General features: G+C 35.6%; 1 protein-coding gene and 1 non-coding gene across 5 annotated transcripts; one reads left to right on the top strand and one right to left on the bottom strand.

Moving 5' to 3' along the window:
• The first annotated feature begins 26162 nt into the window (after positions 1 to 26162).
• On the top strand, positions 26163 to 57525 carry Map9 (microtubule associated protein 9). 4 transcript variants are annotated; one of them, XM_047566589.1, is made up of 14 exons: positions 26163 to 26289; positions 27096 to 27248; positions 28109 to 28193; positions 29320 to 29640; positions 32545 to 32762; positions 39851 to 39944; positions 41760 to 41992; positions 43892 to 43962; positions 45244 to 45400; positions 46272 to 46361; positions 47973 to 48134; positions 48261 to 48406; positions 48977 to 49109; positions 54495 to 57525. In XM_047566589.1, the coding sequence occupies exons 2-14, from the start codon at positions 27174 to 27176 to the stop codon at positions 54615 to 54617; spliced, it is 1908 nt and encodes a 635-aa protein (XP_047422545.1). In that variant the 5' UTR covers positions 26163 to 26289; positions 27096 to 27173; the 3' UTR covers positions 54618 to 57525. The 4 variants fall into 4 exon arrangements, with proteins under 4 accessions (XP_047422545.1, XP_047422544.1, XP_047422546.1 ...); XM_047566588.1 differs by having other exon boundaries at positions 32542 to 32762; XM_047566590.1 differs by lacking the exon at positions 54495 to 57525 and having other exon boundaries at positions 32542 to 32762; positions 48955 to 49110.
• Trnaq-cug (transfer RNA glutamine (anticodon CUG)) lies at positions 44853 to 44925 on the bottom strand. Its single transcript has one exon. It is a non-coding gene; the product is annotated as a tRNA-Gln (tRNA).
• Positions 57526 to 72089: the final 14564 nt, after the last annotated feature.

The following is a 72089-nucleotide window of genomic DNA, read 5'->3' as shown; positions in this document are numbered from 1 at the left end:
TACTAGCCTCATAGAATGATTTTGGAAGGGTTCCCTCCTTTTCTTTTTCATGGAATAATTTGAAAAGTATTGGTGTTAATTCGTCTTTGAGGAATCTTGTAGAACTTGGTTGAGAATCTGTGTGGTCCTGGGCTTTTCTTAGTTGGTAGGTTTTGATGGTGTTTTCTATTTCATTGCTTGAAAATTGACCTATTTAAGTTGTGTATGTCTCCTAATTCAGTTAGGATAGATCATATGTCTCCAGAAAGTTGTCAGTGTCTTTGACATTTTCTATTCTATTGGAGTATAAATTTTCAAAATAGTTTCTAATTATCTTCTGTATTTCAGTAGTGTCTATCGTGATATTTCCTTTTTCATCATGAATTTTAGTAATTTGAGTTTTCTCTCTCCTCTTTATTAGCATATCTAACAATTTATCAATTTCATTTTTGTTTTCAAAGAACCAAATTTTTGTTTTGTCAATTGCTTCTTTTGTTTCAGTTTCATTGATTTCAGCTCTGATTTTAATTATTTCCTATCTTCTACTATTTTTGGTGTTGATTTGTTCTTCTTTTTCTAGGACTTTGAGATGTAATGTTAGGTCATTTGTTGATTTTTTATTCTTTTAACGAATGAGTTCAATGCATTGAACTTTCCTCTTAGCACTGCCTTCATAGTTTTCAAGAGATTTTGATATATTGTTTCAGTGTTTTCTTTTACTGCTAGGAATTTTTTATCTTCTCTTTGATGTCTTCTGCTACCCATTGTTCACTCAATAGTATATTATTTAGTCTCCAGGTATTGGAGTAGCTTCTATTTCTAATTTTATCATTGATTTCTAATTTCATTCCATTATTATCAGATAGAATACAGGATAGTTCCTCTATTTTTTGTATTTGCTAAAAGTTGCTTTATGGCATAATATATAGTTTATTTTAGGGAAGGATCCTTGTGCTGCTGAGAAGAAAGTATTTTTGCTCATTGAAGTATGAAATATTCTATATATATCTGTTAAGTCCGAATTATTGATTGTGTTATTGATTTCTTTTTTTATTGTAAACAAATGGGATACATGTTGTTTCTCTGTTTGTACATGGAGTAAAGGCATCCATTTGTGTAATCATAAATTTACATAGGGTAATGTTGTTTGATTCATTCTGTTATTTTTTCCCTTCCCCCCCACCCCTCCCACCCCCTTTTCCCTCTAATACAGTCCTTCCTTCCTCCATTCTTGCCCCCCTTCCATCCCCCATTATGTGCCATCATCTGCTTATCAGTGAGATCATATGTCCTTTGGTTTTTTTGAGATTGGCTTATCTCACTTAGCATATTCTCCAATTTCATCCATTTGCTGCAAATGCCATAATTTTATCATTCTTTATGGCTGAGTAATATTCCATTGTATATATATACCACTGTTTCTTTATACATTCATCAACTGAAGGACATCTACTTTGGTTCCACAATCTGGCTATTGTGAATTGAGCAGCTATGAACATTGATGTTGCTGTATCTCTATAGTATGCTGATTTTAAGTCTTTTGGGTATAGGCCAAGGAGTGGGATAGCTGGGTCAAATGGTGGTTCCATTCCAAGCTTTCTGAGGAATCTCCATACTGGTTTCCAGAGTGGCTGCACTAATTTGCAACCCCACCAGCAATGTATGAGTGTACCTTTTTCCCCACATCCTCGCCAACACATATTGTTGCTTGTGTTCTTGATAATCACCATTCTAATTGGCGATTGATCCATTTTGAGTTGAGGTTTGTGCAGGGTGAGAGATAGGGGTTTAATTTCATTCTGTTGCATATGGATTTCCAGTTTTCCCAGCACCATTTGTTGAAGAGGCTATCTTTTCTCCATTGCTTATTTTTGGCACCTTTGCCTACTATGAGAAAATTGTATTTATTTGGGTTTGTGTTGATGTCCTCTATTCTGTACTGTTGATCTACCTGTCTATTTTGGTATCAATACCATGCTGTTTTTGTTACTATTGCTTTGTAGTATAGTTGAAGATCTGGTATTACAATACCCCCTGCTTTGCTCTTCCTGCTAAGGATTGCTTTAGCTACTCTGGGTTTCTTATTCTTTCAGATGAATTTCATGATTGCTTGCTCTATTTCTGCAAGGTACATCATTGGGATTTTAATTGGAATTGCATTGAATCTGTATAGCACTTTTGGTAGTATGGCCATTTTGACAATATTAATTCTTCCTATCCAAGAACATGGGAGATCTTTCCATCTTCTAAGGTTTTCTTTCATTTCTTTCTTTAGTGTTCTGTAGTTCTCATTGTAGAGGTCTTTCACCTCTTTTGTGAGATTGATTCCCAAGTATTTTATTTTTTTTGAGGCTATTGTGAATGGGGTAGTTTTCCTAACTTCTCTTTCTGAAGATTCATCACTTATGTATAAAAATGCATTGGATTTATAAGCATTGATCATGCAACCTGCTACTTTACTGAATTTACTTATGAGTTCTATAAGTTTTCTGGTGGAATTTCTGGGTTCCTCTAAATATATAATCATGTCATCAGCGAACAGGAATAGTTTGAGTTCTTCTTTTCCAATTCATATCCCTTTACTTTCTTTGGTTTTTCTAATTGCTCTGGCTAGAGTTTCAAGGATGATGTTGAATAGAAGTGGTGAAAGAGGGCATCCCTGCCTTGTTCCAGTTTTTAGGGGGAATGCTTTCAGTTTTTCACCATTTAGAATGATATTGGCCATGGGCTTAGCGTAGGTGGCCTTTACAATGTTGAGGAATGTTCCCACTATCCCTATTTCTTCTAGTATTTTGAGCATGAAGGGGTGCTGTATTTTATCAAATGCTTTTTCTGCATCTGTTGAAATAATCATGTGATTCTTAACTTTAAGTCTGTTGATATGGTGAATGACATTTATTGATTTCTGGGTGTTGAACCAACCTTGCATCCCTGGGATAAAACCCACTTGATCGTAGTGCACTATCTTTTTAATATATTTTTGTATGTGATTTGCTAAAATTTTGTTGAGAATTTTTGCGTCGATGTTCATTAAGAATATTGGTCTGAAATTTTCTTTCCTCGATGTGTCTCTGTCTGGTTTAGGTATCAGGGTGATATTGGCTTCATAGAATGAGTTGGGAGGGTTCCCTCCTCTTCTATTTCATGGAATACTTTGAGGAGTATTGGAATGAGCTCTTCTTTAAAGGTTTTGTAGAACTCGGCTGAGAACCCATCTGGTCCCGGACTTGTCTTTGTTGGTAGGATTTTGATGACCTCTTCTATTTCATTGCTAGAAATTGATTTATTTAAGTTGTGTATATCCTCCTCGTTCATTTTAGGTAATTCATATGTCTCTAGAAACTTGTTGATGTCTTTGAGGTTTTCTGTTTTGTTGGAGTATAGATTTTCAAAATAGCTTCTAATTATGTTTTGTATTTCACTCGTGCTGTTGTGATATTTCCTTGTTCATTCCGAATTTTAGTAATTTGAGTTTTCTCCCTCTTTCTCTTTGTTAGTGTGGCCAAGGGTTTATCAATTTTGTTTATTTTTTCAAAGAAGCAACTGTTTATTTTGTTAATTTTTCCAATTGTTTCTTTTATTTCAGTTTCGTTGATTTCGGCTCTGATTTTAACTATTTCCTGTCTTCTACTACTTTTGGTGTTGGTCTGTTCTTCTTTTTCTAGGGCTTTGAGCTGTAGTGTTAGGTTGTTTATTTGTTGAGTTTTACTTCTTTTGTTGAATGCACCCCATGAAATAAATCTTCCTCTAACTACTGCTTTCATAGTGTCCCAGAGATTTTGATATGATGTGTCTTTGTTCTCACTTACGTCTAAGAATTTTTTTATTTTCCTCCTGATGTCTTCTGTTATCCATTCATCATATAATAACGTATTATTTAATCTCCAGGTATTGGAGAAGTTTCTGTTTTTTATTCTGTCATTTATTTCTAATTTCAATCCATTATGATCTGATAGAGTACAAGGTAGTATCTCTATCTTCTTGTATTTGCTAACAGTAGCTTTGTGGCATAAAATATAGTCTGTTTTAGAGAAGGATCCATGTGCTGCTGAGAAGAAAGTGTATTTGCTCTTTGTTGGATGGTTATTCTATATATGTCCATTAAGTCTAAATTGTTGATTGTGTTATTGAGATCTATGGTTTCTTTATTTTTTTTTTTTTTTTTTTTTTTTTTTTTTTTTTTTGCGGTGCTGGGGATTTGAACTCAGGGCCTTGGGCTTGCGAGGCAAGCACTCTACCGACTGAGCTATATCCCCAGCCCGAGATCTATGGTTTCTTTATTCAATTTTTGTTTGGAAGATATATCTAGTGGTGAGAGAGGTGTGTTAAAATTGCCTAGTATTATTGTGTTGTGGTCTATTTGATTTCTGGAATTGAGAAGGATTTGTTTGACATATATGGATGAGCTAATGTTCGGGACATAGATATTTATGATTGTCATGTCTTGCTGATTTATGCTTCCCTTAAGCAGTATGTAATGTCCTTCTTTATCCCTTCTGACTAGTTTTGACTTGAAGTCCACATTATCTGAAATGAGGATGGATACTCCAGCTTTTTTGCTGTGTCCGTGTGCATGGTATGTTTTTTCCCATCCTTTTACCTTTAGTCTATGGGTATCTCTTTCTATGAGATGAGTCTCTTGCAGGCAGCATATTGTTGGATTTTTCTTTTTAATCCAATCTGCCAGTCTATGTCTTTTGATTGATGAGTTCAGGCCATTAACAATCAGGGTTATTATTGAGATATGATTTGTATTCCCAGTTATTTGACTCATTTTTGTTTTTTGACATGATTTGGTTTCTCCTTTATTTGGCTATTCCTTTAGGCTAATTCCTCCTGTTGCTGATTTGCATCGTTGTTTTTCATCTCTTCCTCATGGAATATTTTGCTGAGAATGTTCTGTAATGCCGGCTTTCTTTTTGTAAATTCTTTTAGCTTTTGTTTATCATGGAAGGATCTTATTTCATCGTCAAATCTGAAAGTAAGTTTTCTGGGTATAAGATTCTTGGTTGGCATCCATTTTCTTTCAGGGCTTGTTAAATGTTGTTCCAGGCCCTTCTAGCTTTTAGGGTCTGGACTGAAAAATCTGCTGATAATCTTATTGGTTTCCCCCTAAATATATTTTGATTCTTTTTCTCTTGCAGCCTTTAAAATTCTGTCTTTATTTTGTATGTTAGGTATTTTCATAATAATGTGCCTTGGTGTGGATCTGTTGTAATTTTGTATATTTGGAGTCCTATAAGCCTCTTGTACCTGGTTTTCCATTTCATTCTTCAGATTTGGGAAATTTTCTGATATTATTTCATTGAATAGATTGTTCATTCCTTTGGTTTGTTTCTCTAAGCCTTCCTCAATCCCAATAATTCTTAAATTTGGCCTTTTCATGATATCCCATAATTCTTGTAGATTCTGTTCATGATTTCTTACCATCTTCTCTGTTTGGTCAATTTTGTTTTCAAGATTAAATATTTTGTCTTCAATGTCTGAGGTCCTGTCTTCCAGGTGTTCTATCCTATTGGTTATGCTTTCTATGGAGTTTTTAACTTGGCTTATTGTTTCCTTCATTTCAAGGATTTCTGGTTTTTTTTCAGTATCTCTAACTCTTTATCAAAATGATCTTTTGCTTCCCGTGTTTTTTCTTTTAACTGTTGATTGGTGCAATCATTTAATGCCTTCAATGCCTGCATTTGCTCTTTCATCTCCTCATTTGCTTCTCTGATTGTTTTAATTATGTACATTCTGAACTCCCTTTCTGACATTTCTTCTGCTGTGCTGTCATTGGGTTTTATTGATATAGTATCTAGGTTTTTTTGGGACATTTTCTTCCCTTGTTTCCTCATATTGGTCAGATATCAGTGGGACTCTGAGATATTGTAGATTTCTTCTATTGGCTTATAGTGTCCCTGTAGATTTCCAGCATATCACCTCCCAGCCTTCAGTTGCCTGAAGTCTTGGAGGAACTTGATAATGCAGTGCTTCTGAAGAAAGCTGCCCCTAGCCCGCTACTGGGTCCAGTGCTGGGGGCTGGTTCTGTGTGGAAATCCTCTCACTGTGTGGGCCTGCTCCAAGAAGCTGGCTATAGACAGGGCCTGCCACCGCCGGAGGGAGCCAGTCTGCTCAGGAAAGCCTCTTGCTGTCCTGCCTTGGTCCCAGAAGCCGCCTATGGGCCAGTGCCCGCTGCTGGGTTCAGGGCTTGGAGTCGGCTCTGTGCGGAAAAGCTCTCACTGGGCAGGCCTGCTCCAAGAAGCTGGTTGTGGATTGTGCCTGCCACTGGAGGGAGCAGGGCTGCTTGGGGAAGACTCTTGCTGTACTGCCCTGCTCCAAGAAACTGTGCACTGTCCGGGTCTGCCGTCTGGGCCAAGCTTCACCCGGTGGGAGAGACTCACCCTGCAGCTCTATGTTGGTCCAAGTCTCTCAATACCTCCCCTTCTTGAATCCTGAGTTCTGGAGCGATGGGAGATGCAGTCACCCTCTAGTCCACCATCTTGGATCCTCCCAGTCTGTGGTGTTATTGATTTCTATAGTTTCTTTGTTTAGCTCTTGTTTGGGAGATCTATTCATTGGTGAGAGAGGTGTGTTAAAGTCACCCAGTATTATTGTGTTGTGGTCTATTTGACTATTGAAATTGAGAAGGGTTGGTTTGATGTATGTATATGCTCCATTGTTTCAGGCATATATATTTACAATTGTTATATCTTGTTGATATATGCTTTCCTTATGCAATATGAAATGTCCTTCTTTGTCCATTCTGATTAACTTTGAAATCCACTTTGTTTGATATGAGGATGAAAACCCCTGCTTTTTTATGGAATCCATGTGAGTAATATATTTTTTTCCCATCTGTTCACTTTTAGTCTGTGGATGTCTTCTACTATGAGATGGGTTTCTTGGAGACAGCATATTGTTGGGTCTTTTTTTAAAAGCTACTCTGCCAGTCTATGTCTTTTGATGATGGATTTAGGCCATTAACATTCAGGGTTATTATTGAGACATGATTTTTATTCCCAGTTATTTTGCTTTATTTTTCGTTTTTGTTTTTTTTTTTTTTTTTTTTTTTTTTTGTTTGTTTGTTTTTATTTTTTTTATTTTTTTTATTTTTATTGTAAACAAATGGGATACATGTTGTTTCTCTATTTGTACATGGCGTAAAGGCATACCATTTGTGTAATCATAAATTTACATAGGGTAATGTTGTTTGATTCATTCTGCCATTTTTTCCCTTCCCCCCTCCCCTCCCACCCTTCCCCTCCATCTATACAGTCCTTCCTTCCTCCATTCCTGCCCCTCTCCCTAAACCCAACTCCAACCCCAACACTAACCCTTCCCACCCCCATTATGTGTCATCATCCACTTATTAGCGATATCATTCTTCCTTTGGTTTTTTGAGATTGGCTTATCTCACTTAGCATGATATTCTCCAGTTTCATCCATTTGCCTGCAAATGCCATAATTTTATCATTCTTTATGGCTGAGTAATATTCCATTGTATATACATACCACATTTTCTTTATCCATTCATCAATTGAAGGACATCTAGGTTGGTTCCACAATCTGGCTATTGTGAACTGAGCAGCTATGAACATTGATGTGGCTGTATCTCTGTAATATGCTGATTTTAAGTCCTTTGGGTATAGGCCAAGGAGTGGGATAGCTGGGTCAAATGGTGTTTCCATTCCAAGTTTTCTAAGGAATCTCCACACTGCTTTCCAGAGTGGCTGCACTAATTTGCAGCCCCACCAGCAATGTAAGAGTGTACCTTTCTCCCCACATCCTCGCCAACACCTGTTGTTGGTTGTATTCTTGATAATTGCCATTCTAATTGGGGTGAGATGGAATCTTAGGGTGGTTTTGATTTGCATTTCTCTTATTACTAGAGATGTTGAACATTTTTCCATATGTTTGTTGATTGCTTGTACATCTTCTTCTGTGAAGTGTCTATTCATTTCCTTAGCCCATTTGTCAATTGGATTATTTACATTCTTGGTGTAGAGTTTTTTGAGTTCTTTATAGATTCTGGAGATTAGCGCTCTGTCTGAAGTATGATTGGCAAAGATATTCTCCCACTCTGTAGGCTCTTTCTTTGCATTGCTGATAGTTTCCTTTGCTGAGAGAAAGCTTTTTAGTTTGAATCTATCCCAGTTATTAATTCTTGCTTTTATTTCTTGTGCTATGGGAGTCCTGTTGAGGAAGTCTGGTCCTAAGCCGACATGTTGAAGCTCTGGACCTACTTTTTCTTCTATAAGATGCAAGGTCTCTGGTCTGATTCCGAGATCCTTAATCCATTTTGAGTTTAGTTTTGTGCATGGTGAGAGATATGGGTTTAGTTTCATTCTGTTGCATATGGATTTCCAATTCTCCCAGCACCATTTGTTGAAGAGGCTATCTTTTCTCCATTGCATATTTTTGGAACCTTTGTCTAGTATGAGAAAATTGTATTTATTTGGGTTTGTGTCCGTGTCCTCTATTCTGTACCATTGATCCACCTTTCTATTTTGGTACCAATACCATGCCGTTTTTGTTACTATTGCTTTGTAGTAGAGTTGAAGATCTGGTATTGCGATACCCCCTGCTTCACTCTTTCTGCCAAGGATTGCTTTAGCTATTCTGGGTTTTTTATTCTTCCAGATGAATTTCATAATTGCTTGCTCTATTTCTGTAAGGTACATCATTGGGATTTTAATTGGAATTGCATTGAATCTGTATAGCACTTTTGGTAGTATGGCCATTTTGACAATATTAATTCTTCCTATCCAAGAACATGGGAGATCTTTCCATCTTCTAAGGTTTTCTTGAATTTCTTTCTTTAGTGTTCTGTAGTTCTCATTGTAGAGGTCTTTCACCTCTTTTGTGAGATTGATTCCCAAATACTTTATTTTTTTGAAGCTATTGTGAATGGGGTAGTTTTCCTAATTTCTCTTTCTGAAGATTCATCGCTTATATATAAAAATGCCTTCGATTTATGTGCATTGATCTTATATCCCGCTACTTTACTGAATTCACTTATGAGATCTAAAAGTTTTCTGGTGGAATTTCCTGGTTCCTCTAAGTATACCATCATATCATCAGCAAATAGGGATAGTTTGAGTTCTTCTTTTCCTATTTGTATCCCTTTAATTTCTTTGGTCTGTCTAATTGCTCTGGCTAGAGTTTCAAGGACGATATTGAATAGAAGTGGTGAAAGAGGGCATCCCTGCCTTGTTCCAGTTTTTAGAGGGAATGCTTTCAGTTTTTCACCATTAAGAATGATATTAGCCATGGGTTTAGCATAGATGGCCTTTACAATGTTAAGGAATGTTCCCACTATCCCTATTTTTTCTAGTGTTTTGAGCATGAAGGGGTGCTGTATTTTATCAAATGCTTTTTCTGCATCTATTGAAATAATCATGTGATTCTTGACTTTAAGTCTATTGATATGGTGAATGACATTTATTGATTTCCTGATGTTGAACCAACCTTGCATCCCTGGGATGAAACCCACTTGATCATGGTGCACTATCTTTTTAATATGTTTTTGTATGCGATTTGCTAAAATTTTGTTGAGAATTTTTGCATCGATGTTCATTAAGGATATTGGTCTGAAATTTTCTTTCCTCGATGTGTCTCTGTCTGGTTTAGGAATCAGGGTAATATTGGCTTCATAGAATGAGTTTGGGAGAGTTCCCTCCTCTTCTATTTTCTGGAATACTTTGAGAAGTATTGGAATGAGTTCTTCTTTAAAAGTTTTGTAGAACTCGGCTGAGAACCCATCTGGTCCTGGACTTTTCTTTGTTGGAAGGCTTTTGATGACTTCTTCTATTTCATTACTTGAAATTGGTCTATTTAAATTGTGTATGTCCTCCTCGTTCAGTTTAGGCAATTCATATGTCTCTAGAAACCTGTTGATGTCTTCGAAATTTTCTATTTTGTTGGAGTATAGATTTTCAAAATAGCTTCTAATTATGTTTTGTATTTCGGTCGTGTCTGTTGTGATATTTCCTTGTTCATTCCGAATTTTAGTGATTTGGGTTTCTCTCGTCTTCTCTTTGTTAGTGTGGCTAAAGGTTTATCAATTTTGTTTATTTTTTCGAAGAACCAACTATTTATTTTGTCAATTTTTTGTATTGTTTCTTTCGTTTCAATTTCGTTGATTTCAGCTCTCAGTCTAACTATTTCCTGTCTTCTACTACTTTTGGTGTTGGTCTGTTCTTCTTTTTCTAGGGCTTTGAGCTGTCGTGTTAGGTCATTTATTTTTTGAGTTTTACTTCTTTTATTAAATGCGCTCCATGAAATAAATCTTCCTCTAAGTACCGCTTTCATAGTGTCCCAGAGATTTTGATATGTTGTTTCTTTGTTCTCGTTTACCTCTAAGAATTTTTTAATTTCCTTCCTAATATCTTCTGTTATCCATTCATCATATAGTAGCATATTGTTTAATCTCCAGGTGTTGGAGTAGTTTCTGTTTTTTACTCTTTCATTAATTTGTAACTTCAATCCATTATGATCTGATAGAATACAAGGTAGTGTCTCTATCTTCTTGTATTTGCTGACATTAGCTTTGTGGCATAATATATGGTCTATTTTAGAGAAGGATCCATGTGCTACTGAGAAGAAAGTGTATTCGCTCTTGGTTGGATGGTATATTCTATAAATGTCTGTTAAGTCTAAATTATTGATTGTGTTATTGAGATCTATGGTTTCTTTGTTCAATTTTTGTTTGGAAGATCTGTCCAGTGGTGAAAGAGGCGTGTTAAAATCACCTAGTATTATTGTGTTATGGTCTATTTGGTTTCTAAAATTGAGAAGGATTTGTTTAACATATATGGATGAGCCACTGTTTGGGGCATAGATGTTTATGATTGTTATATCTTGCTGATTTATGCTTCCCTTAAGCAGTATGAAATGTCCTTCTTTATCCCTTCTAACTAACATTGGCTTGAAGTCCACTTTATCTGAAATGAGGATGGATACTCCAGCTTTTTTGCTGAGCCCATGTGCATGGTATGTTTTTCCCCATCCTTTCACCTTTAGTCTATGGGTATCTCTTTCTATGAGGTGAGTCTCTTGCAGGCAACATATTGTTGGATCTTTCTTTTTAATCCAATCTGCCAGTCTATGTCTTTTGATTGATGAATTCAGGCCATTAACATTCAGGGTTATTATTGAGATATGATTTGTATTCCCAGTCATTTGGTTCATATTTAAAATTTTTGACACATCTTGGTTCCTCCTTTATTTGACAGTTCCTTTAGGATAATTCCTCCCTTTGCTGATTTGCTTCTTTGTTTTTTATCTCTTCCTCATGGATTATTTTGCTGAGAATGTTCTGTAATGCTGGCTTTCTTTTTGTAAATTCTTTTAGCTTTTGTTTATCATGGAATGATCTTATTTCATCATCAAATTTGAAGGTAAGTTTTGCTGGGTATAAGATTCTTGGTTGGCATCCATTTTCTTTCAGAGCTTGAAAAATGTTGTTCCAGGCCCTTCTAGCTTTTAGGGTCTGGATTGAAAAATCTGCTGATATCCGTATTGGCTTCCCCCTGAATGTAATTTGGTTCTTTTCTCTCACAGCCTTTAAAATTCTGTCTTTATTTTGTATGTTAGGTATTTTCATTATAATGTGCCTTGGTGTGGGTCTGTTGTAATTTTGTGTATTTGGAGTCCTATAAGCCTCTTGGACTTGATTTTCCATTTCATTCTTCAGATTTGGGAAATTTTCTGATATTATTTCTTCAAATAGATTGTTCATTCCCCTGGTTTGTTTCTCTAGGCCTTCCTCAATCCCAATAATTCTCAAATTTGGCCTTTTCATGATATCCCATAGTTCTTGGAGATTCTGTTCATGATTTCTCACCATCTTCTCTGTTTGTTCAACTTTGTTTTCGAGGTTAAATATTTTGTCTTCAATATCTGAAGTTCTGTCTTCCAGCTGTTCTATCCTATTGGTTGTGCTTTCTATGGAGTTCTTAATTTGGTTTATTGTTTCCTTCATTTCAAGGATTTCTGTTTGGTTTTTTTTCAATATCTCTAACTCTTTATTGAAATGATCTTTTGCTTCCTGAATTTGCTCTGTTAACTGTCGATTGGTGCGATCGTTCAATGCCTGCATTTGCTCTTTCATCTCATCGTTTGCTTCCCTAATCATTTTAATTATGTACATTCTGAACTCCCTTTCTGTCATTTCTTCTGCCATGCTGTCGTTGGATTTTATTGATGTAACATCTAGATTTGTTTGGGGCATTTTCTTCCCTTGTTTTCTCATATTGTTCAGGGATCAGTGGGTCATTAAGATATTGCAGATTTCCTCTATCAACTTATAATGTCCCTGAAGATTGTTAGTATATCCCCTCTTATCCTTCAGTAGCCTGAATTCTTGGAGGAGGTTGATAATGCAGAGCTCCACGAAGAAGCTGCCTCTCTAGGGTGGTGACCCTCAGGTGGCGTATATTCCCTGCTAGTGGGCAGAGGTGTCTCCACTTGTTGACCAATGGTCATCCAACGGGGAAGTAGGCTGCGGGCTGAGGCAAGGCCTGTTTGTGCCTATGTCTCTGACTTTACTGTCCCTGTGGGAAAACCTCCCCTGGCCGGGAAGAGTCACTCGGTGGGGACGTCTCGCTAATCAGTTGCCCTCCTAGAGGTTCCCCTCAATCTACAACTACCCCCTGGGCTGGGCTGTCTTCTTCTGCAACGATCCCAGGGGCCCGGACCTACGTCCTGGGCCTGGGAGCCTCACCCTTCGCAGGCGAGTCTCCTTAGGCTGCCTCTCCCAGAGAGTCTGCCCACAGTCCTGGAAACTTCGCTCCGCCCCTAGGCGTGTCTCTGTGCGGCTCTTCCAGCAAGAAGCCACCTAGCTCCTGGGACCCTGCTCTGCACCAATCGCCTGGCTATGCAGCCCCTCCCCTGAGCCACCACCTGGAGCCCCGTACAATAGCTCCGAGACACAGAGACCCGCCACACACCTCCTCCTCCGGACAGCCGCCCGGTTTCCGACGCAGTCACTAGGAATCCAAACAACTCACTTTGGGTCTCCTCCTCCCACCAACCACCCGTAGCCCTAGGCAGTCACTCCAAGTCCAAGTGACCCGCCCTGTTCCTCCTCCTCCTCCTTGGGGTAGCCACCCGGGTGTTCAGGAGCGGTGGCTCCGAGACCAGGTGACTCACCACGCTCCTTCTCCAGGCAGGCCACCGGTGTTCCGGAGCGGTTGCTTTTAGTCCAATCAACTCACCACTCGCCTCCTCCTCTGGCAACCGCCTGTGGTTCTGATGCAGTCACTCCCAGGCTAAGCGTCCCACCGCTCTCCTCCTCCAGGCAGGCCACCAGTGTTCTGGAGCAGCTGCTCCGAGTTCAAACAGCTCGTCACGCAGCTCCTCCTTCGGCAACCGCCCGCAGCTCTGATGCAGTCACTCCCAGGTCAAACAACAAGCCACGCTCCTCCTCCTCCTCCGGGCAACCTCCCGGCACTCAGGAGCGCTAGCTCTGAGTTCAAACAGTTCACCACACAACTCCTCCTCTGGCAACCGCCTGTGGTTCTGATGCAGTCATTCCCAGACCAAGCGTCCCGCCGTGCTCCTCCTCTTCCTCCGGGCAGTCCCCCGGCGCTCAGGAGCGCCCACTCTGAGTTCAAACAGCTCACCACGCAGCTCCTCCTCTGGCAACCGCCTGTGGCTCTGATGCAGTCACTCCTAGACCCAAGCGACCCGCCGGGCCTCTCCTCCTCTCCGGGCAACCCCCCGGTGTTCGGAAGCGGTCACTCTGGGTCCAAACAGCTCACCACGCAGCTCCTCCCCAGGCAGCCGCCCGGAGCCCCAGCGGCTGCTCAGCCGCCTCCTCTACGATGATCCCAGTTGTCCGTGTTTACCGCTCCAGTGGGGGGAGGGGCGTCTCGCCGAGCAACTCCACTTCACAAATTCCCTGCGTTCCGGGGCTACCGCCCCATCCGGGACGCCTCCCCAACAGGAGAGACTCACCCGGCAGCTTTGAGTTGGTCCCAAGTCTCTCACTATCTCCTCTTTTGAATCTTGCGTCCTGGAGCAGCGTGAAATGCAGCCGCCCTCTAGTCCGCCATCTTGGCCCGCCTATTTTTCGTTTTTAACTTGACTTGGATTCTTCTTTGATTGACTTTTTCTTTAGTGTAGTTTCTCCCTTTGATTCTCATTGTTGTTTTTCATTTCCTCCTCATGTAATAGTTTGCTGAGGATGTTCTGTAGCACAGGCTTTCTATTTGTAAATTCTTTTAACTTTTGTTTATCATGGAAGCCTTTTAAAAATATTTTTTAGATGTTCATAGATCTTTATTTCATTCATTTATTTATATGTGCTGCTGAGAATTTAAACCAGTGCCTCACTACATGCTAGACAATTGCTTTATCACTGAGCCACAACCCCAGTCCCTCATGGAAGTTTTTTGTTTCATCATCAAAATGAAGTTTCATTTTGCTGAATATAAAATTCTTGGTTGGCATCCACTTTCTTTCAGAGCTTGGTATATGTTGTTTCAAGCCCTCCTAGCTTTGAGGGTCTGGGTTGAGAAATCTGCTTAGATTCAAAGTGGTTTTCCCCTAAATGTAATCTCATACTTTTCTCTTGTGTCCTTTAAAATTCTATCCTTATTCTGTGTGCTAGGCATTTTCATTATGTGACTTGATGTGGATCCTTTGTAATTTTGTACATTTGGTGTCTTGTAAAACTCTTGTATTTGATTTTCCATTTCATTCTTCAGGTTTGTGAAATTTTCTGATATTATTTCTTTGAATAAATTGCTCATTCTTTTGGTTTATAATTCTCTGCCTTCCTCTATCCTGATAATTTTTAAATTTGGTCTTTTCATGTCATCCCATTGCTCTTGGAAGTTCTGTTCATGGTTTCCATCTTCACTGTATGGTCAACTTACTTTTCTAGATTATTTATTTTTTCTTCATTGCCTGAGGTTCTGTCTTCCAAGTGATCCAATCTGTTGGTGATGCTTTCTATTGAGTTTTTAATTTGGTTTTATGTTTCTTCATTTCAAGGATTTCTGTTTGTTTGGGTTTTTTTTTTTTTTTTTTTCAGAATCTTTATCTCTTTATTGAAATAATCTTTTGCTTCCTCTATTTGCTTCTGTAGTTCTTTATTGAAGTGATCATTTGTTGCCTGAATTTGCTCTTATGCCATCTTTTATTTCACAGATCATTTTAATTATGTACTTTCTGAACTCCTTCTCTGACATTTCCCCCCTTCTATGGTGCTAGCAATGGATTTTATTATTGTAGCATCCTGGTTTGTTTGGGGCACTTTCTTGCCTTGTTTTTTCATGTTAATCACGTGTCTTCTCCTCTAACAATGTGGATTCCAGATATTACAGTTTCTACCCTATAGACTTACATTGTCCCTGGAGGTTTCCAATACTTCGCCTTTAAGGGGGAGAGCAACATTAGCAGCCTCCATTGCAAACAATCTGCAGACTTAAACCAAATAGTGCCTATTAAGAGGATTACTGTTTTGTCGCTATAAACAGAAATGGTGTGTTCGATTATTATGAACCTAATAAACAAGAGGTTTGTGAATATGTCTACAGTTTATAATGATGGACAGAGAGAGAACAGGGGCTATAGGTTGAGATGTTAACTAGATAGGAGGTGAGAATATAGAGGTATTGGATCACGGGAAGTGTAAAAGAGGAATCTAAAGAAGTTGGCTATTAGCAGGAGAAAAGAGAGACAGAGACTTCAGGGAAATAGGTAAAGTGAGAGGAAACTATAGAGAGTAAAAAAAATAAATAGAATAAGAAAGAGAAAGAAAAAAATTAACAAATACATAAAAATAAAAGAATATACCTCAAAATTGTAGTATACAAATCAAACATCACAGTCCTCAGTAGCCTGATGCATTAAAGGTACTTGGTTTCAAAAATGTTGGAGATGTGAGAGCCAGAAAAGAAAGGGCAAAAAATAAAAAAGATATATCGAAGGGGAATTCAACAATTGTTTCTGTTGGAGTTCGAAATGGTCTTTGTTTCCCTTCTCATCTTATAGTGGGGTTTTCTGCAGTTTGCTGGTATCACCACCCTCAGGATGGTGAAGGTTACAGGGTGGGAGGCAGAACTCCTAGAGATGGGGTACTGTAATTGCCGGTCCCTGTTGGAAGACTGCACCCCAGGAATCTACTTTGGGCCCACTTGTGTGATGTAGGAACCTGGTCTTAGCCCCTTACATCACCTGTGAACCCCACACTTCCTGGTCTTAATTTTATTCGTTAAACTCTATCTTTCCTGTCCCCGACTTTTGACTTCCCAATTAGGAACCTCCCTTTCCAGAGATCCTAAGGGCTGAGCACCAGGACCTGTTGTCCTGACATAGAGAGATATTCTGTATCTGGCAGATCAGGACCAGGCACTGAGAGCTGTGGGCCAGCATCCTCTGGGCCAGATTGGTGGCTGTTTGGTGAGATAGGTTGGGAGACTGTAGGTACCTTGATAATGGGCTTCCAGGCCCCAGCTGGTGTCCCAAAATGGTAGTTGCCCCAACTAAAGATGGCAATGGTGGTTGTGGAGGTAACCCAAGATGGCAGCAGAATATCCCAAGATGGAGGCGACAGCTTTCAGAGATTTGGTGACACTGGGTGACCTGTTGGAGATGCAGCACTGTGGTGGGCAGCTGCCTCCAGGCCCTGTCTGGTGACCCCAGGCAGAGTATACCACTTGGGGGGGACTGAGGGGTAGTTGCAGTGTCCCAAGATGGAGTCCACTGGCAAAGCCCCACTTAGTAGATTGGGAGCTAGGTGCTTGGTGTCACAGAAAGTTCCATGAGGGCAAGGTAGGTGGGGGTCTGTCAGGTTCAACACTCCAGGGTGGGCTTGGTATTAAGATTTTTGAGTTTATATATTCTGGCAATGAATGCTACATCTGAGGTGTAGATGACAAAGATTTTTTCCCATTCTGTGGGCTATCATGTCACATACTTAATTGTTTCCTTTGTTGTGAAGAAACTTTTTAGTTTGATACCATCCCATTTACTGACTCTTGATTACACTTCTTAAACTTTAGGAGTCTTGTCATGGAATTTGGTTCCTAAACCAAAATTATGGAGACTTGGGCCTACTTTTTCTTCTAGTAGACTCAAGACTTCAGACACGATTTTTAGGAAAAAAGTCAACTTAGATTTTCCAGAAAAGCACAATCAAGAACCCCTCACCATGGGTTTTGGAAACAATAAGAAATATCAGAAGTAGAATTAAAGAAAATGGTAAATGGTGGGGGGAATTATATCTTTTCCAAAATGGAAGTTTTGTCGTATGAAAGGAGAATTAGACTGCAAAGTAGAATTAACATAAATGCATAGAAATGGAGAAGCTTATTTTGATTACATATGAAAAATAAATTTGTGATAGAGTTACCAACAATGAAACTCATTTAGTCCATGTCATTAAATGCTGTCAAACCGGTGTTTCCCCATAATATTGTCAAAGAAGTTCATGTATCAAGAATTACATTGTTCTATCCATGGCATTCTAGGATTTTAACTGCACAATAAAATCCTAATTGCAGCACAGTTACAACTGGATAGTCAAACCCTCTAAATGAAGCATCATGTAACTGAATTTTTCTAAAAGAAAATAGTCTAAATCACACTTCAAACTTCAGATTTACACTCATTAAGTCAGATGCAAAATGATGTTTCATTATTCCATTGTCTGCCTTCATTTAAAATAGTAATATTTTTAAAAGGTGGGCCCACACCTTTTGACCCAGTTATCCCACTCCTCGGTGTATACCCAAAGGACCTAAAATCTGCAAACTACAGTAACACAGCCACATCAATGTTTATAGCAGTTCAGTTCACAATAGCTAGATTGTGGAACCAACCTAGATGCCCTTCGACAGATGAATGGATAAAGAAATTCTGGTATATGTACACAATGGACTACTATTCAGTCATAAAGAAGAATAATATTATGGCATTTGCAAATAAATGGATGGAATTGGAGAATATTATACTAAGTAAAATAAGCCAAGTCCAAAAAAACAAAGGTCGAATGTTTTCACTGATAAGTGGAGAATGATATATAATGGGGGTGGGGAATGAGAAAATAATGGGGGAACTTTAGAATATATAGAAGGAAATGAGAGGGAGGGGGGTATGAAAAATGGTGGAATGAGACAGACATCATTACCCTATGTACATGTATAAATTACATGAATGGTATGAATATACATCATGTACAACCATAGAAATGAAATTATGTACCCCATTTGTGTACAATGAATCAAAATGCAGTCTGTAAAAAATTAAAAGCTAAGTGAAAATAATAAAAAAAAATGTGGGCCCAAACTTTCTATAGATTTAGACATTGCAATATAAGCCTTCTTAAAAAGCTTTTGTGTTATCCATATCTTTTCAAATATTATCAATTTTTTACTCAATATCCACCAATCCCAGACACACTTCACTACAAAATTTAAAACAAAACAAAAACAAACACAAGAAAAACAAGAAAGAATCAGATTCACTGACAGTTAACAAGGAAAATTGATCTTAACTAACAAATCAAATATTGACTTTTTAAAGGTAATATCATGTGGACTTTGCTTACTGATGAAAAAAGACACCATAATACATATTGAAGGAAAAATAAGTCTGTATAAAAATTTTAAAGGGCATATTCTTTTTTTTCAGTAGCTTACTTTTTAATTTTTTTATTATTTTTTTACTTAGCTTTTAACTTTTTACAGACTGCATTTCGATTCATTGTACACAAATGGGGTACATCATTTCATTTCTGTGGTTGTGCACAATGTAGATTCACACCATTCGTGTAATCATACATGTACATAGGGTAATGATGTCTGGTCAGCCCCCACACATTCTTTATTCTTTATCTATAAAAGAAAAAAATAGTTGGCTATGGGTTGCATAAATATGCTGTTATAAAATGAAAAGTCAACATCTGGATTCAGGCCAAAGAATAAAAGCATCACCTTATAATATTTACTCAAGACTATCACAAAGTTCATTTTAAGGTTAAGGAGCTTCCATGACAGAAAAATTTTATCAACATTTACCCTTAAGTTGTCTACAGCATATGCATATAAAATGCCTAAAACCAAAGACATGGTTAGGCAATGCCTAACCAAGGTTAATGCCTTTGAAGTTCCATAAAATACTTAGTAATGCCTTAGCATCCATCATTGCTTGTTTTAAGCATGAAAAACTTTAATTTACATTATTTTTAGTTCCTGTTACTTAATGGATTTCCTTAACAAGTTATATTAAACAGTTCATAGAAATGATAGTTATAGGAAGAAAGTAAATTTGAAATGCTTTATTTTTACTCACAGAATTTTCCAGTTACATTGAATTTGTTCCTTCATTCTTTAACCCTTAACATTTCATTCTCTAAAAATGAAGAAAATAATATTTTACACGTGTTTTAATTTTATCTAATTGAGTATTTGAAGACTTGTGAAATTATTTTTAAAGGAGATAATAAGTTGGCTTGCGCAAAACAAAATGGGAAGAAAAATTTAGGAAACAAAATTACATCTTAAAAAGATAGTAACAGTCTCTAAATAATAAATAAACTTAGGTTGAAATAATTATTATGATATTCATGGTAGTGAATATTGTAAAATTTTTCTATAAACTGTTTTTTTGCAGTGTGTACTTAATGATTCTATTTGTAGGATGTTATTGTAAATTGATAACTGTGTCACAGTTATTTAAGAATGCTTATGAAAACTTGAAACTCTCTAAAGGACCATCAGTACTGATTTTTAAATATGCATACTTGCTCAACCATAGAATAATGTACAATTCAGATTTTTATTATTATGCAAAAACATTAAAATGTCAAGACCTTATTATAGAAAAAAGTGTGTTAAGTAAATATTTTTATGTGCATGGAAAATAATTTCAATTGTTAACAGTGATCATAGGTGATTTTGGAGGAATAGGAAAAATATTGGGAAATGAGTGGTTTATGTTATCTTTCAAAAATATTAATTTAAAAATATTTTCTTGTCACACTAAATAGTACATTTCTAAGATTATAATATAAATTAAAATCTGATCATTCAAAAAGATTTATTACATCGCTTTTAAAGTAGTCTATTTTTCAAAATAATTCTTAATCACTTCAATAGAAAATAAAGTATCCTAAGAATAGTACTGATTATATGCATACTATGTCCCTGGATGGTAAATCCTTTGCTGCCATCTTCTGGAACTTAGATACTAACGCAACCCATAGGATTTCTTCACCCTTCCCAAAATGACTTTCCAGAGAAAAAAGAATTATATTTTTACATGAGTGCAGTGCTAACCCCAAATTAGGTTTTATGCATAGTGCTAAATAATTTGTTTTACTCTCACGAACCTACAGCTGGGCTCTGGACTTGCCATAAAATTCCTGAAAATGATTGATTTTTACAAAGAAATTTCCAGCAAATAATGCCTTGGTTTCCTTCACTGCTGGATTTTAATTTCACAAAATCTTATGTATTTAAAAATGCAAATAATGATAATGGATAAAACCTAATGACCTTAATCAATAGTAACGTGCAGATAAGTGATTATTCCTTTGTATTCTGAAGCCAGATTCTTCATAAAGTGAAGGTTACAAGGCAGGAGGGCAAGAAGCAATTCCAGAGAGGTGGATGAAATGGGAACTACCTATGGAAGAACAGATGCATAAAAATCCCTTATGTAGTGTGTACTCTGAGATCAGGAAAGACAATACTAGATCAATCTCTTATATAAGAATAATGTACTTTTTTAATACGAGAACTTTCTGAAAGTAAAGATTTCTTAAAACTTCAATAACATAATAAAGGTTATTAATCCATATTGTCTGAGACATTTCCAGGTGAAAATAATACTTTCTTTAAAACTACTGGTGTCCTAAGATGTTTACTGTACCTCGTTCTTTCCCTTCACCACTAACTTCCGGAAAGAACGTCTGTCTCTCAGCCTCCCGCCTTATCTCCCTTTCACTTGCAGATAATATGGTCCTGCTTCACCTCCCTTCTCACCCAGTTGAGGGCTGGTAAATGTTTAACTTTTGGGTGGAAGTGAGGGGGAACAGTGAATGCCTTGATATTTTGTGTTGTAATATTTGCCAATTTCAAATAATTCCACATGACTGATTTAAAGCTACCATCTTGCTTGACACCACTGAGGGCTGAGTTGGGACTGGATGTGCACAAGGGACTCTCAGAAGCAGGTGCAAGGTTCAGCATCCCTTCCTGTGATCCGGTTAATGAAACTACCCTTATCTAGGCATGGCCTTCTAAATGACACATGCAATTGCTTCTATCTGGTGACTAACTAGATAGCACTGGCCATTCCATTATTGGCAAACCATTCTCCTCTCTTGGTTCTCTTCCTATTTCTACAGCAGTTGCTTGCCTTCCTGTGCAACTTACCACCCTGCCCTCACTCCAGTTTCCCAGGGTTCCCCTTCTTTATTCACTCCCCTCAGGATTCGAGCCTCACACCCACCCCTATACGTCGCAGTCATCTCAAAGTTAATGTCTGTCCCTCCTTCCTCCTTCCTTCTCCAGAGCACACATCTTTAAATTTTCAGTCATATTATTTGCACTGGTTTTCCAGTGTCCTTTTTCATCTGCACAGTCATTGCCTGATTGGATGATCATGTCACATCTTTCCTGAGCAAATGCATAGTTTTCTGAGTGACACCTTCTAGCTTTCTGCCAGGTCCTTTCCCCCACCCCAATTCACCTCCCATTTAACTGTCAAGATTACTTTTCTTTAGGAAAATCCAGTCATGACATTTCCTACTTTTCCCCATTTATTCCTCTACACTGAAAGAGTAAGTGGAAAGACTGTGATTCTCCCTGCAGTATGTAGCAGACACCAACAGAAACAAGAAATTTTAATATAAAATTGCCTATCGATTGCCTAGTATTTCCCATTCTGAACACCAGAATCTTGATTGAAAAAAGTCAGTTATGTGAAAAGAAAATGAAGCATAAGGGTTGTATTTCCTATTGCTGCCACAGCAAATTACCACCAACTAGGTGGTGAATAACAACAGGCAGGACACCTGAAACCTCACTTCTCCTGGAGGCTTTAGGGGAGAATCTTTTCCTAGAATTTTTCATCTTCTGAGGGGCTGGCAGTATTCCTTGGCCATGGCCCTGCATTGACACCTTCCTGTTCTCTGATTCTCACTCTCCTGTCCTGCCTTGTAAGGACCCTCGTGATTGATTACACTGGCCTTGCTCGGTAATCCTGGATGATCTTCCCATTTTAAGATCCTTAATTTAATCACATTTGCAAAGGGCTTTTGGACATATAAAGTAGAATGCAAGTTCAGGGCATCAGGACGTGAACTTTAAGATGGGTGGGCAGGTTACTGCAGTGGTTAGTTAAGAGCCTGTCTGGGTCCAAATCTTTTTTACTTAATAGCTAAAATAATTTTGAAGCTTCATTTTCTCACCTGCAAAATATGGATATAAAAGCACAAATTTCACAAGATTTTATAAGGAGCAAATTAAATACTATGAGTAAAAGCACAAAGAATTAAGCGGGGTTCAGTACCATTAGCAATATAAAGTCCACCCAAATCATGTATCTAACTAAAACACTATCTGTGGGGACAGCGAACTGAAGACATTACCTTCATAACAAAAATAATTTGCTTGAAACACAAGTTCTGATTTAAAATGACTAATCAGGTTTCTCTTGCTGCATAATTATTCAACTATCTTTACACAAAACCAAAAAATGCACACCCTTTGTTTTAGTCAACTTTTTCACTGGTGCAACTAAAAGACCTGATCAGAACAATTGTAGAGGAGGAAAAGTTTATGTGGGGGCTCACGGTTTCAGAGGTTTCAGTCCACTGACAGCTGGTTTCATTCCTTAGGGCTCAAGGTAAGGCAGAACATCATGGCAGAAGAGTGTGGCAGAGGGAAGCAGCTCACAGGATGATCAGAAACAGAGAGCTCTCCACTCTCCAAATACAAAATATATTCCCCAGGGCACACCTCCAGGGATCCACCTTCTCCAGCCACACCCTACCTGCCTACACTTACACTCAATTAATCCCATCAAGGTATTAACATGGATCAGGTTAAGTCTCTCATAACCCAATCTTTTCTCCTCTAAACCTTGCATTGTCTCACACATGAGTTTTTTGGGGATACCTAATATCTAAACCATAACACCATTATAATTGAGGTGCCAAAAAAAATAAAACAGAGTGATTCTCCAAAAAGTAATAAAATTTACTTAGTAATAGCTGAGTACTGAAAGAATAGCAGAGTATAGAAATGGGAATATGCACACCATAGTAAATGATGCATATATTCAAGGAATTTGAGGGAAAAGGAAAATTTTAAAGACAAAAATGAAGATTTCATCAGATATTTTGAAACAATAATCTTTGGTCACAGTGATGAATAAGAAGAGTGGTGTCGTTTTGAGGTTGAACACACAGTTGTTGGCAGGTGTCCTTGTAGAAATTCTTTTAATGTAAGGTTGTGGTGACCTCTGCAAGCATATGGTGCTTACAGTTTTTCCTGGAGTTAATATCATACAGTCATGCATAAGGACCCTCCCAGGTAAACTTCCAGGATTTATTTACTTTTCTTGTTTGTTGGGGTTGACACAAGAGACTCCATTTTGGTTCCGACAACTATCACATTTCTTTCAGAGTAATGAGGCAGTTTTCCCTCACTTATAAGAAACTATACACTTAACCAGTGTAGTTGATCATGGTGGGCTCTCCTCAGAATTTTGATATTTTCTATCAGCCCTTTCTTACAGTTCTTTTTCCACATGTCAGCAATGGTTCTTGTACTTGTATATGGGCTCTCATTCTCTCCTCTGATATGGGGTTCGGCGTTTAATCATGGACACCTGTGGAGATTTGCTATTTGTAGTGCACTTCTTGAAATCCTCATTAGGTGCTTTATTTATTCTATCAGTGCTGGTTGTGAGTTTAAGATCCTTTGTCTCTATTTTTTTTTTTTTAATCTCTAACATGCACTGCCAGCCACAGGACCATAAATATTGACCTGGGTAGGAACCTAGTCTGTTTTACCTTTGCACTCAAAATCTGACCCACAATGTTATTCATGTGAGTGTACTAAATGAATGGATGAATGAATGTGTGGAGGCAAGGCAAAGAAATGAAAAAGGTATTAAACCCTAAGAATATATGAAAAAAGCAACATAAAATCTAGAGAAAAGTGTTACATAAGGTACTGAGAGTTTTTGTCTTATAATACTTTATTTTTAAGGGGGTGTCTGTGAACTTCTTTTGTAATGCTTTAAAAATATATTTTAGTTTAAAGTGCTTTTCATTTATTCATGAATTCATTCATTCAACAATTATATATTCAATAATATATAAATATATATTAACAATATATGTAATAATTGTTTATATATATAAAACCATGCTTTATATAAAATGATATATTAATTCAGGTATCATATAATATTACATTAACTTATACTGAAGATGCTTGAAAATATTAAAATAGCAATTAGGATTCTGCAGCTTAAAAATAAGAGAATAGTGGAAAGACATTGTGATTTGGGTCCTGTGGAATAATTAACCATTTCAGGTTAACTGTTTTCCTTTATTGTAGCTTTGTATGGCACAACTTTATATCAACTATTAATTATTATCTTCTATTAATTACTAAAATGAACATAAAAATTTAGTTTGTTCTGTAGAAAAATAGATTGTTTTCCCAAGGACTCTTTTCATTAACATTTTTGAGTTTTTTTCCTTAAATCATGCCTAATGAAAATTGTATTGGTCAAATGAATAAGAAAGGAATGAACGAAGCAGATATTTGTGTGTAAGTATAAATATTTCAATATTAGCAAATTAGTAATTCACTGTCCTCTCACTGTGGGTACAGGTACTATAAAGGAATCATATTTATTGGTTAATAACTTACATGGGTCTGAAAATTAGCAGTAACTGGTGAGAATGGAAAATCTCTTATGCAGACATTCACTCAGAAATGTTTAAAAACATCAGACTTAAGCAAATGTTGATCACACTGAGTTTCCCAAACAGAAACAAGTTGAACAGTGCAAACTGAACATTTCTTCAAAGGTAGATCACAAATATTATTAAAAGCATTATTTTTTCTAAACTTTTAACTTCTTGTTATGTACGTTTATTTTTCAATATTATTTATTAAGTCTATATCTCATTGTGATTTATTATAATTTTAAAGAAGTAAAATATTAATATATTGTAGAGATAAGGAAAAATACCAAGTACAAGATTAACTACTAGTTGATGGATTCATTTAGGCAATTTAAACAAAATTGAGCTTTCTAAAAAATAAAAATAGTTGAAATTCATGCTATTCCAGAAACTTTAAATAAGTGTTTGGGGTTTTATTTTTTTGTCACTAGTTTTAAGTACTACCTGTGCTAATTCGATGATGTTAGCTCTCCCTTAAGTGGCACACTGTCCTCTAGCTTATTAGATCACTTTGTTGACAAATTTGATTTTAACCAGATTATACACTAAGTATACAAATGGAAGCTTACATTAAAGCAAAATATGAAATGGGCTTTCAGCTATGTGCACAAGGGTTGACTTCTATCCAGACCCTGTGTGGCTTAGTTGCATAAAGAGCATATCTAATATCTACGGAATGCAATTCCAAGCACTCTTCCAAGTATTCCACCTGTATTATTCCCCCTGATATAGCAAACAAGGTGGCCATTATTATAGTCATCTCCTTTTTTTGCAAAAGAAGAAACTGAAGCATACAGTCCCTTACTTGCACGACTGTCACTTGTGTAGGGAAACGTCACCAGGATTCAAATGTGCAGGTGACTGCGGTGTGCAAACGTCACTACTCTGCTACTCTGTCACATCCGTTCACATTCTACGCCTTCTCCGATTGGCAGAAGTCTGGGTCCTAACTCCGGAAAAGCTCTGTTTGTACGTTGGGTCATGCAACGTGTGCAGATTTAGATCCTCACTCAGTGGCAAGGGCAAGGAAGGCTCTCAGGAGCCGGGCGAATCCCGTCTCCTAGGCAACAGAATAGGGCGCAGAACCCTCTCCCGAGACCGTCAGGTGATGTCACTTCCTTGGTTTAGGTGGATGCCCCAGTGACGCGTTAGGCGGAAGGACCGTGTTGGGTACCAGAGAGACCAGACCTTGTAAAAGTCACTTCCTCCCAGGGACGCTGTTGCCTAGCAACCTCCTCCCGCCTCCGTCTTTGGCCCCGCCCCCTTGCTTAGTCCGGGTTCCTGAGCGCCGCCGGGCAGGCCCAGGCTAAAGCGAGAGGCTCCTGCACCAGGCCAGCCGGGTTCCTGCAGGTCGCTGGGAGTCCGCCGCAGGACTGGCGCGGGTGGGTGCAGAACGCGGGACGTCGGGGCTCCGTGCAGCCTGGGGTGTGCATCGGCGGGGCTCGCGCTGGGCCCCGGCGCGGGAGCTGCGGGCGGGGCTCTGGAGGGCACCTGGCCTGGCCCGGAGCGGCTGCGGGTTGGGACGCGCTCTGATGCGGGTGATCCTGCGGCCCAGGTCTGGGCCTTCAGCTTGGAGCTTGAGCAACAGCGCTGTTAATACAGCCCATCGCGGAAACCTCGTTTTGTTTTACCCTGCCCTGTTAACTCTTCAGAGAGCGAAAAGTGGCTTGAAGAAGTATCCCTGGCTGCTTGTGCTTAAGCATTTATGATCATTTTCTTTGCATAGAACTACAATGCAAGCAATTTGTGTAGTGGGCTAGTGCTTTTATAACGTATACAATCTTCTTGGTAGCCTTTTAAATAAAGCATGACTTCTTTTGATCAATCCTTTACTTTTTTAAATGGAAGAGAGGGGGAAAATAGGGTGTTATGTATTAATTGGTTACCATTTTTTGTATTAACCTTTTGCAGTCATTTATTTGCTAGTCCTTATAATGCACGACTGGCATTTTTCTTTTCTTTTTTTTTTTCTTCTTATATTTTTTGATGCACGTTTGTTATGAGAATTTGTTAATTCTTTACAAGAACTCTACATTTTTAGGTGAAGATGTAGTCAATGTTCATGTGATACTTTTTAAATTTGGTTTGGCTATTTTTTTTCTTCCTGTTCTATTTATTTTTTTGTGCATTAAATGTAGTAATAGAAATTTTTAAGCATGCTAAAAAGTCTGTTTTTCATCTTTTTCAGCCACCATCAGAGGTTGAATGAATTACTTCAATTATTTATTAGCTATTTGATAAAGATAACAAAAAAATAAAATCAACTATGTCCGATGAAGTTTTCAGCACAACTTTGGCATACACAAAGAGTCCAAAAGTTACCAAAAGAACTACTTTCCAGGTAAAATATTTCAAGGCATTTTTGTTTTGGATAATTTTGAGTTATGAATGTAGGGGTTGGTGACTTTAGGATCCCATCCTTTATAAAACAGGCGTAAATCTTCTATTCCTTTTGAAATTTTGCAGATCATCATGGTGTTTAAGCACCAGTATTACAAATCCTCCTTCGTGGTTTTAAGGGCATCAAAGTAACCTCAGTACTTACTAAGTTAAAAGTTAAAGTGCAACTTTACATTGTTATTTTCACAAAAATCTTCTTTTTTTCTATAGCCTAGCATGAAGTTTTTTCTCCTGGGTAGCTACAGTTTTGAACTTAATCTTTAAATTTACAGTATTGGTGATGTACTCTTTTGCAATATACTTAAAAAGTACCAGTTTGAGTCTGGGAATGTAGGTCAGTAGTAGGTGTGTGCTTAGCATGCAGGAGGTCCTAGATTCAATCCTCAACACCACCACCAACAACAACAACAAAAACACAAACAAGAAAAAAACCCAACAAACCCTCCAAACAAAACAAAAAAAGTGCCACTTTCTTCTAAAATGGCAGTTTGTAATAAATCCTATCTAAATTGAGTCCCCTCTTACCTATTTCTCTTTAGCTCAAGTTATAATCTGAAATTAATTTATTTGATATTGTCTGTCTCCTCCAGTTTAACTGTAGGCACCATGAGGGAGAGCCCTTGGTGGTGATGATCTGCATTGAGTCCCCTCACCTGGGTGCATGGTACAAAGTAGGCTTGGAGTGAGTGTTCGTTAGATGAATGAAACTTGTTTGAAAGAATAATGATTTGTTTACAAATTAATTCTAAATATGAGAACTCTCTATTTGAATAGCAATTGATTTTAATTATCTCGTTTCAGGATGAGCTAATAAGAGCAATTACAGCTCGCTCAGCCAGACAGAGGAGTTCTGAATACTCAGATGACTTTGACAGTGATGAAATCGGTATGTGAGAGTATTGAAAAGTAAAATATTTTTCTGTTTTTTGCTTCATTACATTTAGCCTTCTCCCCTCTCCCTAAAAAAACCACTTGTGTTAAAATAATGCCTTTGACTTCCCTAGTTTTAGATTACCAACTTTTAATGAGTTAGAGAGCCAGTCTTAATTTTCAAGAAGTTTTTTGATTGTCCTTGGTTGATTGTGAATGTGTATTTGAATATGTAAATTAACAGCAGTAAAAGGATGACTGAGGGGGTAAACTACATGGAAGAGGACAGGTTCTTCCTTAAAGTTAACACTAGGGGGCCCTACAGCTAGTTGGTAACCAGGTTCAGAGAGCTAAATTTTAGTGTACATAAGAAGCACTTTTATAACACTAGTTATATATCAGATCTTCAGACTATAATAAAGTGTCCTTTTAAAAACAACAGATTATTCACACTGCATTTATCAATACCATTTTGATTTAATTTGGTTTATTTTAATTAGGTAAAAATATTAATACTTTAAGCTTCAGGTGTACACATACAGAATTTTGAACTTGAAATTCAATAGTCTACTTTTGATATATATTCAATCAATAACTCTTAATGTTCTCTGTAAAAATACATTATAGTAAATTGCTGCTCTGTTGTTAACATTCTTTAATACCTTTCTTTTAGTAAAATCTAGTATTTTTGGTATGGATGTAATTGTGGTTATAACATTTATATGGAAAAAAATCTAGTTAAACTAGTCTGCTTACAGAGAAAATCAAATTCTTGATTTTATATGATGAAATTATTTACAAATGAATGTTCTACTCTCCAAAGTGGAATTTGAATATTCCAAGGCTGATTGTTATTTTTTGGAATCTTTGGATGGCATTTCCCAGAATAAGCACAGTGCTTGGCACCCTGTAGGCACTCAATAAACACTTCAATAAATTAATGAAATTGAATGTTTTATTTCATAAATTTAAATTCAGAACAGCCTACGTAAACTGTTTCTAAGAGCTGCAAAATAAATTTTGGTTATAAATTTACTTCTAGTCATTTCTAGACTTTAAGGTAATCTTGCTTTCTAAAAAAATAAGACTTTAAGAGATTTAAAATATACTATTGAAAACATTTGTTCTTGTCTGTTTTTCAGTTTCATTGGGTGATTTTTCTGATACCTCAGTAGATGAAAATTCCATTAAGAAAAAAATGAATGATTTTCATATATCAGATGATGAAGAAAATAATTCTCCAAAACTATCTTTTTTGAAAACCAAGAAATCAAACAGTGACATACTTGAAGATGAGCCAGAATTTGCTGTCAAAAACAGTGAAGATGTGACCCTCAATGGTTGTGATGACATGGTGGTGGATTCCTCATCTGAACCTCCAGATAAAGATCAAGAAGTTGAAAAAGAGAGAATTAAACTAAAACCTAAACCCAGAATTCTTTCCCTCAAAAGCACATCTTCAGGTAGGTTGTTAGATACTATAATTGTATTTCTTGAAAATTTACTTTAAGATAATAATTTCAGAATATCTTTAAATGGTAGCTAGTATATAGTTAAGAAAAAATAATCATATTTAACTTTCAGTTTTGCAAAAATAAGACAATAAAACCACAGAGAAAACTCATAATTCTGATATCCAGTTGTATATTCAGTCTTGAACCTCTTCTGGTGCCTAAAAAAATGCCAAAGCACCTGTAGTCACCTCTAGCTGCAGTTCCCAAAGCACATAGGCCCAGAAGCTTCAGTTTTGTTCTTAGGGATGGATTCTTCTGATCCACCTCACACTCTAAATATTCAAACAATCATTTCCAGAGCTATGGAGCATTCAGTGGTAGAGCGCTTGCCTAACATGTACAAGGCCCTGGTTTCAGTCCCCATCACCACAGAACAAGCATTTCCATACCAATATTTTGCCAAAACAGTTTTTTGGCATTGGTATATTTGAAAGGGAAGAGTGTGTTGTTTTGTCATTGCTGTTGTTTATTGAAGCTTCCAGACTCTCCTTAAGAAAATAGAATCTCCATTTGATCTTTCCATTGCATTGGAAAATTCACTAAAATTCTGTATTCTGAGGGGATATTCTTGGTGTTATCTGGGCGTACAAGCGTTCTCCCCACTACACTGCTGAACTCCAGGCACAGTGGATCAAAGTTGGAATGAAGCTGTAACCAGCCCCTTTGAAGTCCCTTGGAAGATGCACAAAAATTTGTGCACGCGAGGTTAAGAGTTTGATATCTTTCAGTCTTATTTCTTTCATTTTATAAAGGAAATATTAGTTGATGCCAGCCTTAATAAAAATCTCCTTCCTTTATATCATCAGTAAATACAGTGCTGGTAAATATTTCATACATTTCATACTGATAACATCAGACAAACCTTTATTTCAGATATGTATTAGGGAACCACTTCCTCCTCTCTGATATACACAATCCCATTAATTTTGAAATGAGGGGAAGATGCAAGCAGAACAAAAAACACTAGAATAATGTCTAAGACTGAAAAACAAGCCATCGTAAATTAGTTATGTGTGACTTCAGCAAATAGCTTAAATCTCACTATCCTCATGATGAGGAGAAAACCTGCTCTTCTTGTCCTACAAAATTGTTTTGAGAATCTAATGAATAAGTCTCATAAACTATAAAACAATACAAAAGTGCAAACACAAAGCATAATGAGATCATTAACTTGCTGAAGTACCTTCCCAGGGTAATGAGTGGAACTGACAATGGAGAGAAGGGGAACTTAATAGAACTTGGTTATTTAAAAAAATGAGCATATAGCAGCAAAAGAATGGTGTTAAACAGGTGGAAAAATACATTAGAAATATATAGTAAATAACTAGCAAAACTATTTTATGTTAAAAGTTGCAATGAATTATAACGAATAAGGAAATGCTGTATTTTAGCCACAAGGTGGCAGCATGACTGCAAACCTTCTACTTAAGCTCTGCAATATTAACTTCAGCATATGTAACAAAAACGGTAGCTTAAGTTGTAACAGTAGGGAAGAGCATAGAATAAACTAGAGCTTTTCAAGTAGAATCATTGGGTGTAGTGACTTTGATTATAGGGAAAAAAGGAGGGAGGAATCTAGGATGATTCTTTGATTTGGGCTTGAACTTTTGACCAGAGTTTTAGACATAGCTATAACTGGCAAGGAAGCATTTATAGTAGTTACTAGTTTGGCAAGGTTTGGAATCTTCTAACAGCATTCATAAACCCTTTGGTAGTTAAAGAAGAGGTAAATATTAATTAACCTAGTTTTGAAGTTGTAAAAGAATATGTTAGTAGAACAGTGAAGAGATATGTGATACAGGTAAAATTTAGACAAGAAGTATGTAAACAAAGAACATTTCTATCAGTGTTTTGAGAGCTAGAAGCATACCAGCATACCAGCATGCAGGTTTTAAACTTTGGAGATATGAGAAAAGGAACTGAAATTTCATTCAATTATTTTTTTCATTTGTTTGTCTTTGTGGCAGTGGGGATGGAACCTGGGGCCTCCTGCATTCTGAGAATAGGCTCTACAGCAAGCTACACGCCAACCCTAACTGTACAATTTTAACAGCTGCTAGGGAAGTTTAATAGACTCAAAGAATGGTAACTCACTAATCATGTGGCTGTGCATTCACTCCTCCAGTGAGAGGTTGAGACTTCTATCCCTGTGTCCAGTGTTACCTTTGTCTTATCATTGTGTTTGTTTAAGCAGATCCACAATCCCAGCTATCAGGAGGCAAAGGCAGGAGTTCAAGTTCAAGTCAGGCTCAGCAACTTAGTGAGACTCTGTCTTTGTCTTTAAATTAAAATAAAAAATGAGGGACTGCAGATGTAGCTCAGTGGTAGAGTGAGTGCCCTTAGGTTCAACCCCCAGTTAAACAAAAATTAAATTAAATTAAATTAAATTAAATGTTTAAAAAAAATCTTTTTTCCCAGCCTGTAAAAATCCATGCACATGGCCATTGTCACTGTATAATGATGAGGGCCAATAGTATGTATACAGCCTGGCTTCAGGTACATAATAGAGGTTTGATGCATGCACCTCCTCATTTTAGAGGCAAAGATTTTTGTTTTAAAAAATATTTTGAATACTATGAGAGTTCATAAAGTTGAACAATTAACTTCTTTTGAAATTAAAGTATACTGGTTACTTTCAGGATGGCAACATTGTTAAAATTTTTAGATCATGAATTATTGCTTATTGGGGCCTTATTAGAGCTTATGGAGAAGGGTATAGTCTTCATCTGGACTCTGAAGGACAGGGAGCCCAGGAACATGGCACTGGAGGGAAGTTTGGTGCCCTGGGACAGTGTTTGAAGCCAACATGCTTTTTTTTTTTCAATCATCTTAAAGCATTTTGTTTTTCAGCAGAAAATAGCAGCAGCCTTGAAACAGTTGACCACTTTAAGCCTTTACCTCTGCCAAGGAACATGTTAAAAAAGAATAGGCTCGTGGAGGAGAAAGAAAGATTAGAAGATAAAGAAACTGCTCTCAGTGAAGACTTCCATTCTGCTCCTTCCCTCCCAAGGTTGGATGGCAGACAGTTAGAAGCTAAGGAAAAAACATTCTCTGAAAACCTTGATCTTGAGGTTGGTACTGCTGCTGAGCTGTTGAATCATATTTCTTGAATTCAGGCATTTGCATCTGATTACTAGAAAAACAGAAAGAATGAATTGTGTGCATGCATTTTTGTGTATGTATGGGTTTTACACGTTTGCTTCTGCAATTGATCAGGAAATAATTTTAAACTTTTTTTAATAGACTATATTTCATTGAATCTAAAACCCCATCAATTATAAGACATGGTGTTATTTTAAATACCACTAAGAAAGAACAAAATCCTCCCAATTAAGCCATAATTTGTGTTTTTAAGATGCTACCCATTTCAGAGAAAGTAATATGTTAAAATAATTTTGCTCTTTTGAGTCTACATAATGCTATATATAATACTGTATATCTCTAATAATATATATATCAGTATTATATATAATATTTGAGTTGTATAATTTATGGATAAGGAAATACTAATGTCATTTTATGCATTTAGTTTTATTCACACAAAAAAACGTATTTTGAATCTTCATGACATTGCTTTATGTTCTTTGGTATATGCCAAGTGAGATCAAATATGAATCTGGGTTTCAGGAGGGAGTTTGCTATATATTATTATTAAGGGAGAACATTCGTCCCTTCTTTTTATATTTCACTATAGTAAGTGAACTTCTACCTTACAATTTGAAGGGAAAGTAGGAGAAACACATTCTTCCTCCATAATCTGTGTGAATGGATCAGGGAAAAGGAATAAGATGTTACCTGATCAATCTTATCTCTTTTTCTTATCACTTACCTGCTGTGTAGGTAAGGACACATTCTCTGGGAGGTGGTACAAAAGGAAGCAAACTCAATAGATTCACATTTTGCTCTGCAATTCTGTGCTGTTTCTTAATTTGCTCTGAAAAAATCAAGAAATCCAAACACTTAACTTTGTGTTTATATTATCTGATCAACTGAAAGTTGTTATTTCTTGCAGATGATATAACAAAGTGACACACACTGAGAGATTTAAAACAGCAGAAATTTACTCCCTTAGTTCTGAAAGCCAAAAGTCCTAAATCAAGACCCCAATCAGCAAGGCCCTATCCCTTCAAAAGCCTTTAAGGAAGAGTCTCCTCCAGTTTTTGCTGGCCTCCAGCAATCCTTGGCATTTCCTAATTTATAGCTGCCTGCATCACCACATGACCTTCCTGTTTCCTTTATGCCTCTGTTTCTCCCTATTCTTTCTTAAAAAAAGATACCATCAGATATTGGAGCTTTAATCCAATGTCTTCATCTTAACTAAGTACAAGCAACTTATTTCTTCTTAAGGTCTTCTGGATGGCTTGTATTTGGGGGGTATACCATTTAAAAAGGAATATATACTTAACTTTAAATGATATTTTTAAACATTTTTATATCTCTCAATTAAGAAAAAAGGTTGCTAAGATTATTTAAGTTACATCATACTGTGACAAATAATTTAATAGAAAATACCCAACCATAATCCCACCACATGATAGCAATGAAGTTTACTATTCTTACTCCCTTTAAGGCTGTTTTCTCATATTTGTATCATTAATTTATCATCTTAGCCTACATCATGTTTTGTGTTGTGCTTTTTCTGTGTCTCTTAGAATTAGGTCATGGAGTGCTTCCATGTTGCTAGGTGATCTTAAGACCACATGCACATTAATGTCTGTAACATAGCCCATAGTGTACAACTATTATTGCTAGACACTTCTACATTTAACACTTTAAGTGTCTCACACTTCTCAATATGAAAATCTTCCTGACTGTGCCATCTCAGGGATTTCCCATCTATTTTTAATTCTTTCCCTCTTATGTGTAACAACCTTTGACTCCTCACTGGTCTGTTCCATCTGCATTCGGTCATGCTCAAACTTCTTTATCTGTGTATAAACATTCTCTTGACACTGCACCCTCCCTACTGCTTTACAGTCAGTAACAAAATACCTGAGATAATCAACTGAAAAGGAGGGACAATTCAGAATTTTGGAGAGTTTAGTCCTTGGTTGATTGACATGACTGATTTGGGCTTGTGGCTAGGCGGTGAGTCATGGTGGAAGTGCATTGTGGAGACCTCGTGGCATCTGGGAAGCAGAGAGAAAGAATATGGAAGGACCAGGCTCCCAATATCCCCTTCAAGGGTGCACCATCAATGATCCAACTTTCTCCCGGGAGACCACCTCTGAAAGATTCCCCACCTCCCCGTAGTACCATGGGCTGTGAACCACGACCTTAATATATGGGTCTTTGGGGGACATTTAAGATCCATACTATAGCATAATCCTGCAGATGTCACAATCAGACACTCCAAGGGTGAGCTCTGCAGACTTCCTCACTGCTTCCTTACCTCCAGCCTTTCCTCTGTGTGCTTGCCTATGGTGCACGTGTGACAATGATTGATGATCATTTTTTTAAATGACCTGGCATCCTAGAATCAACTCTGATGGATCAAAGCACAATATTTTATTATGGGATATTATTTGTTAACATTTTATTAAGACTTCTACATAAATATTTAAGAAGTCTGTTGGTCTGTAGTTTTTGGTTTCTTTTTCTTATAAGGGTCTTATTGGAATCGTGTGTCAAATGCGTTAGGGAGTGTCTCTTTACCTTCTGTTTTCTAAAAGTTTGGTAAGAAATCAAAAGTTAAAAAAAGTTTGGTAAGAAACCTTAAGTAAAAAGATTCACCATGGAATTTAAATTAAATTCATTAAATTAAATTAAATGCAGTAAATTCAGTTTTTTATAGATATATTGGTATTCAGATTTTTTTATCAGTTTGGTAATTTGCTTTCAAGAAATTTGCCCATTTCACCTGACATGTCAAACTTACAAACATACTTTTTCTTGATATTTTCCTATCATTTTGAGGATTAGAGGTCATCATGTCAGTATGTCTTTTATTTCTGACATATTTAATTTACAGTTTTTACCCTTCTAGTTAAATGTTGGTAGTCATCATTTAGTTTTATTAAACTTTTCAAAGAACCAGCTTTGGCTTTGTTAGTTTCCTCTATTGTTTGTTTTCAGTTTTGCTAATTGTCAATCTTTATTATTTCTTCTCTTTTATTTTCTTGGATTCTATTTAAGTTCGAAAGTTTTCTTCTTGATTTTTGGTCTTGAATCCTCTGTTGAAACCACTGAAAGCTATACATTTCCTTTTCTATACTGTTTAACATCCTACTTTTTCAATGCCTTTTCTTTTCATAAGGATTTCCTTAAATAAATTTTCTAATATCTCATGTGTTCTCTTTTTTGACCAATTGTTTATTTTGTGATGCATTATATTTTTTTCCAAATATTTGGGTCTTCTCTAGACTTACTTCTGCTACTGATTATAAATTCATTTCATTGTGGTTCAAAGACTATATCTTATATGATTTCAAAATTTTAAAAGAGCTGTTAATGGTGTAGCCTAAGTGTATCCTGTGTAAGTGCCATTTGCATTGGCAAAGTACACTGTCTACAGGTGTAGGATATAACGTTTTACAATTTCAGTTTGGTCAAGGTGGTTGGTAGTATCACTCAGATCTTCTCTATCCTTACTGATTTTTTTTGGCAGTTAACTTACCAATTACTACCTTAAGGATGTTTGTATGTCCAGTTATGTTTGTGGATTTGCTTATACATACATCTCTTTAGCTCTGTCAGAATTTTTTAACTCTGTTACTAGCATATACATATTAATTTTCCCTTTTGAGATGTCTTTACCTCTGGTAATATTCCTTATCTGCAGTTCACTTTGTCTGATACTTCACCTTGCTGAACTCCAGTGCTTGTATAATATACATGTTTCTATCAGTTTTTTGTAAAACTAATTTTCTCTTACTTTAAGTGAATCTCTTATAACAATTTAGGTCACATTTTTTATTTTTTTAAATGAAGTCTGACAATCTGTGCATTTTAATTCTGGTATTCTGTCAATTTATGAGTGTTTTCTCCATTTACTTTTAATGTAAACACTGACACAGTTGGATTTAAGACCAGTTTGTTACTGTTTGTTTTCTCTTTGCTTTGTTATGTTATTCCTCTGTTACTCCTTCCTGCCATTTTAGAGCACTAATCATGTGTTTTTATTTTCCCATTATTTATTTATTTATTTATTTATTTATTTATTTATTTATTTTACTGGGAATTGAACCCACCGTGCTAAAATCCCAGCCCTTTTTTATTTTGAGACAGGGCCTCACTAAATTGCGGAGGCTGATCTTGAATTTGTGTTCCTCCTGCCTCAGCCTCCTGAATCACTGGGCTCATAGAGGCATGTGCCCAGCTCTGTTGAACTTTGAACTGTCCCTGTTTGCACTATAGAGTTGATACCATATTTCACATTCCATATAGAACCTCTCCACAGTTCAGTTCCCTATAGTGCCTCACCCATTGTGCTATCATTGGCATGTATACTATGTCTACATGATGTAATTCCCACAATTCCACATTATAAGTTTCCACTAACAAGACTTTAAAACTTTTTGTCTTAGATTTTCAAAGAATTAAAAGAAGAATGAATATTTAAAATTTTCTTATATATAGTGTTTCTAGAGCTCTTCTTCCTTCCTATGGATCCAGATTACCATTTCATGTTATTTCCATTTAGTCTAATGTACTTTGTTTTCATTTCCTGTAATGCAGGTTGGTCAGTAATAGATTTTCTCAGTCTGTCCTTATCTAGAAAGTGCTTATTTATCTTCATTTTTGGAGGATGATTAGGTGAACTTCTTGACTGACAGTTCCTTTCTTTGACCCCTACCTCTTTATCAATTTCCATTGTTCCTGGCCCCTCTTGTTTCTGTTGAGAAATAAGCAATCACTCATTTTATTCTCCTATATAAAATATGCTGTTGTTTTCTGCCTGCTTTCAGTAATATTTTCAAGATTTGTTTTTCAATTATAGCAGTTTGACTACAAGTAGGTACCTAGGTCTAGTTTCTTTATATTTTCTGTGTGGGGTTAGTTGAACTTTCGGGATCTATAAGCTGACACCTGCCACGAAAATGGGAAGTTTTTGTTTTCTTTTTTTTTAATTTTTACTACATTAGTTTTCTTTTCTTTTCTTTTGGGATGTTTAAATTTTTGATGAATCTCACTGATCTCTGTTTCTTTAATCTTTTCACTGAAGTTCTGTTTCTTTAATCTTTTTTCCCACTTGTTTTCCAGATTAATTTGTATTGTTCCTTCTTCAAGTTCACTTGACTTTTTCTACCATCTCTGATCTGCTAATAAGTCTCTCCAGTGATTTTTTCAGTTATTATAGAGTTTAGCTCTAGAGTTTTCATTGATATTTTTATATTTTCTATATCTCTGTGATCCACATCTGTTCAACTATCATGCATACGTTTTCTTAAAGTGTTTGAACAATCTTATAATAACTACCTTAAAGTCTTTAGTAACTTCAACAATCAGATTGTCTCAAGATTCTTTTTACTGTGATTCTTTTTTTATTCTTCATGAGTTTGTGTTTTCTTATTTCTTCATCTGCTTAGTGGCTTTTGATTGAATACAGGATATTATGAATGATATGTTGCAAAGATTTTAGATTGCATTATGTGCCTCTGAGCATATTTTCTAGTAAGCAAATACTGTGTCTCGATACAAGTTTTTACCTCTTTCTCCCTTGCAGTAGATATCAATAGGAATCCCTGCTTATTTCTTTCAGTTTCTAGCTTCTATAGTTTCATAACATCTTCTGAGGTCTTCTTTATGTCATATATAGATATGCCAAAGGTTTTAGAAGAATTCTGGATGCAGATTCCAACGCTTCACAACTCCTTCTGAAATGTATTGACTCCTCTGTGCTCTGAAGCCAATTCCTAGCCTTCTACCACTTTAACTGCGCAGGTTGAGAAATACCTTAAATCCAAAAACTACAAGCATGCAGATCTCTTCAGGTGTAACTGTGTCTTTCAAGGTAGACTCTAGTGTCTCAGCCCTTCTGACATTTTCCCAATGTTTTCTTCTTATTGCTTTTGATATATAATTTCCTGTGAGCACATAAAATATTAAGGGAAAGAAACTAAATATTGCTATTTATGTAACAAAAATAAAATTCTTACATTATAATATCACCTTAGGCTAGTTTATTATTCTCTAAAGAATTGTGTATTTTAGACACAAGTACAATAATTTCATTTCAGATTTTAAATTCACACGATTGAAATTTATGTACCTTTTTCACCTATAATATTTGCAAGTAGCTATCTACTTGGTTTTATAAATTGCTTTCCTTGGGACAACTAGTAATATTTGTTTGAAACTGAAGTTTGCCCAGCACAGTGGTGTGTGCCTGTAATCCTGTAGGCTCAGGAGACTGAGACAGGAGGATTGAGAGTTCAAAGCCAGCCTCAGAAACTTAGCAAGGCCCTAAACAACTCAGTGAGACCCTGTCTCTAAATAAAATAAAATACAAAAAAGGGTTGGGGCCCCAGCACCGCAAAAAAAGAGAAAGGGCTGGGGATGTGATTTAATGATTGTGCGCCTTTGGGTTCAATCCCAGTACCAAAAAAAAAAAAAACAAAAAAAAACTAAAAATTTTTTACCTCTTTTTTTCATACTTTCCTTAAAAAGAGACAGAGATCAAGATCAAATCTTTGCCTTAAATATTCATAGTAGATTTGATTTTAGAAAAGCAGGAGTTTTAAAAATTGCTAAAAACAAATACAGACGTAACATTTGATACAGATCTAGAATGACTCTTTTCGTGACCACCCTTTTTGGGAGGGAAGGTACCAGGGACTGAACTCAGGGGCACTCAACCACTGAGCCACACCCCCAGCCCATCTTGTATTTTATTTAGAGACAGGGTCTCACTGAGTTCTTCAGTGCCTCCCTGTTGCTGAGACTGGCTTTGAACTCAAGATCCTCTTGCCTCAGCCTCCCGAGCTGCTGAGATTACAGGCATGTGTCATCACGCCCAGCTTTTAGTGACCCCTTGTAATGACTGAGACAGCAAGGGAGGCATATTTACCTCCAGTGGCTTAATGCTTTTGATGTTTCAATGGCAAACTCCTAAAAATGCAGATTCCAAAGTTATGAGATGGTTTTAATAATGCTATGACATCCATAAATATTCAAAACTAAGCTTAGATGGTAAATACTTTTTTTTTTTTTTAAATAGGATCCATTGTTATCAAATTTATCATCATCAGCTCTTACAGAAGGTCTTGGAAATTCCTTTTCACCAGGACCTGAGGGAAAAACAGCTATAAAAGGTAATTATATTCTAATTAATGTATGTTATTTATGAACTTTGCATTGCTTAGAACACTTTGTAAGAGATATGATACTTTCCACAGTTAAAGAGAAAATATATGTTTGTGTTTGCCTGAGTTTTTCAATCCCGACTGCATAGTCAACTATGTGACTTTAAATGTAGAACTAATCACTCAGTGCCTCAATTTCTCCAAATCTTACCTGTCTCAAAAGACTATTGTAAAAATTAAATGATAGAGTGCAGTTTAGCCACTGGCCCACTTCTGGACACAAATGGAATGATCACTTAAGGTGAATTATTATAATGTACACGTTGCTGCAATAGTCTGTACAGTACTCCATAATAGCTAGGTGGGTTTCTGGGGTTTAAGCTTGATTTGAATCTGGTCACCACTACATGAGCAAAGGAACCTCTCTGACCCTGTATAATGATTTTTTAAAGTGTGGATAATAAGAATATCTATGTTATAGGGTGGTTGTGAGAATTAAACAAATTAATAATACATGTAAAACACTTAGAACAGTACCATAGTAAGCACATAGTAAATGTGAGGTGTAAGTCATTAATGTGGTTTGTTTTCTTAGGGCTTAATGAGAGCTAAAAGACATAACTGTTTCTAACAGTTATAAATGTATAACTAACATTTATTAAGTGCTTACTATGTAGTATAATTTTTGTCATTTTACAGATGAGAGACACTGAAGTGCAGACATATTGGGAAACATAGCCAAGGTCAGTGCTGGAGCCAGAGTTGAAATCTTTGGCTTCAAAGTCCTTGTTTGTTTCTCCAAAGAATCCAATCTCAGTTGAGTCATGTGCACTTCTCACATGTGAATATATAACTGTAATGATCACAGAATTTTAATACCTACTTACTCTAAATAAGTCCCAAAAAAAAGAGGCCGTAATGAAAGCAACAGAATTAAGACTTTTGACGACGAAAATGTAGTTTTGGCCGATAGAAATGAAAGCCAGTGATCCCAGACAGAGAACATTAGTTTCTTTCTGTCAAGCACCCTGAAGGGTGGTAGAATCCAAATAAAAGACACAATTCTATAAGAGCACAACTGAGTCCCCTCATGACAGCCCTTGAGCCTGTCCCTTGAAGCTCTGAGAATTTGAGGAATAGACCTGCCTTTGGTTCCTCTTGGGTACGGCACGCTGCACTGCAGTACTGCCTCATGGCGGGCATGAAACTAACTAGACCAACTTTATTCTCTGCATAAAATTACGTTCACTCTCAGTTCTCTCTGCATATATACGACTCACCTGAGATGCTAGTAACTGCAGTAGCGTGCAATAGGCACCTCCTGTTTTCATAGTCTGTTGTTCCAGCCAAGAGCACACAGGTTTTGGAACTGAACAGATGCTGCCATCTAAGTTACTTGGTTTATACCTCAACTAGTTCTTTTGGTGTGTGTTGGTTTGGGGCAGTTATTCCATTCTAATTATGACTATGCTATTTTTTCAGAGTATTTCGTTTTGTTAAATGTTTCATTAGATTAAGAATAGCCATTTTTCTTTCCTAAATCATTGGGGGAAAAAGTGCATATGAGTTTAATATGATCATTTTCTTCATATTTTATTTTGCAAGAAAAAAGAGTATGTGGGACTGGGGATGTGGCTTAATGGTACAGCACCTGCCTATCATGTGGAGACCTGAGTTCAATCCCCAGCAACACCAAAAAAAGAAAAAGAAAGAAAGGAAAAAAAGAGATCATATACAATCTTCACTTAAAGGAATATATAGAATCTGTTTATCTACTTTTAATTGAGAAGAAGGTTTTAGTGCTGTTATTCTTTCTCAAAATAGGTCAGAATGGAGAATTTCCTGAAAACCATAATTCCTTAAAATTAAATGAAAATGAAGAGAATTCAGATTTGATAAACTGTGTTTCTACTGAACTTGAGAAACCCCAGGAAATTCAAGTGCCTGCTGATACCCTTGAAGAAGAAAAAGAGAAGGCTGAACTGATGACAGATGGTGACTTAACAGCCGATTCCATGCTAGTTCAATCTCATACCAGTGCAACAGAATCTGCAAAGGTATTTCTACAAACTTATGTCTTTTGTACTACAGCTTGAAACTTGCAAAAGTACTTGAAAGTGTTTGGTCCTTCATGTTCTGTACTTCTGTATTACCTGTGGGAAACTCATCTTTTGATAGCGGCATGATATTGTCTCACTTAATTCAGTAGAACTTTTATCTTCAAGAAAGATTTTCAGTTAATACAATGAAACCCAGTGTTCTGTTAAAAATTACCAGTAGTATGTGATCATATGTACTTATAAGTATCTCAGAAATACCTATAACTGTGTATGTTTCTATAAGTCTTTTACATTATAAAAAATGCAACTGTCTGGAACAAGTTTGAGATTTTGAGATTGTGAAAGTTTTTTTTGGATATCACTTTAAAACATTTTTAACAATTTTCATGAAAATCGTTTTTTTTTTTGGGGGGGGAGGGTGTTGCTGGGGATCAAACCCAGGGCCTTGTGCTTACAAGGCAAGCACTCTACCGACTGAGCTATCTCCCCAACCCCCCATGAAAATCTTTTAAGAAATGCTTTTTAGATGGACAGGTCATCATGAGGAACATTATCATTATAATCTTAGAAATAGATGTATGGCACATAGGATTGCTTGTTCCTACAATTAATTGTACCAAAGTACTATACTTTTAAAATGAATAGGATAGTATTTTTAGTCTTTATTTCTCCTGAGTTTAGTGTTTATCTCTTATAACTGCAGTTTGCTTGTAGCTTACATTATTAGGGGAGGGAAGTAGTGCTGGCTGAACACTGGGGGTTGAACAGGACTTTCATAATATGTTGGGGTTTTTATAATTAAATTTATGGGAAAGGATTATTAAGTCAGGTTCCAAATATGTCATCCTTAGCTGCCTTCCCTAGGAAAAACTGCTAAGTTAGGAATGCATTCACATCTGTCTTCTCATTTTACTGTTAGCACCCACCCACCCATCTGTATAAATAGAAAAGTTGTTCCTTAAAAGAAAGGATAGTCTTAGCTAGGTGCAGTGGGGCACCCTTGAATTCCAGCAACTAGGGAGGTTGAGGCAAGAGGATTGCAAGTTTGAGGCCAGGCTCAGCAATTTGACAAGGACCTAAGCAACTCAGAACCTGTCTCAAAATAAAAGAGTAATGGATGTGACTCAGTGGCAAAGCACCTCTGGGTTGAATCCCTAGTACAAAAAAAAAAAAAAAAAAAAAATAGTATACAGCTTATAAATGGAGCCCATAAAATGCCCAAGAGGCAATTATAAATTAGAATAAGCAACTTACACATAACAAGTAAGATTATGACATATTTTCTTGGACTAGACCCTTGTCTTTTTTCTCAGTCTCTACTGAGTGGTCTTTCTTGGGTTTGAGTCTAATCACCTCCCACCCCTCTGTTAAAGTCTCTTTGATGGTTTATCATCCTGAGACTAAAACCCAAACTCCTCACCACCACCTAGTGATCTCACGTGATTCTTCTCTGACCCTGTGTTTCTCCACTCACCCTACGTTCCCTGGGCTTCTGTACCACTGACTTCCGTGCTTTTCAAAAATGTCACTCGGGGGCTCTAAGCACTTCTCCTTCCATCCCGTAGATCTTGAACGTGGGCCCTTTTCTCTCATCATTTTCTGATCAGCTTCGTTACGGTAACCCCCAGCCCCTCTCTAGTTACTCTTTGTCCAAGTGTCGTCTCCTGCGTGAGTCACATTTGTTTGTGATTATTGCCAGTCACTCCTCTCTGAAAGTTGGTGTCCTTGAAGACATTTCATTCGCTGCTTTGTACCCAGTATCTTCTGTGCTTGATACGTAGTAGATCATAAAAAATATTGATTTACTAACAGTTTCATCTCTAAGCCTAACTGTGATTCTTCTGGTGAATAATCCATATGTGGATTATTAAAGTTATTGAATCTTCTATTTAACAGAAGGTGATCGAGGATAAAAATATGAAGAATAAAAAGTCAACCAACAACAGAGCATCTAGTGCAGGTGGCAGGTAATTAACATTCCTCCTTCCTTCATGGGTTTTCATTCTAGCAAGACTCATTTATATTTAAATTTCATAAGGCAAATTTGATTTGGCATTGTGGATTTTCTCTTAATTTTTTTTTTTTACCTGTAAGATGACTGGAGTAGATACTTAATTATTAAACCCTGCAGTTAATCATATTCTTTTATAGTAAATAATAAAATGTTTATATCTATTACTGATTATTTTAATGCCTGGAATGTTTGCTTAATACATTTGTTCTCCAAGATCTTCCTTTGAGGGATTTTTTCTTCTTCCATAATGTCATTGCATGGCTCCTAGAATACAGCTTCTTCTGTTTTTGCTGAGATATTAGATATAAAGCTGAAGTCCAGCATTATTCCTCTTTATTAGTATCTTTGTCTAACATATACAAAATTGTACCTAAAGGGGTTTATGAACTAAGTGGGTTTATTACAGTGACTAGAATTGTTACAGTTTCATCCATACTGCTGCTGATGAATGTTGCTAACTAACTCCTCTGTGCTAATCAAAACCTAATGCATCTTTTATTCAGATTATGATTATAATCAGTCAAGTAGAGCAAGGCCAGTCAACTTCTGTAAATGGCCAGTAAGCACTTATTTTAGACTCTGTAGGCAATTCAATCCCTGTTCTTAACTGCTCAGTTCTGCCCTTGTAGTGGGAATGCAGGAATTGCCCATACACAGTGAACGAACAGAGCTGTAGTCATTCAACTTCATCCACCCAAACACAGGATTCCCAGATTGTCCCCCAACCCCTGACACAGAGGGTACTGTGCTTTCTAACTTTATATTTAGATTGGTTTATGTAACAGAATAACATAAAAAAGCATTTAAAGAGTGCTTAAAACCCACTTTTTTTTTTTTTTCTTGTGGTGATGCTGGGGATTGAACCCAGGGCCTTGTGCATCAGAGGCACACACTCTACTAACTGAGCTATATCCCCAGCCCTAAAACCCACTTTTTAAATATTGTTACCTCTGTATAACTTGAGATATGACCTATGTTTTTTTTAAAGGTTTCAATTTTAAATACCTAAAAAGTGCAACTTAAAATGATATCACTTAAAGTTATAAAGTTTAATAGAATTCTTTGTAGACTAAGGAAAAACCTACTTTTTAGCTGTATCATTATGAAAGTAAGTATAATGTATTAAATTACAATAGAGTTTTGAAATATAAAAATAGTAGTTCATATTTTAATAGATCTCTCTTCTGTAATTGCAATTGAAATACTTTATCTTTATTCATTTGAAACTTTTCAGATTAATGACCTCTGAGTTTTTAAAGAAATCCAGTTCTGTAAGGAGAAGTCCATCGACAACTACCTCTTCTCACTATTTAGGGACCCTGAAAGTCTTGGACCAAAAGCAGAGTTTAGAACCTGACAAAGCAGATCACATAAGGGCAGCTGTTTATCAGGTAAAAAGAAAGTATTTTTAAAAAGAAGAATTAATTATTTCCATATCAGCAAATGAAAAGACTACTAGAAATTTTGATGTTGTTGTTGCTTTCATTTTGGTCTTATAATTTTGTTTTGTTTTGTTTTGTTTTATGTGTGGGAGGTTCAACCCAGGGCATAACAAATGTTTATCATGACTTCTACCACTGAGCTACATTCCCAGCCCTAGAAAATGATGGTTTGATACTTAATTTGGGGAGAAAAGATTTTCCTTTAAAATGCCTGAGCAAACCAAAGCTAGATTACTCAGTTATTAGCTTCCATGCTTTGTTTTTAGATGAACGTAGTTGTTTTTAAAAAAGAGAAGAAATCATAATAATTTATAGAAATATAACAAAAGTCAAAATATTGATATATATTATATATTATCCTATTTTTTCATAAAATTTTATATTGTTTATGAACAAAATTAATTCCTAAAGTTTTCTCTTCTGAAACATTGTTAGTTTACACAGAAAAAGATTTTCTTAATTTTTTTTCAGTTTCAATAAGCATCACCTTTTGTTTGTTATACAGAATAGTATACTTTAGGAAATGGTACAAGTAAAGATCAGGGTAAAAAGGTTGATATATTTGGCCATTATGTTAAATCTTTGAAGTCAATATTGTTGGTAGTAAGAAGGATAATATACATATAATTTTCTTAAATATACTCAATTCTTATGTATTAGAATATTAGAAAAAGAAAAATAATACTAGTTTATATAAAATTTATGAATTTTTTGTTTTGCTTCTTAAAGCTTTACTCAAGTATTTTGGAAATTTTAGATAAGAATTCTGATTCATTTGGGATACTTTGAATAGAATATAATCTTTTCTTTATTCTCACAGGAATGGTTGGAAAAGAAAAATGTTTATCTACATGAAATGCACAGAATAAAAAGGATTGAAAGCGAAAACTTAAGGATACAAAATGAACAGGTATTTGTGAAATAAAGAAGTGAAAAATGTTCTCGATTGTTATGTCAATAAAGTTTCTCTGAATATTTAAGATTTCTAAACCAACAGTTTTTTAAATGCTGAAATAACATATTTAAAAGACTTGATTTCTGATTATATTTCTCTTATCCTTTATATATTTTCAGTTGGACATAAATAGAACTTTTAATATACAGAGACAAATTTTTATTTTGTTTTTTATGCATAAGATAGGTATGGCATAACTAATTTTGAACTTCTTACTGCTTGTGACCATTTAATGCACTCTTAAAAATTGACATCAGTTAGAACTTAGCCAAGAATTCACAGGTTCTTCAGACATCCATCTTCTTTTTTTCTCTTTTCCCTTTCGAGTTTTGTATGTCCTCAAACAAACCTGAGCTCTTGACCCACATTCTGTCCCATGGACCCAAGCTGGACTCTTGTTCCAGTCCCTCCTGGACTTTCAATCTCTTCCTCTCACTCCTGCCTAATAGGCTACAATGCTCAGCTCTTTCCTGTCTTCTAAAGTAAAAGCTCTGAAAAACCCCTTTATTGTGCTACTCAATATAAAACTGATTCAGAAAGACGTTTCCAAATTGAAGAGAACTATGATGAATCCGTCTGTGTGCAGACTTCCTGGGGCGCGCTGTGCACCTGTTACCACACTGAGGCATTATGTGGCTCTGGGCAGTAATGTAGCCCTTCACGCTGGATCTGAACTGTACTTTCACTAATCAATTAAGTTTGCTCCATGATAAGGTTTTATGCGATTTAATTATATTCTTAGTCAATTATTGAATATTATGGGATAACATCCTTGCTGTACAATCACATACATATTTTCCAGTCTGGCATATTTTCAACATTTAGAATATGTTAGTGTGCTAACAACTTTATGGTGTGATATTCAAAACTAGGTTTCAAACCAAAATCTGTCCTTACTATATGACTTAGCTCTAAAAATTTACCTTACCCTTATTTTATAAGTCTATGATTTTCCAGAATTTTTTTCCTGAACATTTTTACAGAACCTCTCAACCTACTAGAGATTATTTTGATAGTACTTGTTTTTTCCATTTCCAAAAATAATAGTTGACCTCTTCCTTACTAATATTAAGTCAGTATGTGAGAAATGTTTTAGAAAAAGGATGTTTTTGGCATTTAATTTTTATTTATTTATTTATTTATTTATTTATTTAGTGGTACTGGTGATTGAACCAGGGGACTCCACCACTGAGCTACACCCTCAGCCCTTTTTTTTTTCTTTTTTTAATTTTGAGACTGGGTCTCATTAAGTTGCTGAGGCTGGTCTTAAGTCTGCAGTTCTCCTGCCTCAGCCTCCCAAGTTTCTGGGATTACAGGTATATGTCACCACTCCTGGCTCGGATTTTTTTTTTTTTTAATTAAATTGTCTAAACCATTCTGAATAAATTATCTGCTTTGGAATTTAATGTCTGTATGTGATGATTATCCAGGAATTAACGATAAATAAATAAATAAATAAATATATATATATATAAAATACACACACATATATATATATATTAAAATGTAAATTTATAAATTTATCTATTCATACATATTATATATCTATTATTTTTTCCAAAATAGAAAAAAGCTGCCAAGAGAGAAGAAGCATTAGCATCATTTGAGGCCTGGAAGGCTATGAAAGAAAAGGAAGCAAAGAAAATAGCTGCAAAAAAGAGGCTTGAGGAGAAAAATAAGAAGAAAACCGAGGAAGAAAATGCTGTGAGAAAAGGAGAAGCACTACAAGTATTAAAAAGTTTTAAATACCTTTCTTAGTAATTTTTAAACATATGAACCAAAATCAATGCTTAACTATATTTTTACTTATTTTTTTAATATTCACAGTAAGAAAGTCATTCTGAACTTTTTCAGGCTTTTGAAAAATGGAAAGAGAAAAAAATGGAATATCTTAAAGAGAAAACTAAAAAGGAAAAAGAATTTGAAAGAGCAAAGAAACAGAAAGAGGAGGAAACTGTTGCTGAGAAAAAGAAAGATAACTTAACTGCCGTTGAAAAATGGTAATCCAAAATTTAAAATCTTCTGATGGATGTAATGGCCATTGAGGCTTTTCCAAAATTTATTTACTTAATATTTTAGTAAGCAATTTTGCTGTGATGACCAAAAAGACCTGACAAGAATAATTAATGAAGGAAAAGTTTATTTGGGGACTCACAATTTCAGAAGTTTTAGTCTATAGATGGCCAAATCCATTCTTTGGGGCCCAAGGTGAGGCAAAATATCATGGTGGAAGAGTGTGGTGGAGGAAAGCAGAATGTGACCACCAAGAAATAGAGAGAGAGAGGGAGGGAGCTCTCCTCACCAGGACAAAATATGAACCCCAAGGCACACCCCCAGTGACCCACCTCCTCTAGCCACACCTTACCTGCCTACAGTTGCCAACCAGTGAGTCCCTGTCAGGGGATTAATTCAACTAATTCATGAGCTGTTGGGGGACACCACCCCATGTAAACCATAACACTTGATATTTACTAATGCCTCTCAATCTCATTCTTTGCCAAAGCTGTTTTTGAGAATCTTTATTATCTATTCTCCTTTAACCTTCCAGTGTTTTATACTATCCTACATAGGAATGAAAAAAAGGAAGCTTTTTTCAAGCAAAAAGAAAAAGAGAAAATAAATGAGAAAAGGAAGGAAGAATTGAAAAGAGCTGAGAAAAAAGATAAAGATAAACAAGCTATCAATGAATATGAAAAATGGCTGGTAGGTATTATTTACTCAACCACTTGTGTTTTTTTCAATGCCCTTTTTGTGCCTTTCTCTTCCTAATTCCACACCTATTGATTGTTTCTCCTGGGACTGCCTGCTTGAGTCCATTCTCTCCTCTGTACATATCATATTTCTTCTGTTTATCATTTCTGTCAATGCCTCGACTGCTCCCTTGAGCACCCAGGCTGAAACTCCAGTTACCATCTCTCCATCACCACATTCCCACCTTCAGCCTTTTACCAGTCACTCTCTTCTTCCTTCGCGGTAGTTCTTGCATCTGACATCAACATACCAAGTGCATCTAACATACCAAGTGCATGCAGGTAATTTTAGGTGAAACTTGGTCATGACAAATAATAACATTCAACTTAATGGTGAGAAAGTTATTCCATTTTTTATTCTTTTTATTTATTCTTTTTATGTCTGGTGATCTCAAGAAGAAAGTCTTAAGTGTTTTTAAAAGACACCAAGTTTGAGGTTTAGAAGGAATAGTATCTAGCTGGGCTTTATATAGTTGTTTTTCATTTATTGACTGTTATGAAAGTTGTTTTTTGTTGACATCAAACCAAATGAAGTTTTTCATTTTAAAATATAAAAGATTATTTTATTAATTTTTAATAGATAATGTATTCTCATGAATAGTGCTTCTTGAAAGTAGGGAATACATTTTTATGAATAGTTACACAGTCACCTCATTCGGCAGTCTGAAAATATAAAATTTTCCACATTCTATCCAGTAGAGTTTCTGTTATACTCTTTTTGAATTCTTCTCAATCTTCTAGTTAAGAGATGTCACCCCAGGTATTTTTTATTTGTATTTCTTTGATTAAACTTGAACATGTTTTTATTTGTAAAAGGGTCATTTGTATATTTTTCTCCTATAAACCATTAATTCATGGACTGTACATATACCGAATGGATTTTGGGTCTTTTTCTTATTGATTTATAGAAGCTATTTATATGTATTAGGGAAATTAGCCCATCATTTCTGATATAAGGTACAAATATTTTTCCCACTCTAGTGTTGGCTTCTTAATTTTCCTTATATTATTTTTAAGCCATGAAGAATTTAATTTTATTTTTAGGTATTAGATTTATTAAAATTTTTTTGACATCTGGATTTTAAACATAGTTAAAAAGATGCTCTCCATAATTTGAGGTTAAATCAAAGTTTTCCCATTTTTTTTTATCCAATGACTTTAATATCTTTTTGTGGGGGATGGGGTACTGGGTATGGAACTCAGGGGCACTTGACCACTGAGTCACATCCCCAGCCATATTTTGTATTTTATTCAGAGACAGGTCTTACTGAGTTACTTAATATCTTACCATTTGTGCTACCTAGACTTTATTCTGATACAAAATGGGAAATACAATTCCAACTTTATTTATTCCAACTGATCTTTTACAGAGTAGCCCAATTTTGGCCACTAATTAGAGCTGCTATCTTTATTATATCAATTCCCATACTTTCGGGTCTGTTCCTTGACTTTCTATTCCGTGGTCAATCTCATGATACATATTACATATATATATTTTATTACTAAGCTCCATATGTCTAAATATCTGTTTGGGTTAATCTCCCATCTTGGTGGTTCTTTCACAGTATTTCTGATGATTCTTATTTATTTTTTGACATAAACTTTAGAATCAACAATAGTTGAGACCTGAGACCAAAGTTAACATTTGATGATAGAATAAAAGACACTTAGGAATAAGCTTAAGAAATGTGCAAGACCAAAATAAAGAAAACTTTAGAACTCTCCTGCTGTACACAAATGAAGACTTGAAAAAATGGAACAAAGCTGCACTTGGATAGAAACACTTAACCTTATAATGATGTTCTAAAGGTATCAGCTCTCCCTGAAGTAATGTAATGTGAACCCATTTTTAAGGAACCAGCAGAATTTATCATCATGTGTTGAATTTTGTTCTGCTTTATGCTAATTCTATGCCAAGAAATAGTATAAAGTGATTGAAATTGGTTTGATATCTGAATGAGGAAGACAGTGTTTCATGATGGTTTCCTTAGATTAAATTCTTAGTGTTTTGTTCTCAAAGATGTTTTAAAGTCATAGAAGATGTATACTTACTGCTAGTAACCCAGTAAATAAGTGTAAAAGTTTGAGTTTTCAATTTTATCTCTATATTTCCTAGAAAATAGACTATGACTAAGTCCTGGTTAGTCAACTCTATTTTTGACCATAGTATTTAGTCACTTGCTCATTTTCATCAGTCCTTAGGAGAACAAAATCTCATCAAAGACCTAAGACAAAATAGCATATTTTGATATGTAGCAAAATTTCTACCAAAAAACCATGAAGATACAGCATGCTACAGAGCTACTCTCTGCCTTACCAAGTCCTTATTGAAATTTATCTTATGATGTCAATATTCCTGTAAAATAACATTTCGAAATTTTGATTACAACCTAGCTTGGGTAGAAATCATGTGGTGGGTAGTTGTTTTAGAGGGACGTTATCACCAAAGACTCCCTTCTTTATGCCAGTTCCCAGATTAATTCATAGTTACCTGCCATAAAGAAGTGAGCAGAAAGTTCAGCCTCCCACAGTTGGCAGCCAGGATTCAGTGGATTCTTGCAGGTATCACTGAGGTAACACTATGGATTCCTGTTCATTGATATTAAGAATAATAATTGCCTCTATCCTATCTCAGCTTTTCAGCATCCTACTAATTAAGATCAAACTTTTCTCAAGTTTTTCTCCCTACCTTTACGTGTTAAATGAAATAGAGAGGAAAAAAAAAAAAGAAAGTCACATTCAGTCAATTTCTGTGACTACAGACTGGTCACTGCTTTACCCCCCACATAGCAGGATGGTCCACCTCTCTCTAAAGTACTAAAATAACTAAAGATGATCTGATTACATGTTTTCCTTTCTCAATTAAGTTTCTGAAAGGAAGCTCCTACTTTGCTTTAACAGGATTAGCAAACATGCCAACATTCTATGACATGGAGCCAGGACATGAAGCCAGGATATTAAAGACTGAAAAGAACTACCTCATACCTCTCTTCAGTCTTCTGCTGTGTGTGATAATAGTATATGAATGGATCTTGCATCACCTAATCGTTCTTGTGACATTTATCCACCCGTGTGTGTACTGATGGAAGATGCAGAGACACCAATAACTTATGGCAATGCCTCTGCTCCCAAGCCATCAGCCTGTAGAGGCAGGATTGTCTGAGGGTTTCTCTGATCCTGCTTCTCTTTGAAAAATATGAGAAAATCACCAGTAGGAGGAAACCACCAAATTAGCAGAGAAGTTAAGAAGCGGAGAGACAATTCAAGTTGCAGGGTGGAAAGACCAAGTGCTATTAACCTTGGGTACAGGGAGATAAACAATCGGTTTTCATGCTAATCCCCAGAAACTCAGCCATTTCATTGAGGAGAGTATGTGCAGTGAAATGTCATGGTTCTAAAATTCATCTGGTATGATAAAAAGGTAAAAATGTGAAAGATAACTTTTCCAAAACAATATGAAACAGAACTGTTCCTCAGTCAAGTAATAAAATACGAACTTACCCTTTCACCCCTTTGTGAAGCAGAATTCTTTCTACCCTCCGGAATATTCCCATCATGTGGCACGATATGTAATCTTAAACAAAAATCAGCTCTCAGTCTGGCATTTCAGCCCAGCTCTGGTTTCCCCATTTTCTGCTTTTCTTCATAACTAAACTTCTAGAAAGTTTTGCAACACTTTCACAATTCAACTTATCCTTTTCAGCCTCATTCACTCCAGTCTTGTCTCTGCCTCTGTCTCCATCACTACACTGAGATTATGATTTGAAAGTCACAGGTTTGCCAATCCAACTAGTCAATCTGATGATTGCTTTCCTGTCCCCACTTTCCAGAACTCCCAGAGTGCTGCACAGTTGTTTCCTCTTCTGCCTCCAGCCTTCCCTCTCCGGATCACTTACTGCTTTTTTTTTTTTTTTTTTTTCTTTTTTCAACCTAAGTTCTAAATACTGACACGGCCTGCAAAGTTCCATACGATGTTATTCATCTCCCTTTTCATTCTCTTTGGTTCCCTTCACCCTTCTCCCCGCAAGTGTGGCTCACACTGGCTCTCTTATTGCCTCCTGCATCCCAAGCTTCTCCCACTCTCCAGAGCCCTCCCACCTGTTTTCTCTACTTAAAGTGCCCACCCCACAATATAGTCACAAGTTGCTTCTCTTATCCAACATGTTTCACTTTAAAATGACTTCCTTTAAATCCACTTTCCTTTGAAAATAAGAACTCTCATTTATTCTTTATCATAACAATTATGTTTTATGGAAAATTGCACAATTTGGAATTATGTGTTATGTATTTACTTGTTATTATCTGTACATTTTGAACCTTATCAGGGTCCATATCTGTGTGTTTGGATTTTATAATCACTTTATACTTGACCCAGAGTAGGAGCTTGTCACGTTTACAACTGACTGAACAAACAGAAATCGAGGCAGCATTGTGCCAATAGAATAATAGACCCACAGGACACCTTGCAACCTGGCATATGTAAGAACATGATACATGATAAGCATCAAATGATAAGCAATGATAAGCATCAAATGATAAGCAATGATAAGCATCAAATTCAGAGTAACAATTCAGCGGAGTGAGGGGAGAAAGACATGATGAGGGGCAGATTCAGGGAACTTCAGGAATATTGGTCATGTTTACCTGTTTTTAATTGTGCTTGAGTTTTGATGATAATATTCTTAAATGGTTTTCTATGGTTGAAATGTTTCTTAATACCTTTTTTTTTTAAAGTTGAGGAATATCAGAGGTAATGTTGATAAAATATTTTATGCAATGATAATATTTATTTGAAAATATGCAAATTGCTACAAATGAAAAGCACCGATAACCATATAGGCCAGGTAATTAGACAGAAAATTCACTAAACAGCTAAAGAAATGTTTGACTATATACTTAAGTTTATTAATAAACAAAAAAACATGAAAGTAGAACTTCCATTTAGTGTAAAAAATATGGATGATCTCTTGCTGTGCTGGCACATTCAAGTTCTGCATCCAGTAAATTTACTTCTAAGCATCTATTCTCAGAAAGTAATCACCACCTTTTAACAATTACTGTTTATCAGCTATAGAATTATAGGTGTTTTTCCTATTTTGCACAAATTTTAATATTATCATTTTTAATATTCACAAAAATGGAGTCACATGAATAGCTTTTGATAGCATATAGAAAAATTAGCTAGTATTCCCTAGTTTCTGGTTATTTACAACCAGTTAAGCCAGGAAATAGCATATAAGAATCGTAAAATGGATTATTTTGTTCTTCATCAAGCAGCTTGATTTAAAATAATGTTCACATATGTGTATAAGTTTATAGTTTTCTATTTTTTCTTTAGGAAAAGAAAGAAAGACAAGAAAGAATTGAACGAAAGCAAAAGAAACGCCATTCCTTTCTTGACCAGGAGGCACTTCCCCCGTGGAGCCCCCCGAGCAGAACTGTGTTCTCAAAGGTGTTTTGACGATCCTCCTTCTTAAATTATTTACCAAATTGCCAATTTTAGTCATGGGTTTAGAACGTTAATTCAATTACTTATAGTTAGAAAAATCTATTTTAATTAAATGCTAGACTTTTCGGTTGAGAATGAGAAAGATACTTTGAACTTTAATCAGTGGAAGCATTTTTGAACTATAGATAAACCACCTCAAATGAAAAGCTAATAATCAGGTTGCTCTAACTATTGAAATGCATAAAGCTTTATCATAGCCTATAATTCTGAAAGCGGAATGATCCTTGATCACTTTCATTAACCTTTGCACTGTATTTGAATATGTTAAGCTAAAAAACAAGGAAACCATTTAGGTACCATAGTCATAGAAATAATTAGATTTGTGGATGATCATGCTTTTGGATTCAGGTTTTATAATGAATGGATGCTGGGGAGTATGCATATGTTATTTCTTCTAAAACTGATGTTTAGCTAAAAGCAATTGCCTCTCCACTGTGCAGGTTAGAATTTGGGGCAATTGAGGCAATAGTTCAGTAAAATTGTAATCAGTGAGGCATTTTATTTAAGAATTTTGCCTTATATTTAATATGCGTGTGCTTTACTCCAGGCTTACATGACAATCATAGGCACTTTATAATGAAAGCTTTCTCTCGAAATTCTATCTCACTTTACTAGTTCAGAGATATCAAATACAGCAATTTTATGGTAGTGATATACTTACATATTTTTGGAAATTCCTCAATAGTTCAAGGTCATTATCATATAATTTTCTAGACTAAAGCCATAAAGATGATGAAGGTGACTCTTGTCCTTTTAACTAATCCAGACTTTTAAAGCCTGTGTTTAGAAAACAGCGGAATGAGAAAGTAACTGTATAGAAAATATCCAAAGAACTTTTATTTATTTGTTTGTTCTCTGCATATGTTTGTATTAACTAGTCTCATACTTGACCTGGTCATTATATTTTAATACAGACCAGCTGTCCACTCTCAGAGTTGAAATGCTGCTTTAATCAATAATTCAGTGCAGAGACAATGAATGAAAATAAAGTTACTATTTACAGAGAACTTATATCATCTCTGCTGAATCTTTACAAATGTTATATCTCATCTTCACAACGCGTATTCAGGATAGGTATTATTAGCTTAATTTTTGCAGATAAAAATGCTAAGACATAGAAAAACCAATAACTTGCCATACATCTTGTGTGAAACTGAGTCAAGACCAGACTGATGAAGGCTGAGCAGCCTTCCTGCAGAGCCCTTGTGCTTTTTTACATGCCCATGTGACCTCAGAAATTGTAGGATCTGTCAAAACCTCTGTCTTCATCAAACTTGCAAACACATTTTTAATTCTCAGAGCTTGAAACCATGTATTGTTATCCAGTGATTGTATTTCCCTGAAGAAAGAGCTGGGAGTTATTAGAGATGATGGACCTTATTAAATCTATAAGATGAAGTAGGAATTCATAAGATTTAAGGAGTTACTGAAACCTCTTGTATCTAATATTAGAGTGTTAGAAAGTTCAGCAGGTTATGTAATGCAGGCTTTGAGATTTCAAAAGGAATTTCAGGAGGTTTCATAGACTGAGCACTAAACTTACTGCAGTGTTTGTGCCAGATGAGATGTCAAGGATCACTTTGAAAGATCATATGTAAGTAAGAAATTTCATAAATAAAACTAGAAGACTTTTTATACTGCTACAACTAGGAGAATACTTCATGAAATTGAAGTAATTACCAGCAGTATGTATCATCAGCATGGGATTTAGGACTTCTCATTCAGCCACGTGCCCCTTGGTACCAAACTTAATGCCTACCAGAATAGATTGTTAAGTGTTTCTTGTATTGAATTAGATATACAGAGCTAAAAAGATTTGCAACATCCAAGGGAATAAAAGGAAAAATAAGAAGGCACAGCTACTTTGGGGGACCAGAGGCCATAAATGTACATGTCATAGATTTCATATTAAATATATTTGAACTTCCTGATCATTTTTTCTATGTTATGTATTAGTGGCTTGCTATTGTTACCTCCTAAGTTTCGAGAATAGAATGAGATTAGTTAATTAATGTCTAGTATTTGTCACATAATAAGGACTTAATAAGTACTCATTGTTGTCATTTATTTACCGCCCTACATTTCTCCTCTTCATGAATGTGAGAAGGTCAGCATAGACAGAATTGCCAATGGTTATCCGGCATTGCACATTTTAGCGTACAGGAAGAACTCTACCTCCCTGCCAGTCTGTGCCGTACCACTCAAAAGAAAATAAAGTACTGCTTGTAGCAGGGCCCTTTTAAAATAAAAGTGCTGATTTTTTTTTTTTTTTAGGGTTGCTTCTGAATTAGGACAAAATAAGAAATTGAGATGTCTGTGAACTCCCAGCAAATCATTTCTCTCAAATATGACTAGAGATTTTTATCTTACTATCATAATATGTTATTTTTTGTTCATACCAGCTAGTGCTGAAATCATGTAGATGAATGAAATCACCTCTTGCATAGCAGAAATAAAGCTGAGTTTGGAGAAATAAATGAAAATACAGTACTAAACTACTGTTTACTTTCTCAAATCCAAAGGAGATAATCTAGACTGATAATATTCCTTTGAATATTTAATGGGTATGATTTTTCCCATATTTCCTTAGAAAGCATCAAATATCATAAATATCTAACTTATTGTTTTCATTAATATATAAGGGAATATTTAATTCAAATTAAAGATACAAAAATTCTACAGAAGTTCATATTAAATGACCAACCTATAAATTGCATTGATCAGTCTGGCGAGGTTACATCTGTAATCCCAGCAATTTGGGAGGCTGGAATTCAAAGCCAGTGAGTTCAAAGACAGCCTCAGCAACTTAGCAAGGCCCTAAGCAACTTAGTGAGACCCTGTCTCTAAATGAAACACGAAAAAGGCTGGGGATGTGACTCAGTGTTTAAGTGCCCTTGGGTTCAATCCTCAGTGCCACACAAATAAATAAATAAATAAATTGATCACTTAAAGAATGCTGATTTCAAAGAAAATAGGAATTTTTTGAATTTTTTGAGTATTATTGAAAATAAATTTCCCCAGAAAGCACTTATGAATAAATTTAAATATTAACACTAAAATAAACCTTTACATTGAATTCAAGTTCCATAATAACCAAGAAAATGGTAACATTACATAAAATGTCATTTTAGATCTGAAAGAACCTAAAAGTTTCTTAATGAAAAAAAATGAGCTATTCATAGATTGACAATATCCCAGTAGTTTGTATTTACATCACACACTTTGAAAATGTAAGTCCATTTATTTTTTTAAATTGAAATGAAGCTAATATTTTTCACTGTTGTCCAAGTTGTACCTAATGGTAGTTAGGTGTTCATAAATTGTATATGCTTTCTCCAGAACCATCCTTCAAACCAAATTTATTTGGGTACTGACACTGTTATTTAAAGTGTGTGAAAAATAATAAAATTTCTTAAATCCTCAGTTATGGCCTACAACAATAGAAAAAAGGGATTTCACAAAATAAGGGAAAGTGCATGTTTTCAAAATCACTGCCCAAAATAAACTAGTATAGGAAACTTAGATATCCCTAATTTAATCCTTGCTCTGATTTTAGTAGTATTATATTAAAAGTTATTTAAACCCACCCACATGCTTCCATTTTGCACTAAACAATTTTGAATTCTCCTAATCCTAGTTAAACTGATAGAATATTGCAATGATGTTAAATGCTTAATTGGAAAGCTTTTAAGTTCTTATATTTTAAAAACATCCTGTATTCCTGTTATTTGGGAATATGTATATTATATGTAATTGTATAATGTTGATTTGGGTAGACAAAATTATTGGTGTTGAATTTAGGATGTTTTAGCAATTACTGGGGGAGATATATTTAATGTATGCTTTTGGTAGCACATTTTCATGTAATAATTTATTAAAGTCAGTCATTCAGAAATGGTTTTATTGGGTGATATTTATTGACTGTGTACCAAAATTTCATTTTCAGTGTTAGGAAATGTACTGTGAGTTTTATTTGTGGGCTAAAGATAAAAATAAATCATATGTTAATATGCCCTTCATTAGAAATGACTGAAAATTTGGATATTAAACTGATATTTTAACTTAAAATTTAGATATAAAACAGGATTTTACTACACAAATTACAGATGTAACATAATTACTAAATAATTTTAAAATGCAAATAATCAAAGTCACCCTTGCTCCCATCTCCCCCAAATAATTATTCTTAACCAACTTGTTTTGCTTTTCTAATTCTTGGTTTCTAGTGTGTTTTCCAAATTAAGATAAGCATGAAGGAAGAGAGTGTATCTATCTCTATTTCTCTAGCTCTATATCTGTTTCTCCCTCTGTCTCTTTCTCTTTCTGTCTCTTCTGTGGTATGTGTATCCACATGTATGTGTGTGTATATATATTATCTAGCTAAAGCAAAACTGTAAACATGGGTATACATCCACATACTCAAACATACACATACATTTCATTCTTTGAAATAAAAATAAGATCAAACTACATATTTAGCAATCAAGTTTCTCCACTTGACAATATATCATTAACATATGTACATGCTAATCATTTTGGATTCTGCAACTACAATTTATTTAATCTATTCTTGAGTAATTTGTTTCCTTACAAGTGTTTACTATAGTAAATGATAATATAACAATACAATTGTAGCCAATATCCTTACCAGAGATAGTGATCTTCATTAAATCTATGAAATTAAAAAAGAATTCATAACATTTAAGGAGTTAGTCAAACATCGTATTTAGCTATAAAATGTAACTCAGCAGGTTATGTAGCAAAGTTGTGAGATAGTCACTTAAGAGATTTTATGTACAGGATCAATCTTGCTGCAGTGCCTGTGCAAGATAAAGAATGATGTCATGGGTCATCTCATAAAGTTCCTTGCTATGTCCCTAAGCAACTTAGCAAGACCCTGTCTCTAAATAAAAAACATCAAAAAAATAAAAATTTTAAAATGGGCTGGGGATATGGCTCAGTGCCTCCAAGTTCAATCCCTGGTACTTCAAAAAAAAAAAAAAATCATATCCTGATTCTTGGGAAAATTGCAGTTACTAGGCACAATAATAAAATCTATTGGTTTTTCAATAGGTAAGAAGATACCAATCACTATCCATAGGTTGATTCATGTACAGTTAATATTTTTGTATACATAGTCATGTAACTTTGAAAAATAAGTAACCCTATGGTGATCATGATCCCTGTTTAGAAAAATGTTCAGTGACCCCTACCCATCCCACACATCCCTCTGTCTCTTTCTCTTTCTGTCTCTTCTGTGCTATGTGTATCCACATGTATGTGTACATCACAAAGTAACTTAGTCACTCTCTTCCCCACACTATTTTTTCTCCCTGAATAACCATTATTGAAGGCCTCATCTTTGTAAGTGTATTTTCTCAACTTAAATAAGGACTTAATGAAAACAGGAACCATATTTCATACATCTTAGGATTTCTACTTTTTCTATATGGGCTTTGGATAAATGTTCCTTGGCTGATAGAATAGGAAACTAAAAATAGAATATTACATAGTACAGGAATGTTTGTAATGAATACATATGCTATATATATATATATATATATATATATATATATATATAAACAAGGACTGATAAAATTATAAAAATTTTATAAGTATTAAAATGGCATTGAAAACTATAACAACTCTTACAATAGTTTATTTTGGGTATTATAATCTTTTTTTGATTCTAACTAAATTTTGAATAGAAAACCTGTTATCTGTGTGTGTGTGTGTGTGTGTGCGCACATCATTGCATTAAAATAAGTTCACATGTATTCTAATATACACAAAGAAATAAATTGAACCCTATCAAGAGAACTATTTTCTTCTTTCTTATTATCTTTCCTGTGACTATACTAAATAACAACAATAACAAAAATAAATAAATAAATAAAAGAAGAAGAAGTAAACAACAAGCCCAGGGCTTACTAGTTCATTCAGTCTAATGGATAAATTCCAGATGGAAGTATCTTTGACTAGAACTAAAATTCAGACAAGCTCAAGTGTAGATGCTGAAGCCAAACTCTGCATCAGTGCCTCAACTATGATGAATGAATCGCATGGTTGCTGTTTGGCTACTTTTATCATATCACTAAGATCTAGAGCTCAGAGTTATACCTTTAAAACTTGTGATTATGATCTCCAAAAACACAACCAGATGTCAATTGCTATATATCAAAATCATTAGTTGATCAATCAGTGAAGAGTCTACCATGTGCCACACTCTCCCATGATCCTTAGGGATAAAAATAGACATACTTAGTCCCTGCCCTTAAGGAATTTATCCTGGGGTTGAGTGGAGGCAAACAAAAGTCATATGAACAAATATATAAATAAAATAATTTTAGTTTCTGGTAAATATATGCAGGACATAAAAGAGTTTGATATGATCTAGCATGACCAGTGTTTGAAAGATTGCTTTTTTAGCAATAAGATTAGGGGAGGCCCCCTGAAGAAATAAGACCTGTGACCTGAAATGATGAGGAAGCAGTATTTTGGCTACTTGTCAGAAGAATTGTTCAAGAAGAAAACTCATTTGAGTGCAAGGACTTTGAGGAAGGAAAAAAACAGTAATGGTTGGTCGTGAAAAGGAACAGATAAGGAGGAAATGAGATCAGAGAAGTAAGTAGGCTCTAAACTATGTAAAATGTCAGAAGCCATTTGGATTTTCCTCCATGTGCAATGGAGGGTGAGTTGGAAGAGAATCTTAGCAGTGGAGATGGTCAAAGACTGGATTTGAGATGCACTTGGGAAGAAGGGCAAATAGACTTTTCTAATGGAACTATGAGTAGAAACTATGAAGGTAAGAGAAAATCAATGATGATTTCAAGTTTTTTCATAGCCCAAGGGAATGGATGGATGGTGATACCCTTTATTCAGGTAGACTTGAAGGTAACATATTTGGGACCAGGGATGCAGAGAGATGGTAGTTTGGTAAGGAATGGTCCAAGAAGACTCAGTGCATGGGGAAGTGATTAACAGAAGGAGATAGTAACTCTTCTAAACCTGTGACTGACAGTGCATGCTTCTTGATTAATGCACACTACACAAAGCCCAAGACATAGTGCAGTTCCAGAAGGCTTAGGTCAAGTGCACTTCAACCTGGGTCATAATCTAGAAGCAATCAAATCCCTTGACAACCTGCTGATGTTGGACCCAAACACCAGTTCCTTCTCTCAGCATATCCCATACGGGCCACTTCAGTATATCATGACAATGGGTAACAAAAGAGTCATTCTGTCTTTCTACTTCCTAGAAGTCACTTGTCCTCTGTTGCCACTTTTCTCTTTCTTCTCTCAATAACTTTTGAATTCTACATGTCAACAAATATGTAGGAAAATCAGCACAGAAGTAATATCTCATTCCACAGTTTAATAGCTTAAAGATTCATGAAGTATTGAATTTACAAGATTTTTCAAACTGTATACAGTAACAGATACCTCCCTTTCTTGCCCCAATCACCCAAATCCTTTCCCAGGAGGAAACCATTGCCAGTTGCTATAGTTTAGATCTGGAATGTGCCCCAAAGGCCCAGGTGCTAAAGACTGTGTCCCAAGCTTGGTGCTATTGGGAAGTTGTGGGAAGTGGTGGAACTTTTAGGAGATGGGACCCAGTGAAGGAAGTTAGGTCACTGAGGCAAGAGTGGGAGCCTGCTCTTTTTTCCTCTCCTTTGTTCTTAGCCATGAGGCGAATGGTTTTGTGCCACTATGCACCTCTGTCATGATGTGCAGCCTCACCACAGACCCAAATGCAGTGGGGTTAACAACATGAACTGAAATCTCCAAAACCATGAGCCAAAATAAACCTTTCTCCTTAGAACTTGATTATCTCAGGTCTTTGTTATAGTGACAGAATGATGAATAAAACTCCAGGTTTTTGTCTTTCCAAATACATTCTCTGTACTAAAAAGAAGTAATTATTTGATCTTTTTATCTCTCCAAATGATAATATCCTTCATGTACTGTTCTGAGTATTGCTTATATCTTCCAAAACTTTCCAAATTGATGCATTTAGAACTATATCTTTGTTATTTTTAGCTCCACATCTTTACATTATATGCATATATGAGACTTTAAAGGACAATTCCCTCATTAAGAACAGTTTATGTATTTACAATTCCTCAGCATTAAATGTCAAAGAATAAATCAGAAAGTCACATGCAGTTGCTCCTTTATTTATGAGCACAATGAAAATAAGCTTGATTTTAACTAAAAATTAGAAGGAAAGAACAGGATTTATATAAGAGGAAGAGGGAAGAAGGAAAAGGAAGAAAACACTGACTATGGCAATGTGACCTGTTTTTCCGTCCATGGGTAAGTTGCTGATTAGTGAATAGCTCACAGAGGTCTTTGGATGGCTGGATAGGTCATCAGAAAAAAAAAAACAAAACTGCATTTACTATTGAGTCTTTAAAATTTCTTGCACTATCAATCATAAAGTTTACCTGACAGAGTATTTCTGGAAAATTTCTGTCAGTGTCTTTGTCTAGCACTTCCACTTTCATCAGGCCTGGGCTGGACTATTTCCCCACCAGGATTTTTTCCAGATCATATTGCAGAGAATTATCTTGTACATGCCATTTTACATATAAAAAATATAAATATAGCATCAATGCTCACAACTGGAATTGCTGGATCAAATGATATGTGCATTTTAACTTTGAGAAATTTTTGCCAAATAGCCTTCCACAGAATTTGTGCCAGCAGTGTAGAAAGTTAGCACACCTCTGCCAATAAAATATTACCAAGCTTTCCCTCTAAATCACCATCAGTTCTGTTCTTTCAATACAACATTTCTTTCTTTGCACACATGGGAGTATTTTCACACCCACCAAAAAATATGACTGCTCCTATTTTTCTTAAAAAGTGATTTTGTCTTGATCATCAGATTTCATGTTTTAACAGACAAGAGTAAAAGAAATATTTGGCTTTATTTCTGACTCTACCACAAGAAAAATGATTCTGACACATGACCCCGGTATTGAGGAAGCACACGGAAGGGTGAGGATGGTGAGCTACTGTTAATGCGGAGCACAGCCCTTCCTAAACAACAGCCTCAACAGAATTTCTGTTTTTAATATCAATAACTATAACAACCAAAAAAGGGGAAAAAACTTAAAATCAACAACTGGCAGGTGCAAATGAAAAAGACCTGCAAGGTCTCCTCGTTATGTTTTCTTTATTGGAGCTTCCTGTATGCCCAAGGTACCTATATGAGCCAAAGCACACTTTGAACCATGGACGCTACAGTTATGTCCCTGTCAGGGTAGTCAGGGAAGCTGGGGCCAGAGCCCCATTGGAGTCAGTCAACTCTGGCTCCCAGAATGGTGCCACAAGAGGATTGGTCTTTCTAATATGCCACTTAGTACCTAGAGGTGACTACTAAGTAAGAAACATGAGGTGGTCTGCCTCAGTCATAAAGATCCTCAGTGACAGGAAATCCACTGTGGTGGTCAACTGCCCAGTACAACATATTTCACCAGTAAGGATCTGTAAGCTTTGGGAATAATTTCTTAGACGCCCAAAAACCACAACTATGGAGGAAGCCCAGGTAGGACCAGTGGAAGTTGGGTGATGCCTAGAGACTAGGTGGAGTTTCCTGAGGGTACAGGTCTCTGACTTCAAGCATATATTGACTTTAACACTTTGTATGAGTTTTTAGTAGCATCTTAAACCATCTGCATGGTGGCTGCGCTATGCATTCTAACCAGAGTTACCCTTCTATAAACTATAGAGTTTCATTTGAGAAGAAAATATTCAACATGATTTGAAGTCCATTTACTTTGTCACAGGAAATTTTAGTAATTTAATTATTAATGAAAGAAAAGTTCACTTGGTTATTTAAATATAATCCCAATGTTAAAGTTTTGATGATGCAAAAGATATTATATCATCAGATTAGCAAAACAATGGAAACAATAAACAGTGAAAAAGACAACCTATATAATGAGATAAAATATTTGCAACCTATGCATTTGACAAGGAGCTAATATCCAGAATACATCAGGAACTGAAACCAAACCAAATGCAAAAAAAAAAGAAAAATAGGTAGTAAGTGTAAATACATTTTTACATTTTTCTGAAAAGAAGATGCGAATGACCAACATGTATGAAAAAATAATCAGCATCACTATCCATCATCTTTTCATTGCTGTGTCCAAAATACTGGACAAGAATTTCTTAGAGGAGTAAAAATGCATTTTGGTTCATGGTTTCAGAGGTTGAGTACATGGTTGGTCGACTCCATTGCTCTGGACCAAAGGTGAGTCAGAACATCATGACAGAAGGGTGTGGCAGAGGAGTGCCGTTCCACTCGTGGTAACCAGGAAGCAGAGAAATAGAAGGAGGAGACAGGAACAACATGAATAATTGCTAAGGCACACCCCCAGTGACCCACATACGCTAGCCATGCCCCACCTGCCTAGTTACCACCCAGTTAGTCCATTCAAATTATAATCTAGAAATGGATTAACCAACTGATTAGTTTACAGCTCTCATAATCTAATCTTTTTACCTCTGAATATTTCTGCATGAACACAAGAGATTTGGGGGGATACCTCACATCCAAACAATAACATTTTGCCCGGGACCCCAAAAGCTCGTGTCCATCTCACAATGCAAAATATCTTTGTAATAGTCCCCACAGTCTTAATAACTCCAGTATAGACCAAAAGTCCAAGTCCAAAGTCTCCTGGAAGCAAACTCTTGACTGTGAGCCCCTGTAAAGATCAAAAGCAAGTTATACACAGCCAATATATAACGGCACAGAATAAACATTTCCATTCCAAAAGGGAGTAAATGGGGCGTGTGGGAAAGAAGTAAAAGACTCAAGGTTGCACTGAGCAACTGAATGATTAGTGGTGCTATATACTGGAATGGGAAGCACTGGGGAAAATCAAGACTGGGAGGGAGAAAAGAATTATCTTCTTAAAAATTCTAATTCCAAAAGAAAGTATTGTGTAGTGCCTTTTTGATATTCTAAACAATGAAGAGAAGCTTCACAAATATAAATTTGTGAGTCATCAGCATATAGATAATATGTGAAGTTATGGAATTTGATGAGATTACCCCAACATGAGTGTATTTAAAAAGAAAAAAGGGTCTCAGACTATACTTCAGGGAAGCTCAGCATTTAGAGGTCAGAGAAAAAAGAAACCAGCACATGAAAAAATGAATCAATGTGGTTAGAAAAAATCTGAAAGGAATAGAATTCCTTGAAAATCTATGGAATAAGGTGTTTTGGGAAGGAAAATGACAGTGTCAAATATTTCTGATAAATCAAGCAATCCTGAGACAGAAAATTGACCTATCTGGTAAAATGGAAGTCAGTGATGACATAAACAAAAGTCCAACAGAAAGATAGATGTAAAGAATTGATTAGAATGTGTTAAGGATAAAGAGAAAAGAGAGGACATTGGATTAGAAGCATAAACTACTGTTTAGATTGCTTTGCTAATAACAAACACACAAACTTCCATAAGACTTCACAGCTAGAGAGGATGTGAGGGTCAAGGATGGGTTTGTTTTCAAGATGGAAGAATTTGCCAGGCATAGTGCTGCACACCTATCATCCCAGTGACTCAGGAGGCTGAGGCAGGAAGATTGCGGGTTCAAAGACAGCCTCAGCAACTTAGCTAGGCCACGACCCTGTCTCTAAATCAAAAAATTTAAAAGGGTTAAGATGTGACTCAGTGGCTACTGGGTGACACAGGTACCACTGGGTTCAATCCCCAGTACCAAAAAAAAAAAAAAAAAAAAAAAAAGGTGGAAGAATTTGTAGCTGGTTCACAATTATCTAACAAAAAAGAAATAGATTAATACCTTGTGTGTTTTTACAGAAAGAACATATATTAGCATTTCAGAAATCAACTAATTTAGATGAAAAATAGCAGTACTATTTTGACAATAATATTAGTATCTTCCCCTTTTAGGAAGCAATCTACAAAGAAAATAAAGTCTTAAATAATAAAGTTAAAATGCAATGCCTATATATCATAAGATATTACATGATGACTGCCTAGTTCTTCCAGGTCTTTCTTATACGTTCCTGCCCTTGAAAAAAGTATGTTGATCAGCCATAAAAGTTGGCAGGAATGAATATTTATTTGCATATTTTCAGACAAAAAATGCAAAGGTTTTGATAAGGCTTAGACTTCCCTAAGTAACAAATAAGTTTATGTAGAAATGCATTTGGATAATCATAATTATTTATATTAACATGTAATCATAGAAAATCTATTATGTAAATATATTCACATATAACTATTCCTTTGATGCAAGGAAAATAAATAGAGCCTATAAATACTATGATTATATATAGAGTCCACTAAAATTGTCAGGAGTTGCTGAATGTGTCAGCTTAAACTACCCTCATATCAAAAAGAGAAAGAAAACATCATCCTTCAAATAAATGACAATTATTATCATTCATGAGTCAGGACAGCAAGTGAAATATGTCATAAAGCAGCTTCCAGATGTTTCTGACTGGGCAAAAGTATATGTTTTATTTATGAGTCATATAGCAGAGCTGCTTAATTAGAAACTCTTGGTAAAATAAACCAGAAGTCAATGTATGCTTCACTGCAAATACACATTCAAACTATATCAGATGATTATTACCTAATTAATTAAAAAGTAAAAGTAAATTAAATTGAAATGTAAAAATTTTGTTAAATTTACCAGTACATGGGAAATATTGATATTTTAATCCAATTTTAAAAGAACTCTCCTTCCTCTTTACTTTGCTATTTTTACAATTATTTCTGTAGATACCACATTTTCATCTCTTTCTCATTGCTAGAGTAAAGGACTTTAATACCGAACTGTGTTTTCAGGTCTCAATGTACCTTCTATGTAACAGCAGAAGTTATAAACATGTGACAATATATAGCATAGCCTTTCCTTAGATATGTTATTTCTGTTAATTCCCAGTGTTCAATAAGCACATACTCCCTCTTGGCTTTTTCTGGGGTTTTATATCCCCTACATATACAAATACTTGGAACCAAATCAAACCAGTTAGATTTCATTACTGTCCTGGTAAGTTGCTGTTAGATACTGTCAGTTACCGAGCCAATATCCATTCCTCAATTTTCCCTTCATAGTGGAACTATGGTTATATCAGAGGATACTCAAGTTTGTTAAATATGAACTTTGGGGTTGGGGGTGACCAAAGGACACATTTCTGCCAGTGCAACATGAGTTGCATGAGTTGCATCCTGAAAATTTTAAGTAGACTTTGAGTTTCCTCCTAAGAGGAAACAGATGCCATGAACTTTTCTTTCTTTCTGCCTTGAGCATAGACCTGGTGGTTGGAGCTGCAGTAACCTTATTGTGAACACAGAGAAAAGTGAGAATTATAGATCTATTGGCTGTTGAAATAAAGTAATAACTGCTACTTCTGAACCAGCACTTCTATAAGAAAAACAAGCAACTAAGTCTTAAAGTTGCTGCCAACAGATTTTATTTTATGCCAAACCAAGTAAAATTCAGAATAACACTTTCATTCTATTAATGTGCACAGCAAAAACATGAAGCTGATGTTCCATAATATATGCCATATTCAATATACGCTGGATTCATTAAGTACAGCTAGTGACTACACTGGCAAAGTCCCAAATTTCAGGGGCCTCAGTGCAATACAAGTTTATTTTTTATGCACATAAATATCTGGGAAACAAATTATCTGGGATGGTGATGGTCACTGCAGTCAGAGACCCTGGTCCTGCCATCTTTCATCAAATGAGTCCTCTCCATCAGCTGGAAGCTGGGAAGCAGAGATAGGAAGTCTTGGAAGGAGTTCATGCCAGACTAGAATCAGAGGTGCAGATGCCCTCTACGCAATCCAGTGGCTGGAGCTGAGTACCTGCCTCCTCTGAATTGAAGTGAGGTAAGGAGATGCAAACCAGCTGTGAGCTAGGAGGCCCTGGGAAACATCTGGCAAATTCTCAGCTGTCTCTGCCATAGTGATAAAAAGAGATTTGATGTTTATCTATCTTATTCTGTAAAATATTCATATTATATATGTATGTATACACATATACATACATAAACACATAAATCCATGTGTGTATAAATATATCAGATTCTTACCATTCAGGGTTGTTTACCTTATCAAAGCCCTGTGCTACATGTTTTTGTGAGCATTTTATTATTAGTCCTTTCAAACATCCTATGAAGGAAGAACCATTATTACTCATATTTTACTGATGGCAAAATTGAGTTTCAGAAAATTGCCCAAGAAAACAAAGTCAATAAGGGTCAAAAGTAAGAATCTTCCTTTGTTCTGGGACATAGCTCTATATATAAAGAACACTTCTGAAAATGTGCTTATCAGTGATTGTGTTGCATCCATTGACAGGCTGGGCAACAGGTATTGATGCCATCTATATAAATAGAACAAATGTCAGGCTCCATTTCTTTCTCTAACTGTCCTTTTAGAAATATCATTGACCTTTTAGAAATGCAATGAAAATACCCTTATTTCTAAACATTTTACATATAAGCAATTGAGTGGATATCTGAATGTATTTCATAAGAAGTTGGGCAGTCCTTGGTTGTTATACCTGATACCATTTACCTCTCTGCTTTCTTCCTCTGCCTGAATTTGCTGTGTATTCTCCTAGGTCCTGATAAGAATCATTGCCCTTGGAGACAGCACTGTCCTTGGTCTTAATGATAAAGGACTCTGCCAAATGTTCTGATCCCACAAGCTTGCAATTGATGCCAATCTGCTACCAGCATGCTGAAGCATTTTCATCCTTTCTCCCATCTGTCCAACTCAAAAAAAAAAAAATGTTAGTTTCCTATTAATGATAACAAAAACACTGTTGTATTTACATAAATTGAACTCTAAGAAGGTTCTCTTCTTATAAAAAAAAATCAATTATGCAAAATAACAGTGACCTGTCCATACTTTTACATAAACCTGTTGTGGCCTCACCTCTCCAAAGGCAAAATAGAACAAGTTAAAGTAATAACCATGGAAAAGAGTGCTGAATTTCATTTTCCATGTCAGGTTCAACTACATAGCACAGAAAGAAAAGTTTTCTTTTACTAAAAATTGTTGTAGAGCTCTTTGGTTAATTTATTCCCCAGACACCAGTGAATTTGGTTAATAATTTTATTTCACCCTTGTTTGTCCTAAACCGAATGAAATAGATGCTGAGTAACTTGGAATTAAAGTTACTAGTATTCTTGAATTTAAACTCACAAAACATATTTTGACTCTGTTTTAATTTTTTCAATTAATAGATTATAATTCATGCATGTTTTCAAAGTTAATGGATGAACAAGATAAGTTGAAGTCAAAAGAATAAATTTTAGTGAGTTATTAAAATTTATTTGTGACTGATACATAAAAACAGCACTGTGCATGTTAATTTGGTACCATGTGATATTTTAATACATTTATTCTCTAATGTTTAAATCAGAGTAAACATGTATCTCCTCTAGCACTGATAATGTCTTTATGGTAAAAATATTCAAAATTCTTTCTTCAAGATTTTTGAAATATATAGTACATATTTATATTCGTCCTAGTGCTTTAAAAATATTTCTATTGAGAGTTAATTTATATACAGTAAAATGCTCTTATCTTGAGAATATTGTCCAGTTGGTTTGAAAAATACAGTCCCTGTTCTGGATACCCAGACAGAGCATTTCCACCATCCCAGGGTCCCCTTGTGTCCTTTGCCAACCAAGAACCTCCCCAGCCTGTGATTTGATCTCTGTGATCTGATCTCTGTGATCTCTGTCAGCATTGCCCATTTCAGAATGATATAATGGAAATAGTTTGTATTTTGCAATTTTTTTTTGCTTTTTTCACTCAATATAACATTTTTGAGGTTCGTTTGTATCACTACATGCATTACCAGTTTGGTGCCTTTTATTGCCAAAGAAATACTATTGAGTATTGTATGAATAGATAACATCTGTTTTCTGTACTTGGTGAATACAAATAAAGTTTTTCTATAAACATTTTTATTTAAGTCTTTTTGTGGACTTTTTTTTTTTTCAATTCTATTGGCAAATACCTATGAATAGAATTGCTAGGTCACAGTTCCAATGTCTGTCTAGCCAGTTAAAAAGTCAACAGTATTTTCCAAAGTTGTGCTGCTTTGTACCTCTTTTCCATCCATTCTAAGCTATCAGTCTAAAGTGTTGTCATTTGGGAATCTTTTAGCTGATGCTTTTCTAGCAAGAAAGTTCTTACATTCTTAAGAGTTTGTTACTTAAAGTAAACATGGATGAGCTTGGATAATGTCATAAATAAACCAATCAGCTAGCTCAGTGACTATTAACCTATTATTTCATAGATACCATTGCCTGCAGCTGTAGTGAATAGAATACTGCAAGATGTTAATAATGTTGTCTACACATAGGTCACAAAGCAATCGAGATTAACACAGAAGATAATGTAACATCACTGATCATTTAGATTTTTGCCTGTTTCCCCAATGACAGATAATTTCAAATTGAGTTTTTGGAACTAATGAGGACGACTGGTATTTTAATATGTAAGATCGTTTAATAATTTACTCCAATATCACTAACAAATTGGCCAAAGGGGATTATATTTGGTTTCACAACAAAATATGAGCTGTTATATAGAGGATGCAGTGAATCTTGCAAATGTTCTTTCCAATATTGTTTATTAAGAAAATACAAGCAAGATCATTGAGGGAACATTTTGAATAGCCAGAATTTTCTATTTAACATATCTTTCCATGTCAATAAATTTGTTTTACAATATTAAAATTGTCTTAAATGAAGAATTATTTCACAAATTCAATCAATGTATATAACTACATAGATGAGTATTCCATCCAAAAGAAAATGCAATCATCTATGAATCTTACCAGTATTAATTCCAAATTGTATCATAAATTACAAACATAAAAGAAACAGTCTTTTTTTAATAAAATGAAATTAGTTCAAAAATAGACTGAAGTATTAATAAAATGCAAGAGTAAAAGAATTGAAGTGTTAAAAAGGAAAATACAAAAACACAAATTTGAGACATATGTTGACATTTTAATATTTCTACCAATCTTTAAATGTTCCAGAAAGAATTTAAATAAGTTAAGAGTCAAATATCAATGTGACCCCTTAAAACATGAAGTGCTATCCAGGCTAGTCTGAAATGTAGCCATTGTGTTGTTTGTAAGGAAAAGATGCTTAAATATTTCAGTTATGTAACTGCAATCCCCAGTGAATGGGTTGTAAATATGTGTTCTATTCAGTATTTTCAATGTCATTTCACTGAAGGTGACATTTTTCATTCATTATCAGAAGACTAGGCACTACTTTATACCTATCTCCCTGTCCCCTTCCAATGAACATGGGACCTACCATTATTTTAAACATTTATGTTCTGCTCTATATACCTAATAAGCACAGTTATAACATTAATTCTATAGTT

Source organism: Sciurus carolinensis, chromosome 10, assembly GCF_902686445.1.
Source record: "Sciurus carolinensis chromosome 10, mSciCar1.2, whole genome shotgun sequence".
In the NCBI taxonomy this organism is placed as follows: domain Eukaryota; kingdom Metazoa; phylum Chordata; class Mammalia; order Rodentia; family Sciuridae; genus Sciurus; species Sciurus carolinensis.
This window is presented reverse-complemented; position numbering and strand designations above follow the sequence as displayed.

Coding starts and splice junctions, on each gene's coding strand:
- Map9 (XM_047566588.1), top strand. CDS start 27,174: ATGTCCGATGAAGTTTTCAGCACAACTTTGGCATACACAAAGAGTCCA. Junction 28,194..29,319: donor CTTTGACAGTGATGAAATCG/GTATGTGAGAGT, acceptor TCTGTTTTTCAG/TTTCATTGGGTGATTTTTCT. Junction 45,401..46,271: donor TAAGGGCAGCTGTTTATCAG/GTAAAAAGAAAG, acceptor TTATTCTCACAG/GAATGGTTGGAAAAGAAAAA.